The sequence below is a fragment of the Esox lucius genome, chromosome 25 (assembly GCF_011004845.1).
Source record: "Esox lucius isolate fEsoLuc1 chromosome 25, fEsoLuc1.pri, whole genome shotgun sequence".
Taxonomy (NCBI): domain Eukaryota; kingdom Metazoa; phylum Chordata; class Actinopteri; order Esociformes; family Esocidae; genus Esox; species Esox lucius.
In genome coordinates this window covers 2,030,153-2,102,241 of record NC_047593.1, presented here as the reverse complement: position 1 = coordinate 2,102,241, position 72,089 = coordinate 2,030,153, and the positions used below count along the sequence as shown (strand labels likewise).

The window sequence follows — 72,089 nt, the reverse complement described above, 5'->3', positions numbered from 1 at the left end:
CCCCACATTTCCCCCAGTACTAAACACTCTCTCCGAAGGTGAGCTGGTGGCAGGAATACAAAGATACTTTTGTGCAACCCTGCTCATTCTTGGAAAATTTATCTGATGGAGTCTCCACCATTTCAGAGGATCTTCCTCACTGTCAATGGATGGAGAAAGCAGGTAGCTGTTTAACTCAGCGGCTATGGCTTCTTCAAGTCGCAGAGCTGCTGGCATGGCTGATGTCGTTTTGAAGAAGCTTCCTAAGGACTTCCGTGCTTTTTTGCCTTGTGGAGGTAGATCGATGTCAGGATTCTCTCTGCATGTGTTACTCACAGATTCAGATGTATCCTTCGACATACAGAACAGAAAGAAAAGATTAAAAAGCCATATGAAATAGTGTTTATCTAAGGAGATGACAGTTTCATCCAGTTTACATAAATTAACTCACCTTGTGTGAACTCATTTCCATGTCAGACATGACCCTGGCCTTAATGTTTGGAAGTTTAACCTCATCAGTGTAGCTGGTTTTGAATCTTGGATCCAAAAATGTTGCTGTATCCAGAAGCTCTTGGGTAGTTTCATCCTCATAATGTTTGTTGAGGTAGTTCAGAATTTTTGACTTTATAGTCTTTGTCAAGTCAGTATCTTCATCCTCCACTGCAAGTATCTTGGTGTTCAGCAGGTGAAGAACCGGTTTCACATACGACACACTGATGTAGTTTTCACTGGAAAGGGCATCCGTGAACTCCTGAAGTGGACCTAATGCCTTATTTACAGATTCTAGAACATCTGTGTCTTGCCATTGGGGCACTAGGTGTCTTGTTTTATGGTCAGCTGACAGGACCTGGGACAGTGCCCTCTGTTGCTCCAAAACCCTGTCTATCATTTGTTGCATTGAGCCCCATCTTGTTGGGCATGATGTTATGAGGGCATGTTGGGGAAGCTGGAGTTCTTCCTGGGCTTCAGCTAACATCTTCTTTTTTTTCCAACTGTGGGAAAAATGTCCCACTAGCTTTTTACACAAACCGTTGGCTCGGGAAATGCGAGGTTCATCTTTGATTGCATTTTCTAAAAAATAAAATATTGTAAAACATAATGAAATTGTGTATTTCATTCATTTAAATATAAAACTATTGAGTAACACTTTACAAAAAGGTGCTATTTGTTAACAACTAGTTAATACATTAGCTAAAATGAACTGACAATGAGCAATACTAATAATGTTAGTTCATGTTAATTTTAGCATTTATTAATACATTATAATCAAACGTTGTCATTGTTAACATTAGTTAATGCACCATGAACTAACATGAATAGCTGTAATGACATGAACTAACATTAACAAGAATGAATAAATGCTGAAAAAGAAAATTGTTTATTGTTAGCTAAAATATTAGTATTTGTGGCGACATATATGCAAATTCTCGGCTGCTTTATCAGGCATGTAAGTTATGGAAAAAGAAAAAGAAAATGACATCCAAAAATTTCTGATGACAATCGGTTTCCTTCAGACTTATGGTACCAACTATGGTACAAGTTGAAAATACTATTACAAAACATTATAATACGTTTTCATATTAAACATCTTTGCGCAATTTGTTTCTTAATAAAAAAGTATATGCCCTACAAAGTGTCCTAATGTAAATTATACATTACTTAATGTGAAGTATAATAAATGCATAATAAAATCTAACTTACCAATTGCCAAATGCAGTCTGTGTCTGAAGCACTGCAATCGTGTCCAGTTGTTCAAAGTGACAGCCTTCACTATATTAGTTCCATTGTCTGTGATAGACACTTGTTGCTCTTCACAAAGTCCCCATGATGCTAAAGCTTCTTTTAAACCTTCAGATATATTTTCTCCAGTGTGATCTTCTGGGAAGAATGCTGTTTGCAAACATCGACTTTTCATTTCAAAGTTGTCATTCATATAGTGGACCGTTAAACTCATGTATGGCTCCATCGTTCTGCTGGACCACAAATCTGTGGTCGTGGCGAAGTATTTCACCTGCTTGAGCTCGTGTTCAACGCCCGCCTTACATTTCTCATACATTTCGGGAATAGCAAATCGTGTGAAATGAGTGCGAGATGGCAGCTGGTATCTTTTGTCAAGTGTTTGAATTAGTCTTCGGAAGCCATCTTTACTGACGATGTGCGCAGGCATCATATCTTTGCATATATGATAGGTGATTGCGTCTGTAATTTCTTTGTGCCGTTTTGATCCTTTCTCATAAGGCACGGCGCTTGCAAATGCTTGAGCAATGGATACTTGTTCAGGCTGTTCGGGCTGGCTATGATGTGTGCTTTTGTTTGTTTCGATTGACTTTGTCGACATGCATTGATCATGCAGTTTTTTATGACGCTGTTTTAAGTGTTGGAACAGATTTGTAGTATTGCTCCGTTTCGTTGGAATAATCATTTCACAAGTCTTGCAAATTACCTTGCTCTGTGACACATCCTCTCTCCTGAATCCAAAATACTCCCAAACGACTGACGTTGAATTTCTTTTTGGCACCAATTCATTTTTATTTTGACCTGCATCCATATTTTATGTTCTTTCCTCCCGCTCGCCTATTCGGTTCTCCCGCTCAGCTTCGTCGTGCGCTGAGTGAGCTCTGATTGGTTAACATCTTTCTCCCGCTCAGCTTAGCTGTGCGCTGCGTAAGATCTGGTTGGTTAACATATTAAAATCATGCGCACAAGAACGCATTCTGTATAAAAATCTAAATAAATTAATAGATAAAATCGCAGCCTTATGCGGTTTAGAAATCGCATGTGCTTAAATCGTGATTTTTTTGCGATTGCGATTAATTGCACAGCCCTAGTTTGAAGAGTATAAACTGAGCAAGGCTCTTAGATCCATGAAGCCAGGTCGGCTAGTAGAGCCGAGTCCAAACTAAACATTTAGCAGTTATGCTGCACACAACTGGAATAAACTACCAGAAGATTTAGACATGCCCCAAAAGTATACGTTTTTAAATCTAGGTTGAAAACACTTCTCTTTTTACGCGCCTATAACTGAGTGCTTTAACTTAACTGCACTGTTTAATCTTACAGCTTTTACAGCTTCCTCATGGAATCTGCTACAGAATCGACCCGTTATGTTTTTATTTTGTATGCCAGAAAGCGTGAGCAAATGTGTCTTACTGAGTGACTGCCTGACTACCCCTTGTTAACCTGCGTAATGGTTACAGACATGGACTACAAACCCAGAGGTCCTGTGTTCGAGCCTCATCACAGACCTAATTAATTATGTATTAGGATAGATACAGGATAGATAGGTAGGGATTTCCACCATTCTCTTGTCTTTTCACTTGATGAAAAAGTCAGTTATCATCACCTATATTGATAGTTATTGTATCATTGTCAATCAAAAATGAATTGCAATTAAATAGCTTTGGCAGTGTGTAGTTCATCTTCAGTCTAACTAGCAATCCCTCAATACTTATGACTATTCCAAGTAATAAGCTAGTAGATACTAGTAAGCCTAATACTGGCTAATAAGCTGTGAAAACGGCCCGTGGCAACAGCTATATATTTTATAGATGCTATATGTGGTGGAGGTAAACTTAATAAGAAACGTTAGTCAGTTAAATGTTAGTCATGATAAATTACAAAGGATGAATTAGACAAACACATTTTTCTTTGTGAATGTTAATTCTATGAAGGAAAACAATTACAAATCATTATTTACAGCAGCCTACATAACGGCTACTTTTATATTAAGTATATCCATGTAAATATAGAAAAGTAATTTCTCGATTGTATTGGACACTGGGTTATTATTACGCATTAATCAATCTTGTATGTTAAGTGTTTATCCTTCTCGCTCTCAGTCAGCACACAGCCTCAGGAGTTGGTGTGAGCAAGCCCGGAAAATAACAGTGAACATATTCTGTGTTCACTTGTTGTTTCAATAATAATGCTTTGTATAATTCATCAAATGTATTACGGATATTAAAATAATAATATTATTCAGTGTAATACATTTGATGAATTATATGAAGCAGAATCTTCGGTAAAATAATCATTGAAAATTCATAGATGATAGTGTAAGGTTCTGATCCTTCTTGATTTTTGGTTCTTCTTCAGTCCTCTGCTAAATAAAGAATGTACTCTGTGTAAGGAACCATTCTCCCCCTCCCTGTTGTGTTCTGACAAGATAGGCTAGGTTTCATGTTGTGTAGGAGGGTTAGGGTGAGAAGAGTATTGCTTTCAAAATGGCATTTTTATTTAAATTACAAACACAAATGCCAATTCGTAGGATTTTGGTAGTTCTAGTGTTAAAACCTGGTGAAAAAAACACTGTATGTGGGATAAGCTGTAATTTCATGTTTTATGTAGTGGTTTTCTCACCTATTTCTTTAAACACCAGGACACAGTATTGTTCATTATGGCCACATTTCTGTCATTTTAGTTTTAGATTTAAACATCCTATGACTTTGGCCATTAGGTCTTCTGTGGTTAGACAAGGCATTCTAATTAGAATGCTTTGGACCTGATGGAAGTAAAATATTGATTAGCCAACATATTATTTGTTTCATAGAGAAAGAAAGGACTTAAATGATGGACTAAAATCAGAGGATTTTGGTCAAATTTTTTTGTAGTGAGGTAATGCATTTAAGTACATCAGGTATAGGATGTAAATGCTTGTCCAGCTACATTACGGCTTTTGTCTAGAGTTTTATTATAACCTGCTGAATAAAAACTCACACTAATTGAGACTAAAGTAGTTGACAGAATGTTCACTGCCATGACATGAAATGTAGATGATGATAACTTCAAACTCTTTGCAATTTTTCTCTGAGAAACTCCTTTCTGATATTGCTCCACTATTTTTTGCTGCATTATTGGGGGAAGTGGTGATCCTCTGCCCATCTTGACTTCTGAGAGACATTGCCACTCTGAGAGGCTCTTTTTATACCCAATCATGTTGCCAATTGACATAATAAGTTGCCAATTGGTCCTCCAGCTGTTCCTTATCTGTACATTTAACTTTTCAAGCCTCTTATTGCTACCTGTCCCAACTTTTTTGGAATGTGTAGCTCTCATGAAATCCAAAATGAGCCAATATTTGGCATGACATTACAATGAGCTTTCTCCGCAGGGTGGCTGGGCGATCCCTTAGAGATAGGGTGAAAAGCTTGGTCACCCGGAAGGAGCTCAGAGTAGAGCCGCTGCTCCTCCACATTGAGAGGGGTCAGCTGAGGTGGCTTGGGCATCTGTTTCGGAAGCCTCCGGAACGCCTTCCTGGGAAGGTGTTCCGGGCCCGTCCCCCCGGTGTCCCCCCGGAAGAGCTGGAGGAACTGTCTAGGGAGAGGGAAGTCTGGGCATCTCTGCTTATACTGCTGCCCCCGCGACCCAGCCCCGGATAAGCGGAAAGAAAAGAATAAAATTATGATTATAAAATGTCTCACTTTCAACATTCGATATGTTATCTATTTTCTATTGTGAATTAAATATAAGTTTATGAGATTAGTAAATTATTACATTCCTTTTTTACTCACAATTTGTACAGTGTCCAAACTTTTTTGGAATCGGGTTTGTATAACACAATTAACTAGGCTGTTCCCTAGAGGCCTATATAACTTTGTGGCAGACAGTAACATTGATGCTAACATTAAAAAGATGTATTGGCTACTAGTATCTAAAGATTAATCTTTTTTTTTTTGTAATTCTATCAGTATTCACAGTAGCCTAAAAGTATTGAAGATTTAGTCTTTAAAATGCACATTAAAAAAAGTAAAACTTTTAGTTTTAGTTTAAACATTGTGAATGAATATTGGTGTATGGACTGTTTATTATGATATACAGTTAGGTCCATAAATATTTGGACCCTGACATAATTTTCATAATTTTGTCTCTATACGCCACCACAATGTATTTGAAATGAAACAACTGACATGCAATTGAAGTGCAGATTTTCAGCTATAATTTAAGGGGTTTAACAAAAATATTGTACGAAACGTTTAGGAATTGTAACCATTATCAAACACAGTCCCCTTATTTCAGGGACTCAAATGTAATTGGACAAATGAACACAATCATTAATTAAATTAATTCTTTGACGAGAGTCCTTTGCAGGTAAGGACTGCTTGAAGTCTGGAACGCATGGACATCACCAAACGCTAAGTTTCCTCCTTTGTGATGCTTTGCCAGGTCTTTACTGCAGCTGTCTTCAGTTTTTTGTCTGTGGGTTTTTCTGTCTTAAAGGAACCGTATGTAGGATTGTGGCCAAAACCGGTACTGCAATCACTTTAAAAATACTGTAGGAGCGGTGTATCCCCTCTCCCCTGACTCGAGGTTGCCAGACAAGCTGCAGGATTGGGCAGAAACATACAGCCAGCTGTATTTTTTTACTTACCCTGCAGCACACGTCCATAACGTTAACATATGTGATGTGAAAGATTACATGACATTTTACTATTTTTGGCTATAGAACTTCCACGAAAAACAAGTAGGCCAACTTCTTTTAACGTCATAGGCTACACTGTGCTTTTCATTAGTGTTACGGACATTACAAAAAGTTATTTTACCTTGGAATTGCGCCTAGTGATTCCAAACCAACACTAACATAGTGCATAGCCCAAAGGGTAGAGAATGTTTATTTTGAGTTAGGCTTCTGTCTCAATTACGTTTCAAATTGCCATAATGGGCGTGCTAATGTTGTTTTCCTCAGCGTCTCAGCATAAGGACAGAGAAACGGGCTCTGATAATGCATTGCTAATGTTAGCATACGTCCATATGAGCTAACGTAACGTTACTTTGCACGAACATGCATAACATAACATGTTCGACTGTCATGAATATATGAAATGTCCATTGACATCAAGTACAAGTTAGTCAAACATAGATTAATCTTAACTGTCCAGGAGAAAATTAGCAACGTTGGCGTCTGTCTTTAAATTCTTCTCTGTTTTTAGCTGTCTCCATCTTTCAAAGGCATCTCCTATACAAATTATTGTTTTATTTTTTAGATTTCGTAACGTTAGACATTATTTATCCGACTAGAGTTAGGGTAGGTTAGAGCAGAGCTGGCAACCAGGATCCTGAAACACTACTGACTTTGTGATAGGTAGATAGGTGGAGGGTGGCGCATCAGGCCAAAACACAACATGACAACATCAACATCAGTTGAGGGCTGCAACTCTCACGTTTAAATGACAATATCCTGCCAGACTACTGTTTTCAGTGATTTAAGTAGATTAATTGAAATAGATTTCTTACATATGGTTCCTTTAGGTTTTGTCTTCAGCAAGTAAAATGCATGTTCTATGGAGCCAAATTGAGCTCAAATGTATTGACTGTAAGAAAAGAAAGGGTGAAATATGAGTTATATGAGTGGAGTAGAGCCTCCTAGACCTGTTGCCCTGCCTTCTGTTAAGAATTTTACGTGTATCAGAGTTTCTGAAGAAGGACGAGGATCCGGTCCAAATGGAAATTTAGCACAAAGATTTATTAATATGAATTGATAAGTCAAAATACATGAACATTGGTTTTAATACTCCCGCCACAGGGGCGGTTACTTTTCACTCTCGTGAGTAAAACCCATCCTTATTGGTTCTTTGTTGACATGGTGACATGTTGGACGAATCCAATCCAATGAAGACGGACATGCTCTAACTCTCGGTCATAGATCAACAGGTTCAATACGATCCAAGTGAAAGCAACAATCATTCAGTAAAAATTTTCTGATCGAAAATGTAACAAAAACAAATGAAAATGACAAAAACTTTATGTAAATTAGAAAATAAAACAAATATGCCACATGTTCGCTCGTGTGAAGGAACCCAGAAAACCTATAGGCCAAATTAGCATATACACATTTTGCATTTCCACAGGCAACGGCCAAACGAATTTGAGACTAAACAAACATCATGACTCAATTTACCTCCTAACGTCTAGGGCATTTTCTCAACTCCAGATGTATGTCTATGTTATTCAAATTAGTGGCGGACAGCCAAAATCGCTACTTTCATGTATATGTCATGCAAAGACATCAAATTTGTACTAGCAATTAACAATGTTGGATGACTTAAGGTCTCCACCCTTATTTCAATTTGATTCGAAATCATAAATGTCAACATTAAAGCTACTGAGAGGAAAATGTATTTAGCTTCCACTTATTGTTTGATTATCCCAAAACTGAATGTACTTGTGTTGGTGAAATGACCATAGATGAGACCAGACTGAACACTTGAATGTAACCCTTAGTAATAGGCGATTTTGATTTAACCCCCCTTCCTGAAGCTCTGGGCTCCACACATTTATTATTGTCATTAAGAAGGCCAACTGTTTGTTTATGGTCCTCAGTCTATACTATCAATTTAGCCTACAATGTTCGTTAACTGATGATTTTGAGTTAGTGTCCAACCCATCTTGTATTTTTGCAGATTGTAAAAATGTGCTAATCATTTTCTACACGACAATTAAACATTAGGGTGGAAATTAAGAAAACTCATAAGAATGGTAATGTAGACAGAAACCAGATGCATGACATCACTAAAATCAAGGTACAATAAGTAATCCAAAGGAAACTCAATGTAGGCCTTAAACCCCTCCACATCTATACCCCATTTGTGCATTTGTCAATTTACCATTTTAGAATTTACTCCATTAACGAGTATCAGGCATTGGTTTGAAAACACCAGTATTATCCCAGATATTATTGTAAATAAAAACAAAGTGAAACTATATTAATTAACCAAACTCAATTCAGCATTTAAAATACATCTACTTTTGATTGTGGGGAGTAAACTCGCTTTAGGTTTATTACCCTTTTAAGATTTATGACTATATTCGATTCAAATTCAGTCCTCTTGGGGCACAGCGTGTCTCCTTAATGTTCAAGTTTATCACCATGTGGATAAACTTCATTCTACCACTTATTCAATATATGAGAGTGAAAATAATACGTTAACCATGAGACTATTTGACCAGATTAGAAAATCATTGTACCAAATTCTAATTCATCACTAGGTTTCAGACGTACCCACTTGTGCTAGCGAATAGCTCAGCACGCAACAGTCAGGTACCACGTGGTAGGCCTTGATTAAGGCAGACCTACTTTTCCGTGAGACCCCCCTTGGGGCCTTACGGTTTTACACATTATCATCAACGCCTATATAACATTAAAATGTTTCTTGAACTACATGTAATATTTAATTAAATAAGCTTGGCTATTACCGAGGAAGGTGATCAGGTTTCCTTGATAAGTTCCAGCTTCATGTTGAGGTAGATAAAGTTTAACTATATACAGGAGCACTCAACTTCTCCATCTCGCAGTCCAACTGCCTAAAATCCTGTACTAATCGCAACGCAATAAGCTAGCTGCAAGGGAATGGTTGTCAGGACATGGAACAAAACGACATCATTCTAATTACAGGTGCTTATGACTAAAATAATCTAAAAATAACCTATAGTTTCCACACTTTCTCAAATCCCTCTATCAACTTCCACAAAACCCTCAAATCTGACATACAAAACCCAACCACATAGTTTACTAAAGCATATGAAAATTGTACTTTTCCAAAAGCTTCCATCAGTCACCACTTTCTACATTCCGTAGCCTACACCTTCCAAACAACTTAATATTGCGCCTTCTGCAACTTTCATACGTTACCACGTCCATCTGCCTCCAAACAGCCTGCCAGGCCGCGCATCCGTCACCGAAAGGAAACGCCAGTCACCGGAAACCCTGATAAAACTCAAAAGAACACTTGTTCACATGTCCAAACAACTAAACACTTACTTTGTCGCCAAAGACGTACCACAACGCGTTCCCAACATCAAATACATCAAACGTATTTATACAATTTCATACTCCAAGTACATTCCAACACTAGTGTTGAAACTGGTTATGGCTGAAGTTACTATTTTTTCCTATATTCCTCAAAACTCTAGGAGCCTCAATTTGTTCCCTCTTTTGTGCTGGTGCCTATTGGTTGAAGGTGTGGTGGGGTGGGAACACCCGAAGTTGGATTCTCTGGGTCCCATCATTGCTCCTCCCTCTCCATCCTTCTGAGTGTGATGGTCCCCTACTGTACGATGATTCTCTTCCTCTTTGTGAGCCATAAGGCATGGGTGCTGGTGGACCCGCGGAAGGACAATCTCTGACCCAGTGTGTGAGCTCTCCACAGTTGTGGCAACCTCTGTGTCCTCTCTTTAGAGGATTAAGTGGAAGCAGTGGTGGTCTTTGGTCCTGCATGGGGTATTGGTGTGGCGTACCTGGTTCTGGTCCCATCAGCGATGTTGGCCCTGTGAGTGGAGGCGTGGCTCCCACTGGGGGATTCTTCAATGCTGCAGCGACAGCCTTTTGAACTGCATCGCTCAGCATTTGCTGTGCATTTTGAGTCGCCACCATGACATCTGACAGCATCTCACTCAGTTTTTGGGTTGCCACAGTAATTTCATCAAATTCAAGGATCCCTCCTTTTACCTGCATGACCGGGGCCTGTACTTGCGGACAGAGGGAGTTAGGTGCCCTGTAAGGAGGGGGTGCCATGGGCTTTGAATGTAACTTGAGGATTCTTAATTCTTCGTTGGAGATGTCTGAGTCTGAATCTCTCTCTTTGCTAACCCCAATGAGTCTACGTGGTTTTGGTTCTGTGGTGGGCTCAATTCTTTTGAAAATCTTATTCTTCCAGTCTTCTGTTATTTTGTTTAGGAACAACTCTAGGGGCTGTTTGTCTACCCTTGTGCTAACCTAGACTGTGATCAGTAGGTGTTTTTGAAACTAAAGGTAATAAAAATCTATGAGACCCGAAAGTTCTTAGAATAACAAATACAATTTGAAACAAAAATGTAAAATGAATCTATTGTGAGTTTTATTATGATTTCTCTTTTCTTATTAGAAGTTTGCTAAATAAAATGTAATAAATGAAACTAGGGAGTTCTAAAAAATTACAAATAAATTCTAAACAGAAGCAGAAGAAATTAACCTATTGTGGAAATCTAGAAAAGAAATTTAAAACAAAACGTAAAATTGATCTAACTTGGATATTTAAACGAGCATGAATCTATGTTGAAAAATAAAAATTTGCTTAAAGAAATGAATGAAACTAGAACATTTATGTAAATAAGGAAAGGAAGCTAAAGGCCATGTACTAATTCAAGGAGGATTCTAGTTTTATGCAAATCTTAGTTTGGTGCCTGATTTCACTTCTCTCTGTTACTTTTCCTGGTCTGATGTTCTAATGTTCAAACTGATGGGGATCAGGGGATTCTGTCTACAAATCCCAAGGGAGATTTATTTAATTTTCACTTCTTTAACTACTAGTCGTTTTAACATTAGAGTATTTCCTATTTGGATTGTAATATTTATTTTAGTTGGTTTGGATCGAGTAAATTAAGACAATTCCACTCTGTTTCCAGTGTTACTTTTTGTTCATAAGAGGAAACAACTTCCTCACACAGGTCTAGACGCAGTCTGCTGCTCCAGTCCAATCACGATACACAATTAGTTTACACACAGTTCCCCACCCCCTTTGCCACAGAGTAAAACTCAAAGATCTGTTTGTTTTCTTACACTTAATTCACTTAATATAGAGCCAGGCTTCTACCATTTTCAGGCGGACACTTATACTTTGAATGTGTTACTTCAAATAGACCTTTCTGATAAGTTTTTCCAGTTTAAAAATCCTCCCCACATTCCCCAGTCACTACAGAATTGGCGCTAATGGACGCTTTCTCCTGTTTAAAACCACACTGCTTGAGCTCGCTCGCTCCCAATTCAACAACCCAATCTTATGCAATTCGTTATTTACAGTTTATCACAAAACACACACTGCGCGAGTCGCTGCCACGGACTCAAATTATCAACACCATTCTATTTCAAAATATTTACAGTAGGCCTCTGTACATTTCCTAAGTGTATCTTCACACAATTCGACTATACCTATGTTCAAATTGATTCCTATTTCTGGCTATTAAGTACGAGAGAAAAAACTGAAAGCACTTCCAATGGCGCATCTACGTCCGTCGTCACGCCAACGTCAGCGTTACCAAGTCCTTACTTCCACAGCTGTAACAAGTAGATTACCTACAACTATTTTCAGCTGGCTTTTAAAAAAGTCTTAATGTTTATCTTCGTGCCTAACAGAGACTATTACTCTGTTGCCGCCCCGCAGTCTTTTTTATTTAAAATTGGACAGAGTCTAACCTCGGCCGACTCACCGGACCTTTAACGTTTACTGAAATTTTTCCAGGCGTCCCAATGCCTCCTTTTCTAGATCAGGTTTCCAAATGTATACATGTTCAACAGAGTAGCCCACCCAAAATCAAGAATCCACACAGGTTTACCCTGGTCGCACCACATGAAATTAGGGTCTATGTATGTTGGACACGGCCTATCCTTCCAAGGTCTCATACATCCAAAACCTAAGCATGTACCCCGGCCGTTCTCTCGGATTTCTAATGCGCGCTTACCAGGCTCCCTTCCTCTGGCTTTTTAACTCTTTCTGTCTTTTTAAGCTTTACCTAGACAATCACAAACAATCACACACAATTCACAGACATTGCTTTTGACTTATCATTTTCAACAAAGTTTTCAATTGGATATTACTTTTATCAATAACTTTTACAGATTTGAATAGACCTACGAGTTGATGGCCGTTGACTCTTACATCTAATATTTCTACATAATCCTACGCCAAATTCGATTAAACAGGAATGGCTTACCTTTTTTAGATGGGCCCATGCAAGAGTCAAGCGGCAGAATCAACCTTTCAGTCCTATGAATCTACGCGTTCCTCCGTCCTCCTATCAGAAATCACGTCGGGGTCACCAATTGTTAAGAATTTTACGTGTATCAGAGTTTCTGAAGAAGGACGAGGATCCGGTCCAAATGGAAATTTAGCACAAAGATTTATTAATATGAATTGATAAGTCAAAATACATGAAATACACTGCAGTGGTCAAATATTTGCTTAACCCTCGAGCTTCCACAAAATATTCGCGCCGAACAAAGATCGAACATTGGTTTTAATACTCCCGCCACAGGGGCGGTTACTTTTCACTCTCGTGAGTAAAACCCATCCTTATTGGTTCTTTGTTGACATGGTGACATGTTGGACGAATCCAATCCAATGAAGACGGACATGCTCTAACTCTCGGTCATAGATCAACAGGTTCTTTGCATACAGGTGTGAAATCTTAACCAGGTTACAGTAATTTACATTCTATTGTCCTAACCTAGACTAGAACATCAGGGGGCTGGAGACAGAAGGTCTCTTTGTGCTGTATAGGGGGCAGTTTCATTTGTATGTTAATTGTGGGGTTTTAATCCTGTCTCTCTATCAGAGCCAGGTGTAAAGTCTGAGTGAGTGTGGCTGAGTGTAATTTAAGGAGTTCTAAACTTTATGGTTATTGTATTCAATCATATTTCCCTAACCTGGCTGCAGCATACAATTTAATAAAACAAAAACATAAGAATACATGGTTATTAAATCAGCATTATTTAAACTACATTTATCTCAACACTTCCAACAGGAGAATAAACTTGTGAGGGTGTTCTATGGGCTCACGGGTCTATATAGGGGCAGTCGTGCCCTGATTGGCTGTTTAATTAAGCATAATAAATTTTTTAGTATGGCCGCTGACACAGCAAGGGTAAACCACTAAGAGCATTCCTGCTATTGTATGTAATTTTTGTCTTATTTTTTTTTATTTACATTGCTGTGTGTGGGCCCTGTCAGCCTAAATAGACTACTTGTAGTTGTGAAAGTATTGCTGTAACAATAAAGGCAATTAACAATACTTCAACAATTTTGTCATTTGACTTCACAACTATATTATTATTATAATAATCCCCCCATCCTTTATGCTCCTGCGGTAATTTGATTAGGATCCAATTCGTATTTTCAGCAACGACTTGGGAGCCCCTAGAGGGGCTTTAGCTCCTAGTGGTTCACGGCGGAGCGAGCGAGCCAAGGATGTAATCCCTGCTGGATGCAACCAGCATGACTCGCAGCGTTCAGTTACGAAATCGTCCCCTAAAACCTCAAGAGGAAACATCCTCGATAGCTGACGAATTCTGAGAAGGGATGATCGAATGTGTTAATGACGAAAATTGGCCCCAAGAGCAGGCCTATGATCACATAAGCCGCCCAAGGGAAAAGGAAGGAATGATGAGCTCAAGCGAAAAGAAAAAAAAATGTATCCGCACCACACATCACGAGATAAGGGCCATGAGAATACAGAAAAATACTTACAAAAATACAAAATGAGGAAAGCCCCAGGGAGGAGGCAAACCAGGTCCAAGTATGGTTCTAATGCTGATTTAATATTTAATATGTATTTCTATGTTTTTGTTTTGTATGCTGCAGTCAGGTTAGGAAAACATGATTGAATACAATAACCATCAAAGTTTAAAACTCTGTGCTGTTGCAATTCTCACACCTTGTCTCTCTGAAGAATAGGTCTAAACAGCCTTCTGTCTCACACTCACTCTGATTTTCCCCACGTCTTATTTAGAGAGATAGGGTTAAAACCCAACAATTAACATGTAAAAGAAACCGCCTCCTATACAGCAGGAAGAAACCTTCTGTCGCCAACCCCCTGATGTTCTAGTCTAGGTTAGGACAATAGAATGCGAATTTCTGAAACCTTGTAAAATTATTTCACATCTGTATGCAAGAATCTGTTGATCTGTGACCAAAAATAACCCCAAAGGGACAGAGTTTAAAGCATGTCCTTCCTCATTGGACAGCGAAGAAAACAACGATATTCATCCAACATGTCACCATGCCAACGAAGAGCCAATAAGGAGGGTTTTTACTCACGAGAGTAAAAAGTAACCGCCCCTGTGGCGGGAGGAATAAAACCAATTAAGAAACGTGGATCTGGGTATATAGATGTGGAGACTTACGAGTTAAAACAACTATTTTACCGCTGCAGCGTAATTCATGTATTTTGACTTATAATTTTCTATTAATAAATCTTTGTGTTAAATCTTCATTCGGACCATAGCCTCTCCTTCTTCAGAGATTCTGATACATTTAAATTCTCAACACTGGTCACCTTCACGGCCCCAGGCCAGCTTACACTCAATCATAGACCGTGCATTAGAGATGAGTCTTAAGTAGACACTTGAAAGTTTGCACTGAGTTTGCATTTCTAACCTTGATTGGCCAATTGTTCCACAGTAGTGGAAATCTATGAGAAAAGGCCCTGCCTCCAGCTGTTTGTTTAGAGATTCTAGGTACAATAAGAAAGCTAGCTAACATTAAAATAAATTAAGTAGCTAAGTTTTCTATCCATACAGGCGCTTGGCTTCCTTCACTGCCTTACCAAAGCTGCATTTAGCTTCTCTGTACCTATGCCTGTCCCTGCTCTTGAACGCCTCCTCCTCCAAACACAGCCGTAGGAGTTTAGCTGTGAACAAGGGTTTGTCGTTGTTGTACCTCACCCTGGTCCGTGTTGGTATGCAGCTGTCCTTGCAGAAGCTGATGTATGAAGTCACAGCATCAGTGTAGTCATCCGGACAATTAGTGGCAGACCTAAAAATTTCCTAATCGGTGCATTACAGATACGTATGCAGATCCTCTGTTGCTTCTCTGCTCCACATCTTTGACCTTCACACAACAGCAACACACAACAGAAAGTTTTTGTTTTTGCCTGTATGTGGGTATTATATGGACCATGAGGTGGTCTGAGAATGCTAGAGCAGCACGGGGCACAGCGTGATAGGCATTATTGATTGTAGTATAGCAGTTCCAAAGTACCTAAGAGTTTGCCTCTCTGGTTTGGATTTTAACATACTGTTTTATTATATTTCGGGATTTCATGGCTTAGGTTACCTAAGCCATGAAAGAACAATAACCGGGTATGACTGCTCAGCCAGGAGAATCGGTTCGGCCAGCTGCTGTTGTGTCTCATGCACGTTGGCTGACAGTGGAATGTAGACACCAACCAGGATAAATGATGAGAATTCCCTTGTGCTGTAGAGAGGTCTGCAGTTGATAAAAAATGATTCCAGATCAAGAGACATCGTTGCCACAGCCATTGTTAATGTAGAACCATATTCCTCCTCCTTTCGTTTTGCCTGAAAGTTCTGTGTCATGATACACCCAGAAGATTGAAAAACCAGGCAATTGCAGCGCTGAGTCAGGTATAGATACACACAGCCACGATTCTGTGAAACACAAGGCAGAACATGAGGAGAGGTCTCTTTTTTCCCCAACAGGAAGTAAAGTTTGTCCAGTTTATTGCTAAGTGATCGCCCATTTGTGAGGAATTTTCCAGGTAGCGGATTCCGAAGTCCTCGGTGCCTAGAATGTTCCAGCACCCTGGCAAGCTTACCTCTCTGATGGCATTTCACTGCTTTGACAAAGAGCAGATGTAGCTTTGACCAGCATGTCCAGTAATTCAATGGATGTTAAATCCACAGGAGTTCTTTCCCCTGATGTTTATGATTTTTGTTTCTCTTGAGAAAACAATCAGAGATTTGTTGCAGAACACTGATTTAACACACAAAATAAGACATAAAATTGCACACCAACTAACTGAGGCGGCCATCTGCGGCGCCATCTTATGCACACACCTAGAAGATAATAAAAATCATACATTTCTGAAATACATCTATCATAGAAAAGGTACCATTACACTTTCCCAGAAGTTGGGTGGGTCGGTTTCTCTTTTTGATTACTAGAAAAAGGGTGTGAATTTGCACTCCAAGATGTTGCTAAGAGCTAGCTTCAGATCTTTTATATTTTGGAATTTATCAGGATAGCATACCAGTAAAACCACCTTAAAATGTATCTTGTTATTAATGAATAAATCTGAAATAATAATAAAATGCTTTTTTATATTGTGATTGTAAACTGCTACTAAAATTACAAAGTTTTTGTCAACTTTACGGTCAATATCAAACAACCAAATGTATATTATAAAGCCCTTTTCCATCAGCAGTTATCACAAAGTGCTTTTACGAAACACCCAGCCTGAAACCCCAAAGAGCAAATCTCCCTAAAAGGGTCAAAATATAAGAAGAAACATATAGAGGAACCAGAATCTGAGGGGTGGCCAGTCATTTTCTGGCTGTGCCGAGTGAATTTTTTAAGATTACAAATTGCAAAAGTTAATAAATGCATGTGGGCTGTGTCCAGTGTCTAAAAAACATAATCCAAGTCAGATGTATGACCAGATGGACAAGGACAGGGACAATCAGGGGGGAGGAATGGTCAGCAGAGTGGCAGCTGAAATTGCCATGTATTGTCAGTTACTTGATCTGCAACACAACCAGGAGGACTTTGGACTGGGAGAGTTATGAGTTTTTAGGGCCTGGTAGTCCTGAGGTGTGGTCCAACAGCTCATATCCTCTTAAGTTTAAACGAGCTGGTCACAAGGAAAAGGAAGGGGGTCCATTGACACTGCCTATTAAACTTAATGTTTACTTACTAAAGCAAGCAGTCTAGATTGTAATGTTGATGTGTGGTTAGGGTGTGTGGGGCCGATCAGTAACGCCCATCACATCCTATCTATTGTTTGTTGTTCCGCACTTATGCGTTAGTTAAGTTTCTCATGCCCATAATCTCTCAGTAACAACAATTCAGATGTCAGGTATCATCTCTATATTAAAAGATTACACTAAATGTACTTCCTATTTGTATGATGAGCTGTGATGATAGCATAGCTATAATGGCAATGGTTTGCTGACAATAAAAAAAAGGATCTGTATTCACATGGCTAAAAGAAAAGGAGGAAAGAACTCATTCCACATTGTCTGATGAAGCTAGCTAGAAAAGGGAATGGGGGACATACAATTTTCTCATGGACAAAGGAATTCAGAAATGTTGAGCTAAATGCACAAACTGTCCTCAAGGATGCTCACGAAAGATGTATAAGGTTTTAAATGAAACTGATGAACAGATCTGACAGATTAATCTCTATGGCCCAAAATACAGATGATATTTTTTTTTTTTTATCATCTACACAATTATTAAGCAAATCGTATTTCTCACGATTTATTTTATTGTTGAACAATCACAATGATTTCTGTCAATCCAAAATATAATTGAACCTCAAACCTGAATGTTAAACAAAGGAAAAGTTTTGATCTTTCTCAGGGGAATATATAAGAATGCAGAATTATTAGGCAAAAATCTATGTGCAGAATTATTAGGCAACTAATAAAAAACAAAAATCTCCCAATTCACGTGTTTATTTTCAATTATTTAAGTAAGTGTAACAAATAAGTAACACAAAATGACAATTACTAAAAATTGTTGTCCTTTATAAAATATTCAGTGACCAATATAACCACCCTTCTTTTCAATAACTCCCATGAGCCTTCCATCCATGGAGTATGTCAGTTTCTTGATCTGTTCACGATCAACTTTCGCTGAAGCAACAACCACAGCATCCCTAATGCAGTTCAAAGAGGTGCATTGTCTTCCCTGACTGTAAATCTCACGTTTGAGAAGTGACCACAAATTCTCAATATAATTTTAATCAGAAGAGGAAGGGGGCCAGGTCATTATTTGGGCATCTTTGAGGCCCTTGTTTGCTAGCCAAGCAGTGGAGTACTTGGATACATATGATGGAGCATTGTCCTGCATGAGGATCATGGCCTTCTTGAATGCTAAGGACTTCTTCCTGTACCACTGTTTCAACAACTTTGCCATGTTCTTTGCCATGAGGTGCAATGTTGAACTTCTAGTGACCAGTATGAGGGAATGTGAGAGCGATAACACCACATTTAACACACCTGCTCCCCATTCACACCTGAGACCTTGTAACACTAATGAGTCACATGACACCGGGAGGGAAAATGGCTAATTGGGCCCAATTTGGACATTTTCACTTAGGGGTGTACTCACATTTGTTGCCAGGGGTTTTGACATTGATGGCTGTGTGTTGAGTTATTTTGAGGGGACAGCAAATTTACACTGTTATACAAGATGTACACTCACTACTTTACACTGTAGCAAAGTGTCATTTCTTCAGTGTTACTTAGTGAGGTATTTGTGGAGGATATTTACTTAAGAGAGCCGCCGGTACTATTTTCTTGTCCCATTCTCGCTTTTCCTGAAAAAATTTATTAATAAAAGAGAAAATTTACTCTAATTATCATTTAATTGGCATCCACATTATTCCCACTGAATTTCCAAGGGGACCGGGCTCCTGGAAATGTACAGTGAGGGAAAAAGTTATTTGATCCCCTGCTGATTTTGTATGTTTTTATACGTCTTCACACAAGTAATTAACATTAAATTGTGAGGAAATATGGCCCAGTTATATACACAGATTGTCAGAAATCATGCTAGCAACTGCAAACCTAAACAGCTTTGATGAATCACTAAACAAATCAGCCAAACGCTGTTTAGAATTAAATGATTCCGGCATATCATTCATCATTTTCATGGTTTTTGGGCCTGAATTAGTTTTCAAAAGAATCACAGCAGTACTGTTGTGCTTCTTTTGAAAAGTAATTCAGGAACAACTGGATTATAAGAAAATTACTGAACATAAGACAATAACCTTTTTCTACTTTATTGTTTCAATTGAGCATCCTAGCTTGGTGAGATGATGTTATAGCAACTCAGCCACCTTATGTTTCATACAGTGTCTATGCACATTAGTTTCCACAGTCAACATACTACATTAATGTATTTATTGTTCATGGAGCCTCCTCAATCCAAAAACCTGTTGAATGAATCATCAAGTTTTCAATGTAGATAAAGTTTCCTAATGTTGATGAGGCATTCTTTGTGGGGACTGTGGATATTTAGAATTTTTAGGATTACCCACCAGATGCCTATTTCATCACATATTTAATCTTTCGGAAACACATTTGATCAGCTCATTTGCTGACTGAAGCCTCATTGGTTGTCTGTTAACTGAAATGGTGTATAAAAAGCAGATTTTTGCTGTTTAGCTACAACCCAGCATCAATGTCAGCCTCAGAACAATCTTTTTCTTGAACAGGTAAGAGTTTCAAAGAATACTCTACGGAAGCATAAATTGGGAATGAGTGTCTACAGTAGATTTAAAAATTCTGTATTTTGTATTTCAAGGATTTCCGGATGACCATGAAACTACTAGTCCTAGTGGTGTGCCTGATTGGACTGTGTTCCTCCATTCCTGTAAGTTTTCAAGAGTAAAACATTTTCTTTGCAATTTACACATCAATAGAGACTCCACATATTCCCCAGATTTCTTTGCTCTGAAATATCAGCGCCAAGTTTTGCTATCATGGACTACTATTTAATGTAGATGTACACGGCAATAACATGTATTCTGGGATTCTTTTTGTGGGAGCAGGTGTCTAAGAAACATGATAGAGAGGAGCGCTCTTCGAGTCATGAGGTCTGTATAGTCTATTACAGATAATTTGTATGTAATGGTACCACAACAGAGTTTACACTATTAGAAAAAACATGACTATGTTTCGGTTTCCCTACATTCCTGTAACTTTAATCTTTCTTTCTATTACAGGGGTATAGGGGTTTTGGGGGGTTCTACCCCTATCCTCAGTACTTCCCACCAGCTCCCCAGGGTGACTCTGACCTCATGGCCCTGCTGCCCTTGCTATTGGCAAGACCAGTTCCTGCACCAGTCCCTGCCCCACCTGCCCCATCTATCCTATCTTACTTAACTTCCTTTCTTGGAAGGTAATAGAAATTAGATGGTCTTTGATGGAAGACTGGCTAGAAAATTTACTACAATGTCAACTCTACTGCAAAGCTAAGAATTCCACTAAAAATAAATAAATACAATTTAGACTGCTCTTCATGGATGATTTTTGAAAGGAGTGGAGCAGCACTTCTCCCTTTTTTATATGTTGTGCTTTATTTACGCATTAGTAAAGTTGTGATAAACAGAAAAGATGGGTGTGTTAGCCAAATGGCTAAAACCCATAATCCTGTGGCTGTACTCAGTTGGAATATACAAGCCACTTTTAAGTGTTTGTCTTTGTCTGTTCTGTTCTGTGCTTCACAGAATTTAGAAACAATTCTATTTTAGATGTTTTCAGAACATGTCTAGACATGAAACCTCTCAAACATAAGTTTAATGCTCTAAAACGTTTGCACCACAAAAAAGAATAAAAGTTGGACAGTTCGACTATGTAAATGTAAATTAAATAATTGCAATAATAATTTGTATACAGTTAATAGATAATTTATATTATTACAAAATGCAACTGTCATCAAAAGATGACCATTACGATCTGCCAGAACATTAGTTGTTGTATAACAACCTGAATTACTGAGAAGTTGAAAACATGAGTGGACATGAAACTCAGGTGTGGGCTCTACAATGTTCAAACAAGATTGAGAAGAAATTGCCATTACTAGGTGAACAGGAATGACACTGAAGACCTGTCATGACACTGTGGTATACTGGTGCAATATGAAGCAATATATCATTATTGACATATAATGAATGTAGTTTTTGAGAGATTAAATTTTTTATCGTTAACACAAACAGATGTTTTAGGTCATTTTGAGCCTTTTGTGTAGTATGACTTTAGATAGAATTTACATGTCAAAGAGTCACACAATAATGAGGACACACAATAATTAAACAATTATTAGTAAATGCTTTGTATGTATCTTTATTACTGTAATCATGAAGTGCAATAATAGTATTGAAAATAATATGAACCAACAAACTGGTTAACCATTTACAATTTTCTAATTCATAATACTGAACCCATCACACCCTTCTTTGGAAAATCCTTTACATCCATTTTGCTGTCATGTCATACTGGTAGGCTGCAACAAAGATGTTGTAGCTTACCCCTTCAGATTTAGGCTGAAATCAAAAACTCTATTTAGGGAATATGTAAATCATAAATACATTTATTTATTGGTAGTTATCTTTAAATGGCAGAGCATTAGCGACACAACTCCTGTGTCATTAATGGTTGGCCCATTTCACATGGTTTTTGTAGCCTTTATTATACCTTGTGATGGCCATTCGAGGCTTCATTACCGTTCTACTAGCAGCAGGATATTATGCTAGCAATGCTAAATCAGTATTTTGTTTTCAAAATAAAAGACATAATTGAAATATACAGTATAAGGTAATATAGTTATCAATCTAGTCTATACCTTTTATGTTTAATGTTTTTCCCAATGTTATTCTTGTCTGTTCTTTTTCACAGGCTAGATTGTTACCTATATTGCCTTATGCATTTCAGTGATGGCTTTTATTGTGATAAAGAAAATCTGAGTGTTGCCAGCATAATATGCTGCTGCTAAAATAACGCCAATGAAGCCTCAGATGGCCAATCACTAATTATACCAGTTACTGGAAGGTGACAAGGCATAAAAACTAAAGAATACAGCCATACACATCTGACAATCATAACAGATCCATAGTGTGCTTTGCATATTAATGACTGAGACCATTTATTGTATCTCTTTATAACAAGTTTGTACCTCTCGTTATAGTGACATAGCTATATCCTTGTAATGACACTGCTCTATCCTTATAACGAAAAAGCTATCTTGTTAAAACAAGTAAAACTTAGAGGTGTGGCACCCAAAAAAAAAAAGATCCTTAAGGGCTTCCGTACATAAGTGTTACCAACATGACAAAATAAGTTGTTGTCAGTGTGTTGGCTAATATATACACTGGCAGCAGGAATGGTACTTTTATTCACCAAAGTGGCATTCAACTGATCACAAAGTCAGGACAATACTGATGTAAAAAAACAGCACCATCACTATTTGAAAAAAGTCATTAGAAAATCCATCCATCCATCATCTTCCGCTTATCCGCGGCCGGGTCGCGGGGCCAGCAGTCTAAGCAGGGATGCCCAGACTTCCCTCTCCCCAAACACTTCCTCCAGCTCTTCCGGGGGGACACCGAGGCGTTCCCAGGCCAGCCGGGAGACATAGTCCCTCCAGCGTGTCCTAGGTCTTCCCTGGGGTCTCCTCCCGGTGGAAGGCATTCTGGAGGCATCCGAAACAGATGCCCAAGCCACCTCAGCTGACCCCTCTCGATGTGGAGGAGCAGCGGCTCTACTCTGAGCTCATCCCGGGTGACTGAGCTTCTCACCCTATCTCTAAGGGATCGCCCAGCCACCCTGCGGAGAAAGCTCATTTCGGCGGCCTGTATCCGGGATCTTGTCCTTTCGGTCATGACCCAAAGCTCATGACCATAGGTGAGAGTAGGAACGTAGATTGACCGGTAAATCGAGAGCTTCGCCTTGTGGCTCAGCTCTTTCTTCACCACGACAGACCGATACATCAACCGCATTACTGCAGAAGCTGCACCGAAGTCTGTCAATCTCCCGTTCCATCCTTCCCTCACTTGTGAACAAGACCCCTAGATACTTAAACTCCTCCACTTGAGGCAGGCACTCTCCACCAACCTGAAGTGGGCAAGCCACCCTTTTCCGACTGAGGACCATGGCCTCGGATTTGGAGGTACTGATTTTCATCCCCACCGCTTCACACTCGGCTGCAAACCGTCCCAGCGCATGCTGAATGTCCTGGTTAGAAGGGGCTAACACGTCAACATCATCTGCAAAGAGCAGAGACGAAATTGTGTGGTCCCCAAACCTGACACCCTCCGGCCCCTGGCTGCGCCTAGAAATTCTGTCCATAAAAATTACGAACAGAACCGGTGACAAAGGGCAGCCCTGCCGGAGTCCAACATGCACTGGGAACAAGTCTGACTTACTGCCGGCAATGCGGACCAAGCTCCTGCTTCGGTTGTACAGGGACCTGACAGCCCTTAGGAAAGGACCCAGGACCCCATATTCCCCAAGCACCCTCCACAAGATACCGCGAGGGACACAGTCGAATGCCTTCTCCAAATCCACAAAACACATGTGGATTGGTTGGGCAAACTTCCATGAACCCTCCAACACCCCGTAGAGGGTATAGAGCTGGTCCAGTGTTCCACGGCCCGGACGAAAACCACACTGTTCCTCCTGAATCCGAGGTTCTACTATCGGCCGTATTCTCCTCTCCAGAACCCTGGCATAGACTTTCCCAGGGAGGCTGAGAAGTGTGATCCCCCTATAGTTGGAACACACCCTCCGGTCCCCCTTCTTAAAAAGAGGGACCACCACCCCGGTCTGCCATCCCAGAAGCACTGTCCCCGACCGCCACACGATGTTGCACAGGCGTGTCAACCAAGACAGCCCCACAACACCCAGAGACTTGAGGTACTCAGGGCGGGTCTCATCCACCCCCCGGTGCCTTGCCACCGAGGAGTTTCTTGACCACCTCAGTGACTTCAGCCCGGGTGATGGACGAGTCCACCTCTGAGCCCTCATCCTCTGCTTCCTCAATGGAAGACATGTCAGCGGGATTGAGTCCGCTTGGCCTGTCGATACCCGTCAGCTGCCTCAGGAGTCACGCACAACCATTTCTAGGGTTTACAAAGAATGGTGTGAAAAGGGAAAAACATCCAGTATGCAGCAGTCCTGTGGGCGAAAATACCTCGTTGATGCCAGAGGTCAGAGGAGAATGGGCCGACTGATTCAAGCTGATAGAAGAGCAACTTTGACTGAAATAACCACTCGTTACAACCGAGGTATGCAGCAAAGCATTTGTGAAGCCACAACACGCACAACCTTGAGGCGGATGGGCTACAACAGCAGAAGACCCCACCGGTAGCACTCATCTCCACTACAAATAGGAAAAAGAGTCTACAATTTGCACGAGCTCACCAAAATTGGACAGTTGAAGACTGGAAGAATGTTGCCTGGTCTGATGAGTCTCGATTTCTGTTGAGACATTCAGATGGTAGAGTCAGAATTTGTCGTAAACAAAATGAGAACATGGATCCATCATGCCTTGTTACCACTGTGCGATAGTCCTTCTCCATGGCCTCACCGAACTCCTCCCAGGCCCGAGTTTTTGCCTCCACAACCACCCGGGCTGCAGCCCGCTTGGCCTGTCGGTACCCGTCAGCTGCGTCAGGAGTCCCACAAGCCAACCAGGCCTGATAGGACTCCTTCTTCAGCTTGACTGCATCCCTTACTTCCGGTGTCCACCACCGGGTTCGGGGATTGCCGCCTCGACAGGCACTGGAGACCTTACAGCCACAGCTCCGAGCGGCCGCTTCGACACTGGCGGTGGAGAACATGGTCCACTCGGACTCAATATCTCCAGCCTCCCTCGGGATCCAGTCGAAGCACTGCCGGAGGTGGGAGTTAAAGATCTCTATGACAGGAGACTCGGCCAGACGTTCCCAGCAGACCCTTACAGTACGCTTGGGCCTGCCGAGTCTGTCCAGCTTCCTCCCCCGCCATCGGATCCAACTCACCACCAGGTGGTGATCAGTTGACAGCTCCGCCCCTCTCTTCACCCGAGTGTCCAAGACATACGACCGCAGGTCAGATGAGACGACAACAAAGTCGATCATCGACCTGTGGCCTAGGGTGTCCTGGTGCCACGTGCACTGATGGACACCCTTATGCTTGAACATGGTGTTCGTTATGGACAAACTGTGACTAGCACAGAAGTCCAATAACTGAACACCACTCAGGTTCAGATCAGGGGGGCCGTTCCTCCCAATCACGCCCCTCCAGGTGTCACTGTCGTTGCCCACGTGGGTGTTTAAGTCCCCCAGTAGAACAATAGAGTCCCCAGTCGGAGCACTTTCCAGCACCCCTCCCAGAGACTCCAAGAAGGTCGGGTACTCTGCACTTAGGCACAAACAACAGTGAGAGACCTATCCCCGACCCGTAGGCGCAGGGAAACGACCCTCTCGTTCACCGGGGTAAACTCCAACACATGGCGGCAGAGCTGGGGAGCTATAAGCAAACCCACACCAGCCCGCCGCCTCTCACCATGGGCAACTCCAGAGTGGTGAAGAGTCCATCCTCTCTCGAGGAGTGTGGTTCCAGAGCCCAAGCCGTGCGTAGAGGTGATCCCGACTACCTCTAATCGGAACCTCTCAACCTCACGCACTAACTCAGGCTCCTTCCCCGCAAGCGAGGTGACATTCCACGTCCCTAGAGCTAGTTTCCGTGTCCAGAGATCGGGTTGTCTAGGCCCCTGCCTTCGACTGCCGCCCGATCCTCTTCGCACCGGCCCCTTATGGTCCCTGTGGGTGGTGAGCCCACGGGAGGGCGGCCCCACGTCGCCCGTTCGGGCTGAGCCCGGCCGGGCCCCATGGGGGAAGGCCCGGCCACCAGGCGCTCGCATACGAGCCCCAACCCCGGGCCTGGCTCCAGGGTGGGGCCCCGGCTGCGCCATACCGGGCGACGTCACGGTACTCATCATTTTATTCATCATTAAGGGGGGTTTGAACCGCTCTTAGTCTGACCCGTCGCCTAAGACCTGTTTGCCTTGGGAGACCCTACCAGGGGCATATAGCCCCAGACAACATAGCTCCTAGGGTCACTCGGGTACTCAAACCCCTCCACCACGTTAAGGTGGCAGTTCTTGGAGGGGGTTAAGATGTTGGAGTGATTGCACCACATCCATAGCTTCTGTATTAAAGACAGCAGTCTAGATAGTAACAATAATTAAAGTAACTATTCAATACAAATATTGTTAAATTTTATTAACTAATACCCAAATATACTAAGCTTGTATGAACATGCTTATGTTTTTCTAGTATGTGTTGCGTGTACATATTTTTTAAATGCCTGTGCAAAAATTAAGTGCGTATAACTGTTGTACTTTGTCTCACTCCCATCTATTTTTAGGAGCAGAAAGGTTCTGTAGTGCTTTGTTTTTCGGCTTCCTGGTATTAACTTAATGTTATGTTACCAAAATCCCTATCCTTATTAATTTGTTGTGACTGAAAAAACATTCCCTATTCAAATGACACATAGGTAGGGTGTAATGTAGGATAGCCAAACATCTAGTTTACCACATACTTTTCCAAAATTACAAAAACATATTCGGTGGGGAAAGAAAAAGGTGGTACATTTCAGTCACAAAGTGTGTTTTGTGTAACTTTTAATCAATTAAATTCCAAAATTGCTCAGTCTATATGATTTGTTTTGATAAATGTGACTGTGTGCCCAATTCCAGAGATGGAACCAAGTCACTGTGTTCCTATTTACAAGTTGCAAGTCTTCACATCAGAAGCTAAAGTCCTGAGTCATATATAAATACATATATATATATATATATATATATATATATATATATATATATATATATATATATATATATATTACAGCTCTGGAAAAAATTAAGAGACCACTGCAAAATTATTAGTTTCTCTGGTTTTACTATTCACAGACAATTTCCAAATAAAAATATTGTCATTTAGAGTATTTATTTGTAGAAAACAACAACTGGTTAAAATAATCAGATGTATTGTTTTCAGACCTCAAATAATGCAAAGAAAACAAATTAATATTCATTTTTCAACAACAAAATACTAACATTTTAAAATCAATATCTGGTGGAATAACCCACATTTTTTATCACAGCTTTCATGCTACTTGGCATGCTCTCCACCAGTCTGTCACATTGCTGTTGGGTGACTTTATGAACAAAAATTCAAGTAGCTCGGCTTTGTTTGAAGGCTTGTGACCATCTATCTTCCTCTTGATGGTTTTCAATGGGGGTTCAGGTCTGGGGATTGGGCTGGCCATGACAGGGTCTTTATCTGGTGGTCCTCCATCCACACCTTGATTGACCTGGCTTGTGTGGCATGGAGCATTGTCCTTTTGGAAAAAACAATTCTCAGAGTTGGGGAACACTGTCAGAGCAAGTGTTCTTCCAGGATAAACTTGTACTTGGCTAGATTAATGCGTCCTTCACAAAGACAAATCTGCCCAATTCCATCCTTGCTGAAGCATCCCCAGACCATTGCCGATCCTCCACCAAATGTCACATTGGGTGCACCATTAGACTACCAGGTGTTGGGCAAAGCTGAAAATGTGTTGAGTGACATTTAAATTGATGGTCATCTCTGTCAGTGGACAGTTGTTTTCACCCTCTGCCAGTCTGTAGCTTTGTTGTCCCCAATGTCTGTTGCTTGACCTTGTTCTTATGAACTGACGTCTTTGACATTTTCAGGATGAAAGCAACCTGAGGCTCACTGTATCCCTCTGCCAGTAAAACCAGAATTGAACCCTTCTTTTCCTCACTCAAAGCTTTTCTTTTCAACTATTTTGTCAAGCTAAATAGATCTTTTTTTAATTCAAATTACCTTTGAGGTACTACTTCCACTGTTTTTGCCATCCAGCTAGTTTTATTGCAAGAGGATAGTGATGACCACAGCAGTGGTATCTATACTTTTCCTTGTTAAATTAGATTCCTTGTTAAATTATTCCAACATAATAACGACCCCAAACACACCTCCAAGACAACCACTGCCTTAATAAAGAAGCTGAGGGTATACCCCAGACCTAAACCCTATTGAGCATCTGTGGGGCATCCTCAAATGGAAGGTGGCGGAGTGCAAGGTCTCTAACATCCACCAGTTCTGTGATGTCATCATGGAGGAGTGGAAGAGGACTCCAGTGTGAAGCTCTGATGAACACCATCCCAAGATGCCAACATGACTCAACACATGCTCCACTAGAGCTGTAGATGCAGGTACTGCTGTACCATCATGATTATGCGCATGAAAAGGTGAAGGAATTGTGTCCCTTATCACAGCCCAAGAATAAAGCACTTTTCAGCTAATTTAAAGTTGTGACTGCAACTAAAATCTTTTGAAAGTCATCATCTTATGGTCATCATCTCACTCCCCATCAGCTTTGTTTGGAGGTGTCAGTTGCCCAACTTCTGAAGCCATGATCAGATCTGATAATATAGAAAAAATACACAAAACAAAAGCTTATGTTTGAATAGGATTCCTGTCTGAGTGATCCTCCTGTACATCCTCATCTAACAGCATGTGATGTTGTACCCACAACAATAACACAAAGAAAGGATCTAGCACAGCTGGTCTTAAAGGAGCAGTTCACCCTGGGCGACCTTAGGTTTTGTTTCACACATAACTTGCCATAATTGCACACCAAAACCCCCACAGTATTATGTTCCTGAGTGGATTGAAGGGAAAACAAGCTCTGAAAAATGAGTGGTCATGTTTTGTTTCTTTTCGCTAAGACTCCATTGTGTACCGATCACGCAAAAAGAAAATGTTATATGTATCCTTGATTGATAAAGCCATTGTCATTCAACAATGTTCCTATCAGCAGTTATATTTTTTAATTTCTAAAAGACTACAGCTGTACCAGCCATTACTCTGCCATTGACCGACCCCTCCACTCAGCCAGTTCTTTCAAAGTGGCAGACTGGATACTGGCTAACTTTATAAAAAGCAAAGCAAAAGCTTGTGTTCATAATTTTTATAAATAATTTTTGGAAGTGATGTTACATTATGATATTGAACCACACATGTTTGAATTAGAGTTGACTACTGTACTGGGTTTAAAAAACAATAGTAACTGGATATTATTAGGATTTTCCTGCCTGGTAAAACGGAGATTGAAGAAGGTTTTTTCTAATCTCATTTGGACCACAACAGTTTAACCAAATCAGCAAATCATTTATTATTTATTATTATTAAACTGAATTGTATTGATTTGTGCCTTGCTTCTTGCTAAACAAACAGTGGGATTTTAGTGCTTATTTCTTCATGGTTAAGAAGTTAACTTGAGATCTGTAGCTAGTAATCTACTGTAAAATGTTCAGACTACTCTTTTTACATATGGCTCATTACTGTTGTTATAACAACAAATTCTGTCACAAATGATTTAGCATTGCTAATTGAAATGCTAAATCATTTTAAGGTAGTCAAACAACTCCACAGTGGCAAAGCCCCGGGGATTGACGAGATCCGTCCAGAAATGTTGAAAGCTTTGGGTGTGGAGGGGATGTCTTGGATAACACGCCTCTTCAACATTGCGTGTCATCCAAGACATCCCCTCCACACCCAAAGCTTTCAACATTTCTGGACGGATCTCGGACCGGGGTGGTGGTTCCCCTGTTCAAAAAGGGGGACCAGAGGGTGTGTGCCAATTACTGGGGTATCACACTTCTCAGCCTCCCTGGGAAAGTCTACTCAAAGGTACTGGAAAGGAGGGTTCGGCAGATAGTCAAACCTCAGATTGAAGAGGAACAATGCGTATTCCGTCCTGGTCGCGGAACAACCGACCAGCTCTTTACTCTTGCAAGGATCCTGGAGCAGCTGAGTGCGAAGCGGTTGGGATGAGGATTAGCACCTCTAAATCTGAGGCCATGGTTCTCAGCAGGAAACCGATGGAGTGCCTTTATCCCAAGTAAATGAGGCTTTATCCCAAGTAAAGGAGTTCAAGTATCTCTGGGACTTGTTCACGAGTGAGGGGACAATGGAGCAGGAGATTGGCCGGAGAATCAAAGCAGCGGGGGCGGTATTGCATTCGTTTTACCGCACCGTTGTGACGAAAAGAGAGCTGAGCCAGAAGGCAAAGCTCTCGATATACCGGCCAATTTTCGTTCCTACCCTCACCTATGGTCATGGCTGGGTCATGACCGAAAGAACTAGATCGCGTGTACAAGCAGCTGAAATGGGTTTTCTCAGAAGGGTGGCTGGCTTCTCCCTTAGGGATAGGGTGAGAGGCTCAGCCATCCGTGAGGAACACGGAGTAGAGCCGCTGCTCCTTTGCGTCGAAAGGAGCCAGTTGAGGTGGTTCGGGCATCTGGTAAGGATGCCCCCAGGACGTCTCCCTAGGGAGGTATTCCAGGCATGTCCAGCTGGGAGGAGACCTTGGGGTAGGCCCAGGACTCGGGAAAGGGAAGTTTGGGGTCCCCTGCTGGAGCTGCTGCCCCCGCGACCCGATACCGGATAAGCGGATGAAGATGAGAGATGAGAGAATTGAAATGCATGCCAGTGGAATTAACTAGCAAGATCTGTGGCCAGCATTCTACTTTATAATGCATTCCTAAAAGCAGTTAATTTGGTTTTATTCAGGATACTGTTTGAAGATTAATACAACAGTGACGTCGTTCATAGAACAAGATTTAGTGGAAAGTTGAGAAAGCATGACATTAACTATTTCTCCTGGTAAATCTGTGTTAAAGTTGATTTTTTGGCCAATTTTTGTTCAATACGATGCAAAGGTATAGCCTAGTCTTTTGGGGCATCATTAGTTAAAATGCCAATTGATTTGTCTCGCTTCTTGAAAACATGGCTATGGAAATTAATGATTGTGATTTATTGCTAAAAATCTATTGTACAATGCCTACTCTTTTTAAACATGGAGGAATGTGACACATTCCTCCTGTAATCATCATTAAAATCTTCTTGGGACTGGCGCCACAGTAGATATTCTGTCAGACTAGATGGGATAGCCTTCGTTGCACTCACACATCAATGAGCCTTGGGCACCCAACCCAGTTGCCAGTTTGTGGTTTTTCCCTTCTCGAACCACTGTCAGTAGGTACTCACCACTGCATACCGGGAGCACCCCACAAGCCTGGCCGTTTCAGAGATGCTCTGACCCAGTCATCTGGCCATAGCAATATTGCCCTTGTCAAATTCGCTCAGGTTTTTACATCTGCCTATTTCTCCTCCATCCAACACGTTGACTACGACAACTGATTATTTGCTTACCATCTAACCTAATCAGATCTTGACATAAGCCCTTGTTAGGAGATGATCAACATTATTTGCTTCACCTGTGAGTGGTAATAATGTTTTGCCTCACCAGTATAAGAATTTACTTGGGGAATGTATACTCCGTGTGTGTATAAAAACTGTATACGTGTAGTCATAGAAATACATATTATTCATTAAGTAAGACAAAGACCCCAACAATGCTTTCATCATCTAGGGAGTTTTTCTGGGCAAATCCTTGTCAGGTTTTTGGTCAAGGTTTTTGGTCATGTTTAAATCTTTTAGAAAAACGGTTTCATTAGCTGAAAATTAGATAGGCAAATCTATTCTTTACAATCATAGTATTTTTTAAACCACACATTTGAACTATAAAGCAAAAACAAGAAAATGTATGTCATTATTGTAATACGTACAGAGCCCTCTACAATTTATTTATAATTAAATGTGGCAAAGATTGCTTTAAGTCTTCTGTTTCAATGAATACTTAAATATTGCAAATGTGAGTGTTGCTCTCGATGAGATCACATGCTTACAGGGAGACTTCAAAGACAAGTAACCACTTGTCTGGCACTTGTTCTTTCAGGAGCTGTGAGTGGCCGTACTGAGAGTAAGAATGTTGTGCTTTTGGAAGGTCTGCTCTAGTTAACAGGACAGCGACATGGAAAATACTGTGACAACAAAGAAAAAAAGAAAAAAAGAACAGAAAATCACATAAAAGTTTCACCACAGGTAAGAGATGGTATAACATTGCAGCCTTTACTTTACTTGAGCAAGAAATCACCACACTACTGTATTATGTTCGAAGTTAGAGGAATATCAGGCCATGAGTGACACCATGTGGTTTAATGTAATATCTTAATGATGTGTTTGTGTTTTGTATGTGTATGTGCATTGCACACGTGTGTGTGTTTGTAATATCATCTATATAATATAATACTTTTACATTACAATAGCAAATTACAATTTGCTAATTTCTGAATTATATCTTCATTCTGTGGCTTGATACTGGGAAATATGTGGTATGGCAATACAGGCACAGTATTAACTCAGTGTCAGTCTCTGCATGATTAACATAAGGATAATAATGATTAATGAGTCTGACAAGTAGATAATATCTGTTTTCATTGTTTATCCACATATAGAGGTTGCAAAGGGACTAAACACATCCAAAATTAGGCAAGAGTGGATTTACAGGAACAAGACAACCAATTATGAAGACTTGCCTGTCCTATCACACTTTGAGTTTCCCTGACAAACTTGTTTCCAGGAGTCAAGGTAAATGGTTTTAAATCATAACAAAAAAGCATATCACATCTATAGCATATAGAGACACAATAAAGAAAAATAGAAAAAGGCTTCCTTTTCTTTGGAGGTTTAATATATTTTCATTTGTAGGTTTAGAAGATTGCTTTCATGATGAAATTTGCAGTCCTTGCCATAATGCTTTTGTTTACCGTGCCGAATACAGTAAGTATTAATACACGTGTAGTGCAGTGCTATTACAATGATATGATCAATTTAAGGGAATAGTGATGTAACGGTCTACTTGAATTATTTTCTTTTTTTCAAGATTTTTAAGCAAATGTTATAAAATCTTTCTCTTTTTTACAGTTTTCTGGGCATCACTATCACAGAAGCTACTCTCACAGTGATGAAGTAAGGATCTACACTGTAATAACTGTAATGCATTCTTTTGATATTAGACTACCACCATGTCACTAAGCTATTATAAATTAATCCCCTGATGTATTTGTTTAGAGGTTCTACCATTTCCTGATGCCAACATATACCTGGTATCAACCTAGACCAGTGCCTCCACGGTTTGTGTTCCCACTTTGGCCTCTCTTCCCGGGATTAATTCCAGCCACTGTACCTCTACCTGCACCAAATCCTGGACCAAGTCCTAGCAACCCCACCCCTGCCCCTATCACCACCATAATCAGGGGAGATAATGGATAGCTAGAAACCTTGGTTATCTTGGAAGAAGACTGATATCAACCCAATGGATTTTATTTTTAACTCATGAAATATGTGTGGTCTTTTGGTAAAATCTTTTAGTTTCCAGTTCTCTTATATCTATTTTTTTAAATCTCGGTGTTGATGTATTGTGTATATCCATTTATTTTGTATCATGTTAAATATTTTACATTGTTACTGGACAAAGGTTTCTGGTCTTTTCTAAATATGTGTATATCTAAATGTAGTTTATATCTTTTTATTATTCACTTCAATATTTTTCTATGCTAATTTCAGTTTGACACAAAAAATATCATTTTGTGTGGCCTTGGGTGGTCTATTGATGCACATGTGCTGCTGTGGTTTGGGTTGTCCATGTCTGGCCCAGAGCAAATTCAGCACACTCTGTGCTCTCATTTTCTGTCTTTCTTTTAACTGCCTTTCCTCTATCCAATAAAGCATAAAATATACCTTCAAAATATGAATTTGTGACAGTCAAAAAGGTGTGGACTTGATGGCTTAAAGTAATCCAAAGCTTAAATGCTACTGGGTGGGTCTGGTGTTTTGGCATATCTTACACAGGATAATAAACATAGATTAAGTAGAGCTCACTGTTGATGTCATAATACCTCTTTTTGATGACTCAGACATTTCTTTCTGCAATGAGTGATAGCCTACACTTTAGTCAGCATGAAATGATAAGCATTTCTCTCATAGAAAAAAATTACTCTGGCACACCGCTATTCTCAGTAAGTGGTAAGACGTATTGCATTAGCCAAATATTAGTGTGAAGGAGTTGTTTTCAACTATAGGATTTTTTTCAACATTTAACATTAGTTATTTAAGTTGTTAAATCAATGTAATCAAGTGCATCAGAAAAAGTCTATAAAAGAAGCAAATACAACTGTGTGTGAAAGAGGCAGGTTCCTTGCCGAATGTGAGTGTGCCATCTAGTGGAACAGCTTAATAACTGCTCATGGGCTCAATCAAATCCCTTCCACCCTATGAAACATGTTGTAATAGAGTTGGTTCTGTTCACATGATGATTAGTAACTTGTCTAAGACCAGAAGACTTATGTTACTTCCCAGTGCTAATGTTTAGGCTATGGCTCATTGGGTTAAGTGTTGTAGCATGCAGATTAAGTAAGTTCAAATCCTGTCAGTTACATCAGGACATTCATTCACTTTATGAAGACATCCTGACATGATCCTTCCCTGTTTGTCTGTCTCCAGCAATGGGTTACACACATACTTGGGATTGGGGTTAGGCTTTATTGTGGTAAACCTTTCATAAAGAATAAAAAACTACATATGTTTATACCATACCTCTATCCTGTGATCAAATATGCTTTTTTTGAATAGCTTTGTTTGACACACATTTAATTTAACCTTGGATTAGGAAGTGCTTCCACTACATGTAGACATTCATCATAATCCCAGCTATTCACATGATCTCTGTACTTGTTCAAAGACAATAAAGTTGAATCTAATCTAATTAATGAATCAATCGTCGTAATTATTATCCTCGTCCTAAACACAGATATTATGGGTTTCGCCTGAGGTCACAATTGTGTTTTGATGCCAGCAATGTTTGGTGTCATCTCCTTCAGCATGGGTTTTACTAGTCACCATTTAAATCAAGATGTCTTTCACCTGGGCTGGCGCATCTTATATTTAAGAGCTGCTGGCAGAGGGAATGCTGAGGTAGCAACTCCGTCAGCAATTTCTCCCACTTGGTTAAATGCCTGAAGTGTAAGCCTTGTTTGATTCGGCTCTACTAATATTTTGACTTTCTATCCTATGTTTCTATTTTCTTACAATCTTGTTTGTGTATATTCAGGCAGATTTGTGGGTAGTTATGGTGTTTATCTACAGTATTAGGTTACATTTATTAATTGCAAGGGATATTAAAATACATTCCTTGGTGGATGCTTTTCAGAACCTTTTTTACAAATTCACCCTTTTTCATTTTGGTTGCTGAGCGACTTGTTTGTTAGTTGCTATTCTGTTTGAGACAACATTTTTAATTGTAACAAAACTGGTTCTCAACCGGGAATAAGTAAGGTAGTTGGACCTAATCATAACAAAAAAGACAAACAAACACGTAAAAAAAACATAGACTTGAAAACAATTGAGGAAGACTACACTTAATAGAAATAGCAGGCACATGTATTAAAACAAATCTGATTGACAGTGCAGCATCTGCCCAAAAAGCGGTAGTGAAAGAGTTGCTTAAGGCTGCTTCATGGAGAATGAAATTCTACCAGAGATGGAGACATTTCATCATTTAAAATGCAAATGAAACAAGGAGAGAGTTTGATCTTTGCTGGAGCAGCTTGCTGGCTGCTATCCTTTAAGGCAAGAGTTCTATAAACTGAATTTTGCAAGACTATGTTGAATTCGCAAGGGACCTAAAATACATTTCTGATTGGTGGTTTGGCTCTCAAGACTTTGTGGACTTTGAGGGTTTAGAGTATAGAAGCACAACAATGTATAATGTCAATATGTACAGTTCGTACCAGTCAAATTCATACAAAAATATGAAAGAACTAACTTACATGAACTTTTCGAAACATCCAAATTCACATATTTTTCACACATCAGTCTTTTGACCAAACATATTAGGTCTGAAAAATATTGGATCTAAGCAAATTAGATTAGTCAAAATGTAATTTGACAAATGTACACTGCTCAGAAAAGTTAAGGGAACACTTAAATCGCACATCAAGTCTCGATGAAGGAAATATGTTAAAGATCAAAATCTTTACTGTACATTGTGTAATTCATTGAGAACAAAATTACTTAACAATGGTCAGAGGAAACCAAAATCACCAAAAAAATCACCGGCTGTTCCAACTTGCGTGAATTTCACTACGGCAACTCATAATGTGACTCAGGAGTGTGTATGGCTCCCACGTGGCTGTATGCAGCAAGTGGTGGTCTCTGCGACCCTTCAAGGATATGCCTCCCAAGACCATCGCTGACCCACCGCCAAACTGGTCATGCTGGATGATGTTGCAGACAGCATAACGTTCACCACGGCGTCTCAGGACTCTTTCGCTCAGTGTGAACTTACTCCTATATGTGAAGAGAACAGGGCGCCAATGGACCTGCCAATTCTGGTGTTCTCTGGCATATGCCAATCGAGCTGCACAGTGGTGAGCTGTGAGCACAGTTCCCACTGGAGGACATCGGGCCCTCATGCCACCCTCATGGAGTCTGTTTCTGAAAGTTTGGTTAGAAACATGCACACCAGTAGCCCGCTGGAGTTCATTTTGTAGGGCTCTGGCAGTGCTCCTCCTCCTCATACAAAGGAGCAGATACTAGTCCTGCTGCTAGGTTGATGCCCTTCTACGGCCCTGTCCAGCTCTCCTCGTGTAATGGCCTCTCTCCTGGTGTCTCCATACTCTTGAGACTGTACTGGGAGACACAGCAAACCTTCTTGCAACAGGACATATGGATGTGCCCTCCTGGAGGAGCTGGACTACTTGTGCACCTTGAATGGACTGCAGGTACCACCTCATGCTACCAGTAGTGACAAGGACACTAGCTAAATGCAAAAGTAGATAACAATCAGAGAGAAACTATAAGTAGAGGGCAATTGTCTGTGGCCACCAACTGCAAAACCATTCCCTTCTGGCTGTTGCCTCTCCAGTGCACCTGTTGTCCCTTTCATTTGCACCAAAAGAGGTGACATTGATTCACAATCGCATACACTTCCTAACTAGACAGATTGATATCCCTGAAGTTTAACTGATATGTTATGCTCTGATTTACTTAATAACATGTTCCTTAATTCTTTTGAGCAGTGTATATCAGAATATCAACAAAAAAGTGATTTGTCATGTTGTTCTATGTTGTCTTGAATAGAACACCTACCAGATGGTAGATTTCTAGGACCAAGATAGAGCAGCCCTAGTTTACAGGGTTGGAGGTTTTTAGACTCACCTAAAATAACTGTCTGGGACACATTTTAGTTTTCATTAACATTTCAGGCAGACACTGTAGGGATATTTTCATAAAATGTTATTTCACATTAACCTGATGAAGAGTAGACAGAACGTCTCATGTGATCACTTGCATATTAATTGAGTGTTAATTGATAAAACATTTAACCAGGGCTCATATTATTTTCCCAAACAGTTTAATGGTTAAGAGAGAGTGATGAACTATTGTTCCCATGGTCAGTACAATGAGTGGTTGTTGTTATCTCATATTGAGGACAGAAGGACCTGTAGCTTGTCCTTGACTGTCTTGGCAAAATCTTGGGAGGATGAGTGAGCCCATAGATAAGGAAATCTTCCCATTTCAGAGAATATGCTGAGTCATGATGAGTAGTGGCTGGGGGAGCGAATCCCAGAGGTTTGTGAAAAACATGATGGAAAATTCGAGAAGGATCCATCCAGAAATTAGCATAATGGGAGGACCTAATATCATTGTATAACCATACTGTATAAAAATTGGAAGTCGGTTGTTCTGCAGACCAACATGGCTTGGTTGCTCTGCAGATCAGCATGGCTTTATGACGTCAATAAAGTCTACTTTTGGATTCGAAGGCTCCTGAGTCTTTGCATCTTTTATTGTCTGGAAATCTGAAGTGTTTTCCACGACAACACTTATCCAGAGCAACTTACAGTGCATTAATTAATTAATCTTAAAATACCTAGTCAACCATATCTTATTCATAGTAATTACTTTCATTATAATAGACTGAGCTATGCCAAGGCTGCATGCAGTCAAAGAGGCCTTACACAGGACCTACACATGAAACATTACTTGCGACTCTGCCCTCCACAATGTCCTACATTATTCTCTCACAACTGACTTTCATGCTTTATTTATCCTCCCTATGCCATTCACCAAGACAGGCCTGGGACACTCTTGTTTCCCATAGGGGCAGGGGTCACACCCAGGAAAGTTGCCATATTCACTGGCGGTGCACAGACCCAGAAACTTGCATACACAATAATCAACACTGCTTACAAAATTCCCTCTCCAGCATCCAGCAACTTGAAAGAAATGCAACTAATGCTCAGTCTGCTGCTTTGCATAAGCCAACCCATATAACCAATTGTATTACAAATCATTGCCATCTATATATTTTCCCACCACAACAACTGAATGAGTAGCCAAGAATGCCCCATTTCAGCACAATGTTCTAGAGGGAAAAAAGGTCAGGGTACAAAGTAACGGCTTGGACCTTTACAGTTGTTTTGGAGATAATTGTAAAACCGTCAAGCTTCATTTTTTTAGATTTTGAAGCAGATTTCCTTGTTTTTTTTCCTACCGAAAATTACAGTATACAAACTTTTTTATTGGGTTCAGCAGAATCTGGCAAACCAGGCGATTTAAGCCATTACAGTAAATGTAATACCAGAATCCATCATTTGCAGACTTTTGCGCTGGTGGTGCGGGCTGAAGAGACAGAAGTCACTAAGAAGTCTTAAAATATCAAAACGTTTGTGACCCAAATACATGTTAATGTGAGGTCTGCCATCAGGTCACGCCCTCAACCCTGTCCTCGATCACCCAAACACAGCCCACTTACTAGATCACCTGAACACAGCACACTCCCTAGAGCACATTCACCTGAATTCTGAACACCTATGCACACACTCCTGTCCCTAATCACCGTCCTATATATTTCAGTTCAGTCCCCCTGTTTATTTGCGAGGTATTGCCAGTTCATCTGCATTCTCAGTGTTCAAATAAATTTTCTGTATTGGACTCTTCTGTCTACCTGTGTTTTTTTATTCCTTCTGCCTGCCTCTTGACTTCAACTCCTGCCCTGCGTTCTGTACCTTTGTTCAAAAAACGGCGCTTCTGCGCCGAGTTATGCATCTGTTGAAGGTGGAGAACCAGGGGAACACGCTGGTGATTGCTATTTGCACACAAACAGAGTATTAGTTGTAGCAATCCAGAGTAGTCATTGGCAGTTGTCTTGTCATATAGACAATTGCCATTACCAAATGGTTGGAGTTACAAACGTACACATTACTCTCTTCGAAATAGGAGTGTCTCTGGAAGATGTGGATGTGTTTAGTTTTGATGTAAGATGCCCACAAGCCATACTATTAACCAAAGGCTAAGCTAATAATTATTGTAATAATAATCATAAAATAGAAAATGTTACATGTTTGGGAACTTAGAGCAATATGAATTACAATGCTAAAAAGCAGAAAGAAGATGAATGAAGACATTTTATAGAGTTGATGCTTCAGGGCTTAATGAAAATTATTAATTGAAACAGGATCAAGTCGTCTCAATCTAGTCATTATTTTCAAGGGGACAGATTAATTATATTGATTGTTTTTGTGTTACTGCTGCAGTACTCATTTGTATTACTCAGATACCTGTGTATAGGGATTTGAATCCTCTTTTACATTATTATAATTTTTATGAGCTTAAGAAAATTGAGTGTGATGAATCCCCTTTGGGGTCTTTGTGATTGATGCATATTTATAGAATATTCCTGCGGATTCCTTTTTATGGAAACATTTTCAGCATTTAACTCACATTTTACATAGAACTTGGAAAGCACTGTTTATATACATATATATTTATATATGTCGTTTGTTTAATGGGGTCTGCAGTGATTTTCGATCTTTTTGGACTTGGATTAGGCCATTCAAAAATGTCTTAATGTGGTCTGTTCGGTTTGGTAATTAACTTTGGATCCTTTGGATCTTTGTGTCCATTGATTTAACATTTTCCCATGATGAAATTTTGATAATGATCTTTACTTAGGGATGTGAATTCAGATTTTTTGGATTGTCCTCTTTTCTTGATTCTTATTTTGTTCCTTCAATCTTACAAAAACTTTTAGTAAAGTGGTATTCCTTAAATAAATCCTTATAACTTGAGGGCATTTCATACTAAATCCCACCCTGATTATAAGCTCAACCTTATACATTATCATTGCTAACCTTTACCACTTTCTAACCTAGCCCTTATCCTAACCAACACCCTTGGGGATACAGTCTATTTACAAAACCTTAACATCACTAACTTTTACCTTTTTGTTATTTAATCTTAACCCAAACCTTGACCCCAGTGCTGTGATACTAACCTTAGCCCTAAACTTAATTTGTATCTTAAAATAAGAAATAATAAAATTCATTATATCTGATGAGCTAACAATAACAACTAATTGAGCTTAATTTGCTCATACTTAAAGAAGTAAGTGCAGGTTCTTCAGCTGAGCTCTGGAACTGAGAGACTACACACTATTCATTTCCTAACCTGTTCTTGTTGAACACCACTCTTCCAAACATTCAACAAAATGGCACACACACTTGTACTTATACTTTGCTACTTCACCATTTTCCATTTCATCCAGCAGGGAGTTCACAAGCTAAATTGGATGCAGCCCATGAAGGATATGGAATATGAGTAGTTAATGTAGGGTATAATGTGTCAGAATGGGGATTTATGGCGGGCGGGGCTTCCATATTGATGTGACAGGTGGGCGGGACATCCGGTTTGTAGGGTGGGACTTTCTGTATGACGTATGTTAGGGTGGGACTTCCTGTATGACGTATGTTAGGGTTGGACTTCCTGTATGACGTGTGTACAGGCAGGACTTCAGGAGTGACGTATGCATGTCCGGTGACTTTATAATTTATGATTACATTGATGTGTCCGTGTTTGATGTTTTACAACGCCTGATGAGCAAAACAGACTAGTGTTATAACAGGTGGGTTATGTTTGATGATTAACAAATGGGCCTTAGGGTTCCGGAATGTTAAATTCCCAGGCAATAAATAAGTGTTGTGTCAGCGGTAAGTTGTTTGGTGTTCAACAAAAGGGTACCAGGGTTCCACTGCCATGTGGTACAACAGATGTAAACTTCCATGTTTTACAATGTGCATGTAACATGGTGTTTTTCCACAAGCACAGAAAAATGTATGTATTTATCAATAGATAAATACATACAGCAGTGGGACATGACGGTCACCAACACGTTGATAATCAATTATATTTGTGTAGATGTATAGGGTGTTAAACCCAGCCAGAATATCTGTGGGGAATGTCCCGTACCATGGGACATACCATCGCTTGCCTGGTTTTAAGCCCAATATCTGTTCCAGTTTTGCACTAAATTTCAAACTAAACTGGGGCTCACCTTTTAGAAACATTCTATTTTTAAATTCATCGTACCCTGCCCATACACCATGTGGTTTTATATAACTGTTGAGCTCTGTCACTAGTTTTAATATCCTGCTGTAATAACCGGTGTTGAGTTCATATTTCCAAGTTTTGTCGTTATTCGAGTCATGTAGTTCAAATGCGTTTTCACCCCATGTAAAGGTCTTATGCTGGTATTGGAATTCTATCAAAGATACTTCCCAATCACCTTTCAAATCTAAACCTTTGGCAAATTTTGTGGCATAGCTCAAACTCGTATTGCTTGGATAGACATGTCTCGATGAGTTACTGGGAAGCGTTATGTAGAAGCCACCGTCACCCATGCTGATCGCAGTCAATGTAAATGAGTTTTATCTAGTTTCTAGGTCAACCACTTGTTCCAATGGTATCCAGCTGTTGAATTTCTCAGGCCAACCAAGCCATTTCACAAGACACATTTTCTTCTCTTTCTGTACTTTCTCATTCAAAACTGCTTCCACTTTAAAAGTTGTATCCTTAGCCATGATTATTTTCAGCAATTCCTGTTCATAAAAGGTACCAACTATCACATCACCATCATAATCTTTTATTCTATATACAGGAGGTACCCGAGGAATACATTCTTTTATTGTAAAATATTCATCTGTGTACCCTTTTTCATAGCCTTTTGTCAACGCACCTCTCAGCTTTGAGAGTCTCACAGTATCCCCAACATGGAACTTGTAGCTTTGATTACCATTTCTTGTTAATGTTGTACCATACAGGTTCTTGATAACTAATCTAACATTTTCTTCACAAATGTCAGCAGGCTTCATCTTAATAGACAGATGGTAGATATGGTTGTATCCGTGAACTAAATCTTGAATAACTTCAACATAGCGATGAGTGTTGGCAGCTGTGAGATACCTCCACATTTGTGATTTAATTGTTTTATTAAATCTCTCAACGATACTCGCTTTGACATCATTTCCTGTAGCAAAATGTTTTATGTTGTACTTATTCATCAACATTTCAAAATGTGAATTAAAAAACTCCTTTCCCTTGTCCGTTTGGAATTTTGCGGTGTTCTTCCTTCTTTTAATGTGTCTTCAAATGCACGCTTACCTCGATAGAGCTTTTATTTCTCAGCACGCGAATCCATGCGTATTTGCTTAATACATCTATGCTTGTTAATATAAATTTCATGTTATCGTTTTCCACACTGTAAGCACTCATGTCAACCAAATCCAGCTGAAATTGTGAATATATATCATGAACAATTACACTATTTATTTTTAAATGTATAGCTACAGGCCTGTGTAGCGTGTATGCATCCTGGGCGAGCAGCCAGTCATTGGCCTCACCATTTTTGAGGATCTCCCCGGTTTTCTCCAAGTACGCTCTTTTCAAACCATCTCTACCCACATAAGCACCAGGGTTTGCCGGGACATAGTAAATACTTTTCATAACCTGTTCAGACATCGTAGAGTGTTCAAGCAATAATAAGAATGAATACATGGACACAATCTCAGCTGAGCCCTGCCCACCAAGGTTTGCCAACTTACTAGATGTCACAGACATAATAGAAGTGCTACAAGATTCAGCACCAAAGGCACAGCCTCAGATTACACCTGAGAAAAAGACCCTCTCACCACATACTTTATCTCTTTCTCCAGCATCTCCTCATCTATGCTTCCCAGAGAAAATGGAGAAACTGGTGTGTGCTGGAACCATATTATCCCACTCTTTTGCAAGCCCCCAGATACCGGTCAAAAAACGGCTGGCTCCTCAACCACCAAAGCCGGCGGACCCAGCTCCCCCTCCTCCTGTGAGATCTCTTCGTTCACAACGCCAGGGCCCACACCCTCTTCCTTCTGTTCGAGGTGTACTGATACCAGCTCTCAGTGATATGTGTCGGGTCCCCGCTGTGACAACAGCAACTTTATCAAATGTTTACAGAACAAGCGGGAACCCAGTGTGCCTGTATCTTTCTCTATTGCTGTTCTATTACATGATAGAAAGTCTAAGGCCTTCAAAAGCCGCACAGCAAACCCATCTAATCTAGTGCCTATTGCACGTCAAACTAAAATTACTGTGGGGACAAAAAATAAGACGGTTAAGTTAGCACTTTTAAACATCCGCTCACTTAAAAATAAATCACTTCTAGTCAACGAATTAATAACTAGACACAACCTGGATTTTATGTTTCTAAATGAAACTTGGCTAGAAGACAACTGCAGTGCAACAATTCTCAATGAAGCATCCCCTCCTAATTTTAATTTTATGAGTGTCTGCAGATCAATGAGGAGAGGTGGGGGAGTAGCTGCTCTTTTTAAAGATGTCTATCAATGTAAGCAAATATCATTTGGGAACTACCAGTCTTTTGAATATCTGGGTATTGTGTTAAAAGGTGCTCCTCGCATTTTACTTATCACTATTTACCGACCTCCTAAATACTCTCCAGCCTTTACAGAACTGTTATCATTAGTTTCCTCAGAGTTTGACTGTTTTGCTATTGCTGGAGATTTTAACATTCACATAGATAATGCAGAAAACAATATGGCAAAAGAAATCAAAACAGTTTTAATAACTTTTGATCTGACTCAGCATGTACATGGACCCACACACTATCGTGGACACACTCTAGATTTACTTATCAGCAAGGGTATAAATATTTCATCAATTATTATTAAGGATGTAGCACTGTCTGATCATTTCTGTATTTTCTTTGATATATTGATCTCTCCTGCCATTGAAGTTAGATCTGTGTTTGTCAAGAAGAGATGCTTAAATGAGAACACTAGTATACTATTTATGAAGGCCATATCTTTAACACCAAGCATATCTGCTGACTCTGTTGATTTTCTCCTTGATTCTTTTAACTCAAAGGTTAAAAGTGTAATTGATGATATTGCTCCTGTGAAAGTCTGGAAGAATGGTAGACAAAAAGCACCTTGGAGAAACTCGACAGCAGTGCAAAATATGAAAAGACAATGCAGAAAAGCAGAGCGCATGTGGTGAAAGACAAAACTTGTAGTCCATTACAACATCTACAAAGACACCATCCATGCTTTCAACATGGAATTAGGCAAAGCTAGACAGATTTTTTTCTCAAATATTATAAACAGAAATCTAAATAATACTCGCATTCTTTTGCGCTACTGTCGATAGACTAACAAATCCCCCAAGCCAGATTCCCAGTGAAATGCTCTCAGACAGCAAGTGCAGTGAGTTTGCATTCTTTTTCTCTGAGAAAATCAATAATATCAGAAAGGTGATCAGCACATCCTCGAGTAGTGCTGGGGTCAGACAGATCCAACCACAACCTGAGAAAGTGGTTACCATGTGATTTCGAAGAAATTGATTGCAAAGTTTTGGAAGAAACTGTTCAACACCTTAAAACATCAACATGTGCCCTTGACGCACTTCCCACATCTTTTTTCAAAAGTGTGTTAAACTGTTTAGAAGTAGATCTCATAAAAGTGGTAAATGCCTCACTTCTCTCTGGAAGTTTCCCAAACTCCCTGAAAACTGGTGTTGTCAAACCCCTCCTGAAAAAGAGCAATCTGGATAAGACCATATTAAACAACTATAGACCGATCTCAAATCTTCCTTTCATAGGCAAGATCATTGAAAAAGTTGTCTTCAATCAGCTGAACAAATTCTTAAACTCAAACGGATACTTTGACAATTTTCAATCTGGTTTCCGACCGCATCACAGCACAGAGACAGCGCTCATTAAGATAATAAACGATATTCGCTTAAATACTGACTCAGGCAAAGTATCAGTGCTGATACTACTTGATCTCAGTGCTGCATTTGACACTGTCGATCACAACATACTTCTAGACAGGCTGGAAAACTGGGTGGGGCTCTCTGGGATAGTCCTAAAATGGTTCAGGTCATACTTAGAAGCAAGATGGTATTATGTGAGTATAGGAGACCATAGGTCTGAGTGGACGTCCATGACATGCAGAGTTCCTCAAGGCTCAATTCTTGCGCCACTCCTATTCAACCTGTACATGCTCCCAATGAGCCAAATAATGACAAAGAACCAAATCTCTTATCACAGCTATGCAGATGACACACAGATCTACTTAGCCCTATTGCCAAACGATTACAGCCCAATTGACTCCCTGCTCCAATGCATCGATGAAATAAATAGTTGGATGTGCCAAAACTTTCTTCAGTTAAACAAAGATAAAACTGAAGTTATTGCGTTTGGAAATAAAGATGAAGTTCTCAAGGTGAACGCGTACCTTCACTCTAAAGGTCAAACAACTAAAAATCAAGTCAGGAATCTCGGTGTGTCTCTAGAGTCAGACCTTAACTTCAGTAGTCATGTCAAAGCAATAACTAAATCAGCATACTATCATCTGAAAAATATTGCTAGAATTAGATGCTTTGTTTCTAGTCAAGACTTAGAAAAACTAGTGCATGCTTTCATCACCAGCAGGGTGGATTATTGTAATGGACTCCTCACTGGCCTTCCCAAAAAGACCATAAGACAGTTGCAGCTCGTACAGAACGCCGCGGCCAGGATTCTCAGCAGAACCAGAAAATATGATCATATCACACCAGTCCTCAGGTCTTTACACTGGCTGCCAGTTACATATAGGATCGATTTTAAAGTATTACTACTGGTATATAAATCGTTCAAAGGCCTAGGACCTCAATACATTGCAGATATGCTCAATGAATATAAACCCAAACGAACACTCAGATCATTAGGATCACATCAGCTAGAAATACCAAGGGTTCACTCTAAGCAAGGAGAGTCTGCTTTTAGCTATTATGCCAGTCGCAGCTGGAACCAGCTTCCAGAAGAGATCAGATGTGCTCCTACAGTAGTCACATTCAAATCCAGACTCAAAACACATCTATTTTACTTTGCATTTAATGAATGAGCACTGTGCCACTGTCCGTCCGACTGTTTTCACTGTCCTTTATTTTATTATATTTTTTATTCTAAACTGTATTTGACTTTATATTCTTAACGGTTTTAATTTTTCTTATTTCTTCACTGTTCTGTATTTGATTTTATATTCTTAATGGTTTTTATTCTTTCTTATTTCAAATGGATATTTATGTAAAGCACTTTGAATGACCATTGTGTATGAAATGTGCTATATAAATAAAATTGCCTTGCCTTGCCTTGCCTACATGTTTAACATCGTTTTATTTGAGTTTTCGAAATTACACAACCAAGATATTCAGAAAAGTTACACAAACATTCAGATTTCTCATAGTCTTTGTTTATATACATGTTAACATGAGAACTGAAGTTACCATGCCTTAGACAACAGACTCTTTGCTTTCGTCGCACCATGACGCCACTGTGTCGCATACAGCATCCTCATTCATTTTGTCCATTCATCCCTGTTCTCACTCAGTCTCTGTGTAATGTTCGGCTCCAATTTGAGCTCCGGCAGAAAGTTCTCAGCGGCCTTGTGAACAGCAGTCATCGGTGCGTGAAAACCCGATGCGTTCAAAGCCTTGACCAACACGTTTCAGTCGCAGTGTTAAAACTGTCTCCACAATGTCATCATAATGGGTCTCAAAAAAATGATCAGGTGGTTTGAGACAACAATGTCTTGTCTGGCTCGGGTGGTCCACTTCACATCCAATGCATGCTTTGTGTAGAATACCCCCAACAACGTTTTCCAGAATCATACCCATTGTTGCTTTGATGATCTTTAAAACTTTTGGTACAAGGTGTTTGTCCATTTTGTGATAACTCTTGTTAGCATTTGAAATGTATGACAGATTAAGAGGACCTAGCTGATCACCAATCCGGTCAATCCAGAGGTAGTTTCTTGCTGGGTATGCTGGTTGAATCGAGCTGTCGGGGTCAATGGTTCCATAGAAGGTTTCAGCGTTGTAATCCCAGGTGTCACACAGCCAGTCCTCCGCCTTGGATTCTTCAATCACCGCTTGGTTGTAATCTTGAGACATGTTTTGTAAATTCTTCCGACTGCTTGATAGTCTCAGGCGGTCTGTCTGTTTTTATGCTGTGTTGAGGATGGTGTTAACGTAAGGCGGCGCTTCAGGGTCTTACGTCAGTCAAACTGTCTGCGGTCACAATCGACCCCGCTGACATTTTCTGGAAATATCTAACAGAGTCATACTCTTTCAGCCCCTCGACAACTTTAAACAGTACATCTACTGTATTATGTGGGCCTCGTTTCGGCCCCAAATAATTTTTTTTCGAAAGGTCCCCCATAATCTAGCATTAAAAACCCTTTGATCAGTCACACCAGCCTTAAACACATGGCCTTCGGGTTATTCATAAAATGCCACCTCCAGTAGCACTGGGTTGAAAATATCAAACGATCCGACCATCGTCCAATACCCATTCCTGTGCCAACAGATCCTGGTGTAGTTGATGGATTCGGGTTTAGCTCTGCATCGGTTTCTTCTGGGCTGGCATGTTGATTGCATCTCTGCGGTCCATTTGTAATTTCTTACCAAATCGCTGAGCTGCGTTTAAGATGTTAGCTTTGACTGGTGTTTCACCCAAAGCATTGATCGCAGCATAGGCGCCGATACTGTGGGTGCTCCGGGCCTCGAGCACCCACGGAAAATAGCGAGCACCCACGAAAATGCCGAGCACGAGCACCCACGTGTGCCAGACCGCCAGTAGGCTACATTCATTTAAAATTAAACTTGCCGTTGGTGATATGTAAAGCATCTGTCACACTGTGATTGGTTATGTCGATGTTAGTGACAGCGACATAACCAGTCGCCTGCTCCGGGTGCTCCCTATCCACCAATCACAGAGTTTCTCAGATGAAAAAATGCCACTATCAAAAACTCGTAGCAGAAACTATATGTGTCGTTTTTTTTAATCGATATTTAGATAATAGCGCAAAACATTAATTTCCCATGAACTGATCGCGGTTAGGCCTACGTTTCAGTTAAACTTTTCATCTCCAATCCTGTATTTGTGATAAGTGGTAAATTTTGAAAGATCTACTTTACGGCTTTATTAATAAGTAAATTAATAGGTGTGCGTAGTGCGTTTATATATGTATATATAGGTGTATATATAGGTATATATAGGTGTGTATATATAGGTATATATAGGTGTGTGTATATTTATATATATATATAAATGGCGTGCGCCTATGAGCACCCACGGAGGAAAACATAAATCGGCGCCTATGGATCGCAGCACAATCCTCCATGTTTTGTATTGTGTAGGTAAGTTAGCTCAGGCTAGACTGAATGACCATCACCGATGTCTGCGTGATTTAAATACGCAGACCACGCCAATCAACCCATAAAACATGAAAGGTTAACAACCACTGGTTGTAGGCCATCTGTTGCAACACTTGTCAGAAGATTAAACACCGGGGGTTTTAGATCTGACTAACACCATTTGTTGAACATCAAACAACTTACCGCTGACACAACACTTATTTATTGCCTGGGAATTTAACATTCCAAAACCCTGAGGGCCATTTGTTAATCATCAAACATAACCACCTGTTATAACACTAGTCTGATTTGCTCATCAGACGTTGTAAAACATCAAACACTGAAACATCAACGTAATCATAAATCACAATGTCACCGGACATGAATACGTCACTCCTGAACTCCCACCCTAACAGATCTCATACAGGAAGTCCCACCCTAACATACGTCACAACGGAAGTCCCACCCTACAAACCGGATGTCCCGCCCAACTGTCACAACAATAAATCCCCGTTCTGACACATTATACCCTACATTAACTACTAATATGGAATCTACAAGTTTAATAATCCCATGTTTAATAATCCCATGTTTTAATAACATTATTAAAATAAATCTTTCAAGTCTTGTTTTTGTTCATGAAACATGTCTTGTGAACCTGAGATTGTAGGACATTACAGCTTTCAGAATGTGCCTGTAATGTAATCCATCTTAGAATAATGCTGTAACGTAACAAAGTGTGGAAAAGGCGAAGGGGTCTGAATACTTTCTGAATGCACTTTACAGATGTTACCCATATATGTGTGTCTTCAGCACCACTAGGAAATCAGCTAGTAAGATATCATAACGGTTAATACACCTTACTGTATACTGTAGCATTATAAAAATGTTATGCACAGGGCTGAAATAGAAATCGATGTCTATTGTCAAAATATTAAGCAAACAGATAACACCTGTTTGGCATATGGCATGACTTGTTGGGAAAACAACATCAAATAACTTTGAGTCAATCAGATAATTATTTGAGTTATGATTTTGGAAGGATAAAATGCAAAGAAATACTGATGGTAATAACTACATTTATTGTACACGTTTGATAAAGTACCAATTAAATATGGGTTTATGGTGCCCATTGTTGTACAATATACAATTAATGTAAGGACTTTGAGTGTAGCCTACACAATTCTCCCTCCGTCTTTCACCTTCTGTCTATATTTATTTTTCTCTCTAATGACTGATGTTCAGTGTACTATATTGGTAAAAGAATGCAATGGTATAAAAAAATGAATTGAAATAATTGTATATGTGTATTGTTTAAGTCTCTTAAAAAAAAATCATGCATCAGCCCCCGATCTCTCAAATTCCCAGTGAACCTAGTGGCACCAATCTGCTTACAATTACAACCAGTGTAGCCAGTACTGTTACTATAGTCTGCCGTAGCAATATATGGCAGATTGAAATCAACTATTAAAACTTCCTATTTTACGCAAAATAGACAGTAATTGAAATTATCCAAAAACACATCATGTGGTTCTTCTGTGAGGATGATTTGTAAAAAATAAAATATCCAAAATAAGTATTTTATTGTATTACTTCATTATAAAGTTACCAATTGTGTTTTAAAATGCTCAATTTAGAGATGTGAACTCTGAGGAACTTATCAAAGATCCTCAACGATATTTCTTTACTTAATGTACTCAATAATCTCCTTCAACTATAAAGTACTTGAGCTCAATAACCTCACTGAACTCGTTTCTCTCACTTCTGTCAATTTCTTTTTTCAGACAGACCGCAGGTAAAATGCATCGTATGGGCTTGTTGGATTTAGGGAAAAGAGCGCCAGTAAATTATCCAAAACCAATTGCCCCCTCCAGCAATCCTGGGTTGGTGCCAAACATGGGTCTGCTTTTCACAGTAGCCTTATCTGATGCTGTTAAAATACTGGCATAAAGTGGCATAAATAGAATTCCAGTTGGAGTAGGAATAATATATCTATATAAAAACATCACAAATATACAAAGATTGTTAAAGAGATCTGTGGAAAATATATCTTGGTATTATGTCTCGATATTATAGGACACCTGTTAATGAAGTAAGGCCACAAAACAAGTACATTTAGATTGTGATAACTGCCAATGTTTATGGAGTAGTTTATCCTGCCTACATCAATGTTTCCAGCATAAAAAAAACATAAAATGTTTTCCTTATGCTGTTGTTTGTATTCTGTAGAACAGGTGAGATAAACACCTCCGTTTTGTACATTACCTTGGAAAAATTAAAGGTGTCCATTATTTTCTGGGTAATGTACAAACCAATGGTGTTCACCCCAGAAACCTGATATAAAAGGGAAATACATTTTTATTATTACTACTGTATGACAATTGTTTTTATTTATTACTGTTTTACCTTGTGAGCATTTGGAAGACTTATCTGTACCTAGAAATACTGTATTCATCAATAAGGATAGTCTATAGCGTTAGCATAGCCCAGATTTTTTTATGCCAAAACATGCATGTGTAGTTAGTGATCTAATACAGACCTGTTTCCAAAAAGGTTGAGACACTGCAATTTTTTTTAAATACAGAATGCAATGATGAGCAAATCATTAAAAACATATATTCAATAGAAAATAGTAAAAAGACAACATATCAAATTTTGAAACTGAAGCTTTTTATTGTTTCTTGAAAAATATATATCCGCTTTGAATTTGATGCCTGCAACATTTCAGAAAAGTTGGTAAAGAGGCAATAAAAGACTGGAAAAGTTGTGTAATGCTCAAAAACGAATCCTGGTGGAATATCACACAACGAATTAGGTCAATTGGCAACAGTAACCTGATTGGGTATTAAAATAACATTCCAGAGAGGATGTGTCTGTCAGAAGTAAGGATGGGAAGGTGTTCCTCACTTTGTGAAAGACTGCACTGCAAAGAGTTTGAGGATCTCATCATCTACGGTACATAATATCATTAAAAGATTGAGAGAATCCAGAGAAATCTCTGCATGTAAGGGACAATATTGGATGGACCTGATCTTCGGGTCCTCAGGCAGCACTGCATTAAAAACAGACATGATTCTGTAGTGGAAATCACTGCATGGGCTCAGGAATACTTCCAAACCCCTGTGTCTGTATGTCGCTGCATCCACAAATGCAAGTTAAAACTCTACAAAGCAAAGATGGACTGAGTCGAAGTGGAAAACTGTCCTGTGATTAGACAAATCGAAATCTGAAATAATTTTGGGGAATTATGGACGTCATGTCCTCTGGACTAAAGAGGAGAGGGACCATCCGGCTTCTTATCAGTGCAAAGTTCAAATGCCAGCATCCATGATGGTATGGGGGTGCATCAGTGCACATTGCATCGGTGAAGGCACCATTAATGCTGAACAATACATACAGGTTTTGGAGCAACATATGCTGCCATCCAGACAACGTCTTTTTTAGGGAAGGTCTTGCTTATCTCAGCAAGACAATGCCAAACCACATTCGGCACGTATTACAACAGTATGGCTTTGTAGAAAAAGAGTCTGGGTGCTAAACTGGCCTGCCTGCTGTCCACACCAGACCCCTATTGAAAACATTTGGCACATTTTGAAACAAGAAATTGAGTGAAGGAGACCTTGAACCGTTGAGTAGCTGAAGTTCTATATCAAACATGAATGGGACAACGTCCAGTTTGAGAACTACAGCTATTGGTCTCCTCAGTTCCCAAACATTTACAGTGTTTTTAAAAGAAGATGTGATGTAACATAGTGGTAAATATGCCCCTTTCACAACTTTTTTGACATGTGTTCCTGGCATCAAATTCAAAATGGGCATGCATTTTTCAAAAAAAAATGGGCATGCATTTTTCTTCAGAACTACACGGCAGGACCTGGTCAATGACCTGAAGAGAGCTGGGACCACAGTCTCAAGGAAAACCATTAGTAACACACTACGCCGTCATTAATTAAAATCCTGCAGCGCACGCAAGGTCCCCCTGCTCAAGCCAGCGCATGTCCAGGCCTGTCTGAAGTATGCCAATGACCATCTGGATGATCCAGAGGAGGAATGGGAGAAGGTCATGTGGTCTGATGAGACAAAAATAGAGCTTTTTGGTCTAAACTCTACTCGCTGTGTTTGGAGGAAGAAGAAGGATGAGTACAACCCCAAGAACACCATCCCAACCGTGAAGCATGGAGGTGAAAACATCATTCTTTGGGGATGCTTTTCTGCAAAGGGGACAGGACGACTGCACCGTATTGACGGGAGGATGGATGGGGCCATGTATCGCGAGATCTTGGCCAACAACCTCCTTCCCTCAGTAAGAGCATTGAAGATGGGTCGTGGCTGGGTCTTCCAGCATGACAACCACCTGAAACACACAGCCAGGGCAACTATGGAGAGGCTCCGTAAGAAGCATCTCAAGGTCCTGGAGTGGCCTAGCCAGTCTCCAGACCTGAACCCAATAGAAAATCTTTGGAGGGAGCTGAAAGTCTGTATTGCCCAGCGACAGCCCCGAAACCTGAAGGATCTGGAGACGGTCTGTATGGAGGAGTGAAAACCTGCAAAATCGGCAGTCTATCAAATACTTGTTCTCCCCACTGTATATACACACAGACACACACACAGGGGTTTTCCTGGCTCAAATTAGGAAAAGGTGGTACCCCAACCCTCGCACTCTACCAAAATACTTTATATAATATGAGGCTCCACACATGAAAAGGAAAACTATTAAATCTGCCTTGTGTTAAATCTGCCCTGTTGTCCATGTCCACGTGAGCAGCTAATGCATGCTGCAATGTCCTCCCTAATATCAACCAAAATATATAAGCAATATATTTATTCTTAACATAGACCTATTAGCATGTTATTTAAAAGGAAATAAGAAATTAATCATCAGCTATACTGTATACTACTTTTTAAAGGGGACATCTGTAGAACATTTACTCTGTAATTTCAGAATAGCTGAATAATAGTATATCCATCAGAAATGTGTTTGGATGAATATAAAAGCACTTTGTACAATGTTACTTTTCTATTGGTAAGCAAGCTGCTGTTGTCAAATGAAAAGGCTTCACCCTCTCTCACCTCCATTTGCATCTCTAAGTGACATGATCCTATCCTCCTCAAGCCCATCTGTTCAATGGCAACATATAATCATCCATCCATCATCTTCCGCTTATCCGGGGCCGGGTCGCGGGGGCAGCAGTCTAAGCAGGGATGCCCAGACTTCCCTCTCCCCAGACACTTCCTCCAGCTTTTCGGGGGGGACACCGAGGCGTTCCCAGGCCAGCCGGGAGACATAGTCCCTCCAGCGTGTCCTAGGTCTTCCCCGGAGTCTCCTCCCGGTGGGATGGGCCCGGAACACCTTCCCAGGAAGGCGTTCCGGAAGGCATCCGAAACAGATGCCCAAGCCACCTCAGCTGACCCCTCTCGATGTGGAGGAGCAGCGGCTCTACTCTGAGCTCCTCCCGGGTGACCGAGCTTCTCACCCTATCTGTAAGGGATCGCCCAGCCACCCTGCGGAGAAAGCTCATTTCGGCCGCCTGTATCCGGGATCTTGTCCTTTCGGTCATGACCCAAAGCTCATGACCATAGATGAGAGTAGGAACATAGATTGACCGGTAAATCGAGAGCTTCGCCTTGCGGCTCAGCTCTTTCTTCACCACGACAGACCGATACATTACTGCAGAAGCTGCACCGATCCGTCTGTCAATCTCCCGTTCCATCCTTCCCTCACTCGTGAACAAGACCCCTAGATACTTAAACTCCTCCACTTGAGGCAGGCACTCTCCACCAACCTGAAGTGGGCAAGCCACCCTTTTCCGACTGAGGACCATGGCCTCGGATTTGGAGATACTGATTTTCATCCCCACCACTTCACACTCGGCTGCAAACCGTCCCAGTGCATGCTGAAGGTCCTGGTTAGAAGGGGCCAACACGACAACATAATCCGCAAAGAGCAGAGACAAAATTGTGTGGTCCCCAAACCTGACACCCTCCGGCCCCAGGCTGCGCCTAGAAATTCTGTCCATAAAAATTACGAACAGAACCAGCGACAAAGGGCAGCCCTGCCGGAATCCAACATGCACTGGGAACAAGTCTGACTCACTGCCGGCAATGTGGACCAAGCTCCTGCTTCGGTCGTACAGGGACCTGACAGCCCTTAGCAAAGGACCCAGGACCCTATATTCTCGAAGCACTCTCCACAGGATGCCGCGAGGGACACAGTCGAATGCCTTCTCCAAATCCACAAAACACATGTGGACTGGTTGGGCAAACTCCCATGAACCCTCCAACACCCCGTAGAGGGAATAGAGCTGGTCCAGTGTTCCACGGCCCGGACGAAAACCACACTGTTCCTCCTGAATCCGAGGTTCTACTATCGGCCGTATTCTCCTCTCCAGAACCCTGGCATAGACTTTCCCGGGGAGGCTGAGAGGTGTGATCCCCCCTAGGACCACCACCCCGGTCTGCCATCCCAGAGGCACCCCTCCATGAACTGCCACCTTAACGTGGTGAAGGAGTTTGAGTACCCGAGTGACCCTAGGAGCTATGTTGTCTGGGGCTATATGCCCCTGGTAGGGTCTCCCAAGGCAAACAGGTCTTAGGCGACGGGTCAGACTAAGAGCGGTTCAAAACCCCCTTAATGATGCGTACAATTTTGAGTTCTGTGACGTCGCCCGGTATGGCGCAGCCGGGGCCCCACCCTGGAGCTCAGCCCGGGCCAGTGCGAAGAGGATCGGGTGGCAGTCAAAGGCAGGGGCCTAGACAACCCGATCTCTGGACACTGAAACTAGCTCTAGGGACGTGGAACGTCACCTCGCTGGCGGTGAAGGAGCCCAAGATCGTGCGTGAGGTTGAGAGGTTCCGATTAGAGGTAGTCGGGATCACCCCTACGCACGGCTTGGGTTCTGGAACCACACTCCTTGAGAGAGGATGGACTCTTCAACATATAATCAGTTTTTGCTAATTTGTAAAATATCTTTGTTTCAGAATTTATTATGTAATTATAGATAAAGTAACATTATATATCACACTAAATTAAGTGTCAGACGTATTTGGAATTCACCTTGCATGAAGAATACACTAATGTGCAAACAATTGTTAAGGATACGCTCATTTAATCATGTTGAATTTTCTTTGTTGAAAAAATATAAAATAATACGTTGGACAATAATGGACAAAAGTTAGTAAGAGGTACAAAATTACATTATACTGTCAACCTTGCCATGCATGAGTGTGAAATGAAATAACTGTTGAAAAAAAGAGCTGATTGGTTAATTGGAGACATTGTCATTGCAGGCTCTCACATCGGATGAGGAAGATGAAGAGACGTAACAGCCTTTTTGAGTTCATAAAACCCACATTTGCATGCATTCTTCAGTTAAATCATAGAGATGAAGCTGTTTTAAAACAATGCTGTTGACTTTACTCATTTATTCCTATTCTATTGCCTATTTTTGCTCTTTTCAGATGATCAATGCTTGGAAATCCGCAATGGCCTTTGATAAAATGATGCTGTCCAATCAACTCAAAAGCTGCTTTCAGTGTCCTAGATATATGCAGTAAATTCATTGCTTAATTAACCCAGTACTACCCCATAAAATGTTGTGAAACTGATTATTTATTGCATAAAAACATTATGTATTGTTTGTGCTTCACAAAATGACAAATCAACCAAATGTTTCATTTTCAATCTTATCAAAAAAGTCCCCCAAGCAGTGTTTGTAATTTTACTACTTAATAATCACTGCATGAGCTTATTTAATGAAAATTCTCAAACATATTTCTTGTGATATTATTTATCAATCTGTTTTTCCCAACGTCATTTCTCTGTAAGTGTCATATAAGTCATATAGTCTTAATCAATGAAGAAGGTAATGGTGCTCAATGTGAAATATATGCAAATGTTCTGAATTCGTATTATCTATTGTTTGTGAAACATGTTTATAAAACCTGTTTTAGATGAAGGTGGATGGTACACATCCTCAATTGTTACTGTAATGTTATTTCATAACTGACGACATAAGGCCAGAACTTCAAATAGTTTTGGGAAGGAAATTGACTTCTGGGACAGAAACTGACTTTAGCAGGTGTGGCGCAAACGTGGCCACACCCCACAAATCAGCTTGCACCAAAACCCCCAATAAGTTTTCAGAAGCTACCAGCTGGAGCAGCCCCGCCCCTATACACCTGCCTCTTATAGGGTCCTCATCAGGGGATATATTTGAGGGCTTCTAGGGAGCTGCTCAGGGCTGAAAAAAATTAAGAGAGGCATTAAATGGAGGTGGAGGAAGATGGCCAGGAGATGGAAGATGCAGGTGCTGCCAAAGTTATGGATGTGTCAGGATGTTGCACATGGACGAACCGGCAGAGATCCTTCATTCAGCCTAGAAAAAAAAAGGGTACCCTTGCTTGGTGATGAGGTCTGTGGGAATCCCCACCCAGCTGAAAAACATGAACAGCTCCTTGGTGACAGTCTTGGATGGTGACCCTTCTCAAAGGAACCACTTCCAGGGTGTTTAGTCCATCATCACCAGTATTTACTTGTACAGTTTATATAGAAATGTTACCAGTTCAAGTCCACTGAATTACCAGAAATGGTAAAAAGGTAAGCAGTATACAAAAAAAAAACTATTTTTCAGGGAACAAGTAATGGGATAACAATTTACAGCTGTTCTGCAGCACTGGAAGTCAATTAAGCCTTGAAAGTTGATGCAAACAATTCCTTCTGGTATTGTTGATTACTTACAAACACACTGTCTGTAAAAAAGCAGTGTTGGGACAGACTGTGATACTACACCTTCTTGAGCATTATTTGGGCGGTATTATACTGCAGAAAGAAGTATATTGCTATCATAATGGCAATAACCTGTAAGAGTGTAGGTCATTCCTTTAGAGAACTGGAAAATAAAAGCAAGGTGAGTAAACTTTCCTACACCATCAAATGGCATTTTGAAACTGGTAGGAAACTCACTGTCAACATTAAATCTACTGCATCAATCTAGAAATCCTAAAACAGGATATTTGTTTAAATAAGAGATTTTAGCACATATGTATAATCAGAAGTGCTCTGATACAAATATTTGACTCAATCACAGATGTTGACTCAATCAAAATTCTGCAATGAATACTGTCGTACCAAGTAGAAAAAACAGTAACTGCTCATAACATGGAAATTTGAAAAACTGCTTTAAAGGTCATATTGAACTTCCCCACACCCTAACCAAACGTTTAACCCTAGAATATGGATCACTGTTTCCATTGTGTTTTTTTTTTTACATATACTTCATTTATGTATTGTTATGTGGCTGGTAGTTTCTTCTATATTTTGATCACTGTTTCAGAAAAATACAATCAAAAATACCAAGGCAATCAGTAAGAGGTGCAGCTCAAATCTCAGTAAAAACAAGGAAAAATAACAGTTACTGAGGTGAGTGATGGCAGACAGTATAATCACCCCCTAGGATAAATGCAATTTCCTCCTTAGGGATTAGGGTTAGGGTAGTCTCGCGATCATCAGTCTGGCCATCAATTGAAGGTATGGCCAGACTGCACCATTTTCTTTCCTTTCCAGAAAAGTTGAAAAGGAAGGTTTTGAATTAGGAACAGAAGGTTTAAAATTAAGAGACCACTACAAATTGAACGCTTCTGTCCCTCACTCAAAACTTTCCTTTTCCTTTTTTTTGGAAAGGACAGAAAATGGTCCAGTGGTCTCATATTTATTTCCGGAGCTGTATTGACGAATGTACAACTGTTCCTTCAGTACCATCACTACCACTACAGAACTTCCTTCACTACCATCGTCCCTAACCTCCACTGGGTTTTTCAAACTTCATCCCGCCATAGACTTGATACTGCTAGCTAGCTAACTAGCTATCTTTACACAAGGGAACACAATTGGGTGTTGTCATGATTTGAAGCATTCGATGATTTTACAATGGCGATATTGAACCATACATGGAGTAGGGTAGTGTATAAAAGATTTGAAAGACATTGGTAGCTGGATATGATGGGATTTTTCAGCCTGGTGAAAGATGTTCAGATATGGATTGAAGAATGTATTTACTAATCTCATTTGGACCACAACAATTAGACAGGACTAAAGAGGCAAATCAGTGAGTTAATTCTGTTGATTTGTGCCTTGTCTCTTACTAAACAGTGGGAATTTACTTTATTGTGGCTAGGTTAAGACACTAACTTTTGAGATCTCTGGCGGGCATTCTCTGGCGGGCATCAACAGATGGTGGGTACCATCATAGAACAACCAGATTTTGTGGAAAGTTGAGAAAGCATGAATTCTCAGTTATTTCTACTGGTAAATGTGTTTCTTGTTAAACATGGTTACTTTGCTGTAATTCTTCCAACAAATGGAGATGTCCTTCATAAAATTACCAGATTCAGTGGAATGTTGAGAAATACAGTATGATGGCGTCCCCGGGCGCATGCTCAGAGCATGTGCTGGGCAGCTGGTCGAGGTCTTCACTGACATTTTCAACCTGTCACTGGCCCAGGTGGTTGTCCCCACATGCTTCAAGACTGCAGCCATTGTGCCAGTTCCAAAGCAGTCAACAGTGTCTAGCCCTCAATCATGAAGTGCCTCGAAAGACTGGTCCTGGCCCACCTTATGTACAGCCTCCCCCCAACACTGTCTACAGAGGACGCCATCTTCACAGCTTTACATTCTGCCCTGATCCACATGGACAAAATCAACACCTTTGTGAGAATGCTGTTCATAGACTTTAGATGAGCATTCAACATGGTCATCCCCTCTAGGCTGGTCAACAAACTCCACGACCTAGGGATTAGCCCCTCTCTCTCCAACTGGACCCCAGTCTCTCAGGTTAGACAACTTCAACTCCTCCACCCTGATCCTGAACACAGGTGTTCCACAAGGCTACATGCTGAGCCCCCTTTACTCCCTCTTTACGTAAGACTGCATTCCAGTACACAGTTCCAACATCACTGTCAAGTTTACAGACAACACCACGGTGGTAGGCCTGTTCAGAGACAATGAACGGTCAGCCTACAGGGAGGAGGTCAAACAACAATCTGGCCCTCAATGCAAAGAAAACCAAGGAGCTCATTGTGAATTACAGGAAGTCTGAAGGCTGCTGTCACACACCAGTTCTCATCGACGGCAGTGAAGTAGGGCAAATGCCTAGCTTCAAATTCCTGGGTGTCCACGTCTCCGAGGACCTCTCCTGGAACCTCAACAACTCAACCCTGGTCAAAAAGGTGCAGCAGCACCTGTACTTTTTGAGGAGGCTGAAGAAGGCCTGTCTATCTTCCAAGATCCTTGTGATCTTATACGACTTCACAATTGAGAGTATTCTATATAACTGCTCCACAGTGTGGTTTTGAGGATGCTCAGTGGCCAACCGGAAGGCCCTGCAACGGGTGGTGAAAACCGTCCAGCTCCCAACCATCATAGACCTCCAGCGCCAGCAAAGTCTGCATAGTGTGCACAGCATCATCAGGGACCCTTTACATCCATGCCACAAACAGTTTGCCCTCCTAGCATCAGGCAGGCAGTTCAGGTCTCTTCATTCCCGCACCAGCAGGCTCAGGACCAGTTTCTTACCTACTACTGTAACCCGGCTGAACTCTGTGACCCAACACTAACCATACCCACCCGTCCACCGCTTAGTACTGCCTCTCAGGGACCTTGTTGCACTACTCCCCTGACTCTGCCTTGCAGAGTCTGATAAGTTAATTTGTTACATGTACATGTCTACCTCAGGAACCTCATTGCTGCTATCCCTGCATTTCAGTTGCACATGCTACCTTAAATTTGCCTTTACTGCACATTTAGAATAGCAATTTCTACTAGCATTCATTGTACATCTACACTCACCTAAATGATTATTAGGAACACCTGTTCAATTTCTCATTAATGCAATTGTCTAATCAACCAATCACATGGCAGTTGCATCAATGCATTTAGGGGTGTGGTCCTGGTCAAGACAATCTCCTGAACTCCAAACTGAATGTCAGAATGGGAAAGAAAGGTGATTTAAGCAATTTTGAGCATGGCATGGTTGTTGGTGCCAGACAGGCCGGTCTGAGTATTTTACAATCTGCTCAGTTACTGGGATTTTCCCACTCATCTCATCTCCACTACAAATAGGAAAAAGAGGCTACAATTTGCACGAGCTCACCAAAATTGGACAGTTGAAGACTGGAAGAATGTTGCCTGGTCTGATGAGTCTTGATTTCTGTTGAGACATTCAGATGGTAGAGTCAGAATTTGGCGTAAACAGAATGAGAACATGGATCCATCATGCCTTGTTACCACTTTGTAGACTGGTGGTGGTGGTGTAATGGCGTGGGGGATGTTTTCTTGGCACACTTTAGGCCCCTTAGTGCCAATTGGGCATCGTTTAAATGCTACAGCCTACCTGAGCATTGTTTCTGACCATGTCCATCCCATTATGACCACCATGTACCCATCCTCTGATGGCTACTTCCAGCAGGATAATGTACCATGTCACAAAGCTCGAATCATTTCAAATTGGTTTCTTGAACATGACAATAGTTCACTGTACTGAAATGGCCCCCACAGTCACCAGATCTCAACCCAATACAGCATCTTTGGGATGTGGTGGAACGGGAGCTTCGTGCCCTGGATGTGCATCCCACAAATCTCCATCAACTGCAAGATGCTATCCTATCAATATGGGCCAACATTTCTAAAGAATGCTTTCAGCACCTTGTTGAATCAATGCCACGTAGAATTAAGGCAGTTCTGAAGGTGAAAGGGGGTCAAACACCGTATTAGTATGGTGTTCCTAATAAATCTTTAGGTGAGTGTATACACCCCACTTGTAACATACATTATACTTAATATTGGTACATTTTCTCTGACTCTGACACTGCTTTGCAAAGTCTGATAAGGATGTTTTCTGATGCTACATGTACATATCTACATCGGGAACCCCATTACTACTATTCCTGCGTTTCAGTTACACATGCACTCACAATTTGCCTTCTTGAACATTTAGAATTTCGATTTGTACTTGCATTTTCCTTCATTGCACATCCAACTTTTAACATAATTTATACCTAATACATGTAAATACTTGTACATTTCTGCCCCCTCTTCTATTTGCACATCTGGTTAGATGCTGTTGTACTGTACTTGTATTGTTCAATGACAAAGTTGAAGGTAATCTAATATAATATCCGGAAGACAAACATGAACGTGTTGTTTACCAGTGAGATATATTGTTGTTACTTATAGGTGCATAACTACAACCTAGAAAATGAAGCATAGAAGTGCACTTTTCAGGGTTTAGTTATAATTACTTCATCCAGCTAAAAAACAGCACATGTGCAGGATCAACATTTGTATCTAAAACTAACGACCGATTTAAGGTGTCTATTTCATCTTATAAAAATAATTATTGTCTTCTCTGATTGCAGTTTTGTGAAGAGGGCGGTATCTACTTTCACTATGAATTTTGGAGCTTGTAATATTATATGAGCAGGCCAATACTGATTAAGTAGTTTCTACCACAAGATTCAAATTCGCTCTATTTGATTGTGTTGAGGAGATCCCATGTTCTTACGACAAAATAATATCATTGCTAACTTTAGTACATTAAGTAGTTGTGCTATGGTGAAATGCCCATTCAGCTAACTTAACTATATACAGCTCTGGAAAAATTAAGAGACCACTGAACCTTTTTCTTTCCATACCAAAAAAGTTGAAAAGGAAAGTTTTGAGTGAGGGACAGAAGCGTTCAGTTTGCAGTGATCTCTTAATTTTAACCCTTCTGTTCCTCACTCAAAATCTTCCCTTTCAACTTATTTTTTCCAGAGCTGTATGTAATCCATTACTGTGAGTAGTATAGAATATTTTTGGGTTGAAAATATTCTCAAAAAAATTAAACTACAACTTCTAATGACAACCTGATGACCAGCTAAGCCTTTCTTAGATTAATATAAGATATGCTTTAGGAGCTACATTTGAAAACATTTTCCAAAAACCTATTTAGCATTGATTTCCTCCATTTCTGGAGTTTTTAATGATTAACAGATAATGAATAAACGATAACATCCAATTTTGTATATGAATGAAACAATGAAGTTTGTACACCTGCCTTTGCCACAGTGGTTATACAGTAGATTGTAATACATGCCCAGTTTTTTCACCATGATCCCTTTTTCAGTCCATCCAATTTTCTCATGGCCATCCATATAATTAAAATGGTTTGTAGCCACAGACCAGTATTACTGTAAGTGAATGCGGTATACATATTTTTTAACGTCAGATTTTTCTTTTCCAAATATATATATATATATAAAAATCTGTTTTATGAATGTGGTCAGGAGCTTTTCAAATGTATTCATGTATACAGTGTTGTACACTACTGTACATAAAGTTATGATACATTTAGGATAGTTTATTTTCTGTTTCATTCTTTTTTATTCAAAATGTAAATGTTAGTTGAAAAAGTGCGAAAGAGAAAATAAAATTGTCACATAGTAGTATTATTGCACGTACATTAACACTCATTTGTATTCTGCTTGTGATTCTCTCTGTTTTTTTCTTTAATTGTATGACAAACATTCTTAATGGCAGACATTGGAAGGCTTACCTTAACATTTGCAACTGCTTTAAAATTCTAACCAAGCTTCTCTCCATTGTCTGGCCACATTCTTTGAATCTGACACCAAACAGATAGTTACACTTTATTTAGATAGAGATGCTCTACAGATATTCATGCTATCCACAAACTGTCACAAAACAAATACATGTTTGCTTTGGTTTAGTTTGAGTCTGTCAGATTATACAAATAAAATACATACGATACATACAAATAAGATTAGTAAATACATTCTTCAACCAGCCTGAAGAATCCTAGCATATCCAGCTACCAATGTCTTTCAAATCCTACAGTGGATATAAAAAGTCTACACACCCCTGTGAAAATGCCAGGTTCTTGTGATGTAAAAGAATGAGACAAAGATAAATCATGTCAGAAACTGAAATCTTTGAGGGGGAAAAATTCAAAATAAAAACTCACAATAACCTGGTTGCATAAGTGTGCACACCCTTAAACTAATACTTTGTTGAAGCACCTTCTGATTTGAATACAATACTCAGTCTTTTTGGGTAGAAGTTTATTAGCATGGCACATCTTGACGTGGCAATATTTGCCCACTCTTCTTTTCAAAAGCGCTCCAAATCTGTCAGATTGCGAGGACCTCTCCTGTGCACAGCCCTCTACAGATCACCCCACAGATGTTCAATTGGATTCAGGTCTGGGCTCTGGCTTGGCCATTCCAAAACATTAATCTTCTTCTGGTGAAGCCATGCTTTTGTGGATTTGGAAGTGTGCTTTGGGTTGTTGTCATGCTGAAAGGTGAACTTGCCTGGTTTTTGGAAGTGTTCTTAATCCCCTCCAACCTGACTAAGGCCCTGGTTCCAGCTGAAGATAAACAGCCCAAAAACATGATGCTGCCACCACCATGCTTCACTGTGGGTATGGTGTTCTTTGGGTGATGTGCAGTGTTGTTTTTGCGCCAAACATACCTTTTGGAATAATGGCCAAAAAGTTCACCCTTGGTTTCATCAGACCATAACACATTTTCCCACGTGCTTTGATGTTTTTCTTTGTAAGAAAAGGCTTCCGTCTTGCTACCTTACCCCATAGCCCATACATATGAAGAATATGGGAGATTGTGGTCACATGTAGCATACAGTCAATACTTGCCAGAAATTCCTGCAGTTCCTTTGATGTTGCTGTAGGCCTCTGGGAAGCCTCCCTGACCAGTTTTCTTCTTGCATTTTCATCAATTTTGGAGGGATGTCCAGTTCAACAGATGGCTCTATCCGTCAAGGACCACTGCAAATACAGCTCTGGAAAAAATTAAGAGACCACTGTACCTTTTTTTTTTATTTCCCAAAAAGTCAAAAAGGAAGGTTTTGAGTGAGGGTTAAAATTAAGAGACCACTGCAAATTGAACGCTTCTGTTCCTCACTCAAAACTTTCCGTTTCAAAAGAAAAAGGTGCAGTGGTCTCTCAAATTTTTCCGGAGATGTGTATATATAAAATGTACTTGTAGCTGTCATGCCTTGTCACCTGTTTGTTCTTGTCTGCCTCACTCCAAGGTATTCCCGGTTCTCTTGATTGCCCTCTGTGTATTTATCCCAAGTCCTCTGTTTATTCTGTGCCAGTTAGTCTTGTGTTCCTATGCCAAGCGTTCCTGCGTCTTCACCTCTAGAGTTCCATTGTCTTTTTCTGCTCGCCTTCCTGTCTCTTGATCTCCTGCCCACCCTGACTATGATCCTAGCCTGCCGTCTGCCAGCCTGATCCACCATGACACCGGTCACCGACCCACTGCCTGTCCCCAACCAAGAACCTGCTACTCGCCTGCACTACGTTACTCCCGCTCTGTGTACCGAAACTTGCCTATCCCCGACCTTCTCTAGTCTATCCCTGATTAATCGCTTTGCACCGAGGCAAGACCTTGTCCATGTCTGCTTTTGGGTCTAGCCCCTGGGCCTTTACAGTACCCCAATCGGACCACATTTATTTTTCAGATCTCACTGCCCTTCAATCTACACTGTGACCTAAAACTTCTGGGGTTTTTGGTGTACAAAAAACAAACCGCTAAACAGAGTAAACTGCTTTAAAATAAAATGTGAGTGTGATATAAAGCGATTTGATACTGAACAAGCCAACAAGACGTCTTTGGAGGAGATCAAATCGTATTATTGGGGGAGGGCAATTTAACCCTCTGATGCTGCAGTCGTGATAACTCAACCCTGCTCTTGACCAATGCAGAGACAGTCCAACAGTTACAAGCTATACATAAAAAATATTTGTCATTCCATTTTAAAAGTAATAATTGTAATCACATATAATCACTTTATAATATAGAGAATGCATTCCTGATAAACTACCTTTTAACCATAGTGGGGCGATTGTACATGGCTTTGTGGGTATGTAGATAAGGTAAAACATCTCTTTTCAGTGTTTAAAAGGATTAGGATTTGTAATGGCTTCATTGATTTAATTTTACACAGCACAATTATCCCAAAACCGAATTATACTTAAAATGTCCACCATGTTTTCTTCCATTTTCTTGAATGTTGCAAATCTGCATATGGAACCAATAATTCTCCTGAAAGTATTTTCAGAAGAAGGAACGTTGCTGAACGCCACTAACCACGCCTTCACTGAATATGTGGAGTGAAGTTTCTTGAAATTTAACATCCAATAACAATCTTACCACTAGCAGCCAGCAACAATTCAAGCTGTTTTTAAAATACTAAAATGTTCAGACTTCCAAGGAGGCATGATGGCATTTGGAGGTATGACCTCGCACGACTACCCTAACCCTAATCCCTAAAATGGAAATTGCATTTATCCTAGGGGGTGATTATACTGTCTGCCATCACTCACCTCAGTAACTGTTATTTTTCCCTGTTTTTACTGAGATTTGAGCTGCACCTGTTACTGATTGCCTTGGTATTCTTGATTGTACTTTTCTGAAACAGTGATCAAAATATAGAAGAAATTACCAGCCACATAACAATACATAAATAAACACAAGTATATGTAAAAAAAAAAAAAAAAAAACTCAATGGAAACTCTGATCTATCCTCTAGGGTTAAATGTTAGGGTGTGGTGAAGTTAAAATGTCCATGTTATGGGCAGTTACTGTTTGTTTCTACTTGGTACAACAGTATTCATTGCAGAATTTTGTGAAGGATAGTCCCAAAATATTTAACAGCATGTGTGATTGAGTCAAATATTTGTATCAGAGCACTTTATGGCATTACTTGTGCTTTAAGAACAAAATGCCCTTAATGAAACAAATGTCCTGTTTGAGGACTTCTAGGTTGATGCAGTAGAACTAATGCTTAATTAATCACTAAGTAGGAGTAAAATGGTTCTCAACAATGGCTTAAAGCTTAAAGACATTATGGAACTTGATTATCCAAAAAAACAATTTTTTATGGTAAGTATCAACTCGATTGTTAATATTTAGAAAAGCTTTGATTTGTTATCTGTAATGTTACCCACATAAATAAAAGCTGGTTGAAAGCAGAGCAACAGTAACCGAAGAGGTTAAATAGTCTGCACTATCATACAATGAATATGCTATATTCAAGATATTTTATGTCCAAAATAATGATACTGGTTTGCAATGGTACGATGTGCTTGCTGTACAATAAATGTGCTTAAGTATGCACTATAGCAGACAGTGTAATCAGCAACTCTGCTATTATGACACTATATCATACCACTGGTCATTTACCAAAGCTCACGACTAGACAACCATATACTCAGTCACTGAATTATGTCACAGCAGGTCAGTGTGGATTGGCTGAATTCTGAACTGACATGGTTTAAAAGCACCATAGATAGCTCACTGCTCTGTATCAACCATCAGAATTGTATCCAGTCTTCTAGGATAAACAAAGGTAATGTGTCTAAAACTTGTCTTATAAAAATGTATTTCTTACTTGGTCTGGGATGCGTTTGAATATAAATAATGTTTTGCCTCCATGGGTGAAACAGTGTTAAAATATGTCTAATCAAATAGTTAACTACCTTAAATACTGCAGGTTGCTAATATTTCTCTTTCATGCAAGATCTTGTGAAAATGAAGATCACGTTGTTGTGTCTTTGTTTGGCCACCTCCATATCTGCTGCTCCAGTAAGTTTTAAAAACGCTTAAATAATACATTTCTCTAGAATAGGAATCTGAATTATAATTCATGATTGTCATAATCTGGAATCTTATTATAAGAACTTAATATGCCCTAAAGATCCTGAAGGAACCACAGGAGTTCCTCATGGATCTACTTCTATTCAGCAGTCTTATCTAACTTATTTTGACTGTTTTAATATTTGAATTCTGCAAATGTTTGGGCTTAATAGGGATGTGGCTTTCAGTGTTGCCAGTCATTAGATTATGTCATTTGTTTTCTGTTACATTATCATCAAATTTTAAAGGCCCATGGATTTAACAATTTCTTTGGATATTTCCACAGTATATGGTCAAAATGATATATTATGAGATATGTAATATGTTCCACAATAAATTATGGAATGCTGGAATACATATCACTTCATTACTATATGTAATCAGCCATGATAATGTTATTCATAATATATTAGGATATGTAATGCTTACATATTCAGGGAAAATATACATTTGAGGTTTACAAACAGAACATAATGAACAGAAATTACATTCTTAATGGTGACCATAAATAACTACATAAAAGCAAAGCCTCCAGTAAGCCACACCTCCAATCTTATGCAGTTGATGATAACATTAAATGTTATTAAATAGTTTCCACGGAAGTATTACTGTTTGAAATTTTACTCTGGTGTTTCTCAAGAAACTAATATGACCTGTACATTTTTTACCAGCGTGGATGTTGTTCAGGAATCCTAACTTATAATAGTGTGAACTAAATTGGTTGTTATGAGTTTGCATATTATTCATGTTCCTCTTTCTGTCTTTCAATAATTTGGTATGGTAATTCATGTAATGTATCGGTTTCATACTTCACAGCTTAAATCCTTCTTAAATTACCTGCCACACTATGGAGGTCCAAGGCAATCAGGACCACCCACACAAGTAAGAACAAATGCTTATTGAAATGTACTATTGCATTATTTTGGTCACCTCCTTGCTTAGGTGTGGTACAACAAGGTATGCATCTGGAAAAACTGAACCTAGTGGAAGTAATTTATGGGGACACTGTTTTTCTTAATCAATGTGTTTCTACCAAGGTGAATGAGGCCCTTTACCCAGGAGGCCAGCCTCAACCTGGACTCAATGGCCCTGTCAGCATGGAAATAGTATGCTTACTTATATTCACGTTATGAGACAGTTCTCCATAATTTTATACATCACATGTGTTTTTAGTCTTTATTTATTTAACATATAATTATAGAGGTGCATCTAAAAAAACATATATATATTGTGGAAGAGTTTTTTTTCCCCCTGTAATTTTTATCAAAATGTGACACCTTCATTTATTCTAGATTCATTACACATAAAGAGAAACACTTTTAACTGCTGCTTTATTATAGTACATGTACCTTCTTAACATATAGTTTTGCTTTATTTTGCAGGTGTTTCCACAGGGATTCCCTGGCACTGGTGGCCAGAATGGACAGGTAAAACTGTAGATTAAACTCCTAAAATGTACTACTATTATGTTTATAAAAATATAAAGATGATCCATCCCACTGTACATTCAATACATTTTTCCCGTCTTTCCTTTCAGCAGTCCTATCTTTCTCAAGCTTTCATCAAATATTCCCTACCTAAGGCCCCAGGAAGAAAGAGTGTGGAAATCGTAAGTGGTATCTCCAGCTAAATTACTTATCCTTAGAATTATAGCTGTTGCAGTATGTTAAAAGCCTTATCTCTTCAATTATAGGTAATGAGATAGGCACTATTTAAGTTTGGCTGACTCATGACATTAAAGTTCAGAAAGCTATAACAAGCTACCATCAAAATTGCACAGCAGCAAATTAAGATTGTTAACTGTGTTTTGTTTGTGAAGCCATCTATAAATCTTAATTGACAATCGTCTAATTCACATTGATGTTATTTCATCTATACTGCAGAAGTGTAATAATTGTCTGTCTGCTGTTTCTGTTCATTTTAAAGTACTACCCATTTGACTTTGTGCAGCAAAAGGTAAAATAACGTATTTGTTTAAATCTGGTTTGGTGTAATATGTACATAAAAACAATATATTGTTGTCGTTAATAAAAGTTTGAGCTATTTGTTTTTGTTTTAGATGACAAATAACCCTCAGATGCCACAGCTCCCAAACGTGAGAAACTAATTTTATTGCCCCCTCCACCCCTCCCAAAAAATGTGTGATTAATGTTAGTTTTAGTTGTATTTTTATATATTTGTTATGTTGACTTCATGTATATTTTCACAGATGTTCCCATTTGAATACCAACCCCAAACTATGCCACAGCAAATTCCCAATGTAAGACATCCCTTTCTTGACCTTAACTGTTGTACATAGTCCACACATTTCCTTGACTACAGATGCTCTAGAGAAGTGGTACTCAACTCTTACCCTACGAGGTCTGGAGCCTGCTGGTTTTCTGTTCTACCTCCATATTAATTGCACCCACCTGGTGTCCCTTTCTTAAATTAATCCCTGATTAGACGTTGTCAATGAAAAAATGGAGTGGAACCGGCTTTGAGGTCCAGAGTTGAGTTTGAGGCCTCTAGAGTGCTGTAGTGACTACAGGTGCTCTTTTACCCGTAGATTCCATTTCCACCATATGACACACGACTTTCCCAGGATCCTATGCAAGGAGCTCAGCAGGAGCAGCCAGCGCAGACCGGCCAGGTTGTAAATCTGAACTCTAACATCATAGCTCACCTACTCTTTCAAACAATGTAACTAATGTCTGAGAGAACAATACAATGGCAGTGACAGAAATATAATTTTTCTCTGTAGGTACCTCATGGGCAACCATAGAATGGAAAGTTTATGTCGGTGAGTTCATGCTGTAAATAGGTACCTTTGACAGCAAAATGAAATATTTCCAGTTATTCATCAATATGTTCCTGGTGTTATTACAGCTACCAGCTTGAAGGAAGTACAAAGTCTGTTAATCCAGAGAAGACCATATGATTTCAGCTGCTTCAACGTGTCCTTTTAATATTTATTTTTTGGGGGTATATAGTAGACCAATTGTTTGAGTATCAATGTAGAGCACTGTTATTCTACTATCCCTTTTGAAGTTTCAAATTGTTTCATCATCTGCAATGATTACAATTATCCTGTATCATCACAGTTTGCCATAGAGGGTGGATGGTGGATTAAGGTTTATGCCTTATTTTATGTGCTGCATTGTTCATTTAACATAAGCTTTGTGAGTTAGTGGTAAAAGTCAATTAAAGTATGTTTTTACGCAATCATTGGGTTCATTTTTGTTCACATGATTTTACTGTGCAAATTTGAAGAGAACATAGGGTGGCTCTAGTGGTCAAACTTCGATGCTGACATTCCCACCTCAATGCTTGGGTTTTGACCATAACAGTTATGATTGTTACCCAAAAGATCAATTTTGGACTTATCTATCTTGCGAACAGACTTCCAGAATCCTTCAGGTTTGTCCAGGTGCTCTATGGCAATGTTAAGACGGGCATACATTTTGCTTTGACAGCAAAGGCTTCTTCCTAGCGACCCTCCCATGAAAGCCATTGCAATTCAGTGTTCTTCCCATTGTTGAAGCATACACAGTAACCTGAGATGCAGCAACGGATGTCTACAACTCTCCAAATGTTGTGTTTGGATTGGCATTTACCGGAGATCATATTTTTCTTGTGGCTAATGGGGTTATTTTTACATCAGTTTAGAGCTTATTAGAAAAAACTTGAAATTCCACAAAAGTCCAGACACAAAAGTCCATTGACCCACTAAATATAGTGTCCTTCCATCCTCACAAAATGGAGAAAAAAACAGATTTGAATAGTTTAATGGGTATGGTTCTATAGCACAGCTTAGCTATTAGGCTGCAGATCAGTGATTTGCTTGATAAATTAAAGTGTATGATTACTGTATGCAGACAGATTGTCATATTGGTTCACTCGTCTTTCTCATCCTATTCTCTGGGTGTCTACATGTAAGAACAGGTCTGTTGCACACACTAAAATCATCAAAGAAAGGCTAGACAGACTCCATCTTTTGAACTCCTTTAACTCCAAGTTAATTGTGCGGCAGCCAGCAGGAGCTGAACTTATTGGACAGGAAAGTGGTTATAAAATGGAATTTTCAAACCTATGCTACCAGAGGCTTTTGCTTAGCATATTTTACAATTACATACATAATGTAACATACCTTAAAGTATGTTAAACAATCCCAATTGACAACAAAAATTGTATTGATAAGAAATGTGAAATGTTTTATAAGCACTAAAACATTTAACCTAAGAAAGTCACACTGAAGGACATTCCGTGAATGTGGGGCAAAATATTCAAAAGCAGTTTTAGCCAGAATAGGCCAGCGCTATCCAACCTTCTTCCAACAAAATATTTCTGTTAGATTATCAGGAGTTTCTTGCATGACTGCCATATATACTGTAAAAACAACACCAAATGTCTGGCTCTTGCGGCCAACTGATTCATATAACAGACAGTGACGTGTGAAATGTGATAATACGCATGGCCGAATAATAGACTGTATAATGGATTTTTTTTAAGTTGGAAATCAGACTGTTAGTCCAAGAGAGGGGGCCGAAGCGTATAGTACTTTGTCATCAGCATGTAAATAAAATGGAAAATATGTTAAAGAGTTAACAATATAGGACCCAAAATTTAACCCAGTGGAAAGTCTTTGACATTATCATTTACAACCAGTGCAG

General features: G+C 39.9%; 1 protein-coding gene and 2 long non-coding RNA genes across 5 annotated transcripts; all 3 read left to right on the top strand.

Annotated features, from left to right (window-relative positions):
- Positions 1 to 19,865: 19,865 nt before the first annotated feature.
- Positions 19,866 to 21,501, top strand: LOC106024043. The gene is made up of 4 exons (XR_001198069.2): positions 19,866 to 19,908; positions 19,998 to 20,066; positions 20,245 to 20,289; positions 20,419 to 21,501. It is a non-coding gene; the product is annotated as an uncharacterized LOC106024043 (long non-coding RNA).
- Positions 21,502 to 29,898: 8,397 nt separating this feature from the next.
- On the top strand, positions 29,899 to 34,852 carry LOC105006610. The gene is made up of 6 exons (XR_827433.3): positions 29,899 to 29,934; positions 32,045 to 32,190; positions 32,604 to 32,736; positions 32,857 to 32,928; positions 33,073 to 33,117; positions 33,220 to 34,852. It is a non-coding gene; the product is annotated as an uncharacterized LOC105006610 (long non-coding RNA).
- Positions 34,853 to 57,554: 22,702 nt separating this feature from the next.
- Positions 57,555 to 70,641, top strand: scpp5 (secretory calcium-binding phosphoprotein 5). Of its 3 annotated transcripts, none has more exons than XM_020045063.1 (13): positions 57,555 to 57,629; positions 67,039 to 67,150; positions 67,322 to 67,386; positions 68,254 to 68,319; positions 68,475 to 68,543; positions 68,820 to 68,864; positions 68,978 to 69,046; positions 69,364 to 69,393; positions 69,497 to 69,532; positions 69,647 to 69,697; positions 69,986 to 70,069; positions 70,181 to 70,219; positions 70,306 to 70,641. In XM_020045063.1, the coding sequence occupies exons 1-12, from the start codon at positions 57,570 to 57,572 to the stop codon at positions 70,199 to 70,201; spliced, it is 708 nt and encodes a 235-aa protein (XP_019900622.1). In that variant the 5' UTR covers positions 57,555 to 57,569; the 3' UTR covers positions 70,202 to 70,219; positions 70,306 to 70,641. The 3 variants fall into 3 exon arrangements, with proteins under 3 accessions (XP_019900622.1, XP_019900621.1, XP_019900623.1); XM_020045062.1 differs by having other exon boundaries at positions 68,975 to 69,046; XM_020045064.1 differs by lacking the exon at positions 57,555 to 57,629 and having other exon boundaries at positions 67,124 to 67,150; positions 67,295 to 67,386; positions 68,975 to 69,046.
- The last annotated feature ends 1,448 nt before the right edge of the window (positions 70,642 to 72,089 follow it).

What these genes read in the sequence shown, in the direction of transcription:
- scpp5 (XM_020045062.1), top strand. Translation starts at nt 57,570, where the DNA reads ATGGCAATAACCTGTAAGAGTGTAGGTCATTCCTTTAGAGAACTGGAA. An exon ending in CTGGTGGCCAGAATGGACAG is followed by an intron (nt 68,865 to 68,974) that starts GTAAAACTGTAG and finishes CTTTCCTTTCAG; the next exon opens with CAGTCCTATCTTTCTCAAGC. An exon ending in TGCCACAGCAAATTCCCAAT is followed by an intron (nt 69,698 to 69,985) that starts GTAAGACATCCC and finishes TTTTACCCGTAG; the next exon opens with ATTCCATTTCCACCATATGA.